This window comes from Chroicocephalus ridibundus, chromosome 22 (genome assembly GCF_963924245.1).
Source record: "Chroicocephalus ridibundus chromosome 22, bChrRid1.1, whole genome shotgun sequence".
NCBI lineage: Eukaryota > Metazoa > Chordata > Aves > Charadriiformes > Laridae > Chroicocephalus > Chroicocephalus ridibundus.
Window position 1 is genome coordinate 4,282,268 of NC_086305.1, and position 56,342 is coordinate 4,338,609.

The 56,342-nt window shown below is 60.4% G+C and overlaps 3 protein-coding genes across 17 annotated transcripts; all 3 read left to right on the plus strand.

The window, feature by feature from the left end:
• Positions 1-303: 303 nt before the first annotated feature.
• On the plus strand, positions 304-2,185 carry C2CD4C (C2 calcium dependent domain containing 4C). Of its 2 annotated transcripts, none has more exons than XM_063358362.1 (2): positions 304-426; positions 874-2,185. In XM_063358362.1, exon 2 carries the CDS (start codon positions 893-895, stop codon positions 2,150-2,152), a length of 1,260 nt encoding a protein of 419 aa, XP_063214432.1. In that variant the 5' UTR covers positions 304-426; positions 874-892; the 3' UTR covers positions 2,153-2,185. The 2 variants fall into 2 exon arrangements, with proteins under 2 accessions (XP_063214432.1, XP_063214433.1); XM_063358363.1 differs by having other exon boundaries at positions 377-430.
• A 23,085-nt stretch (positions 2,186-25,270) lies between these two features.
• MIER2 (MIER family member 2) lies at positions 25,271-43,827 on the plus strand. 14 transcript variants are annotated; one of them, XM_063357755.1, is made up of 14 exons: positions 25,284-25,302; positions 28,829-28,957; positions 29,587-29,674; positions 30,230-30,381; positions 31,154-31,279; positions 33,593-33,716; positions 34,339-34,448; positions 35,110-35,179; positions 36,243-36,394; positions 37,180-37,261; positions 37,359-37,453; positions 38,253-38,380; positions 39,418-39,554; positions 40,924-43,827. In XM_063357755.1, exons 4-14 carry the CDS (start codon positions 30,238-30,240, stop codon positions 41,397-41,399), a joined length of 1,644 nt encoding a protein of 547 aa, XP_063213825.1. In that variant the 5' UTR covers positions 25,284-25,302; positions 28,829-28,957; positions 29,587-29,674; positions 30,230-30,237; the 3' UTR covers positions 41,400-43,827. The 14 variants fall into 14 exon arrangements, with proteins under 14 accessions (XP_063213826.1, XP_063213816.1, XP_063213825.1 ...); XM_063357753.1 differs by having other exon boundaries at positions 25,288-25,302; positions 26,193-28,957; XM_063357748.1 differs by lacking the exon at positions 25,284-25,302 and adding an exon at positions 25,315-28,345.
• Positions 43,828-47,616: 3,789 nt separating this feature from the next.
• On the plus strand, positions 47,617-52,589 carry PLPP2 (phospholipid phosphatase 2). The gene is made up of 6 exons (XM_063357766.1): positions 47,617-47,784; positions 49,831-49,982; positions 50,570-50,847; positions 51,024-51,081; positions 51,202-51,378; positions 51,486-52,589. The coding sequence occupies exons 1-6, from the start codon at positions 47,733-47,735 to the stop codon at positions 51,621-51,623; spliced, it is 855 nt and encodes a 284-aa protein (XP_063213836.1). The 5' UTR covers positions 47,617-47,732; the 3' UTR covers positions 51,624-52,589.
• The last annotated feature ends 3,753 nt before the right edge of the window (positions 52,590-56,342 follow it).

Here is a 56,342-nt window from a genome sequence, read left to right on the forward strand (position 1 = left end):
AGAGCTCGGAGAAGAGCCCGGGCAGCGCCGGGGGGTGGTGGTGGGAGGGCGCTGGGAGGGAGCACGGGGTCGCCGCCATCCCGGTCCCGGCGCAGGGACCCCCCCCCCCCCCCCAGCTCCCGGTCCCGTCCCACGGCGCTCCCGTGGGCAGGCGGCCCGGGTGTCCCGGCAGCGGGTACCCGCACCCCGGGTCATCGGCACCCCGGGAGCGCTCGATCCGACTCGGTGCCGGTGCCGGTTCCGGTGGGTCCGGCGGGGAATTGCGGGGGCGCCGCGCTCGGAGGATTACGGCGGCGGCGCGGGGAAGGAGCGGGGCCGCCGCCGCCGCCGCCGCCGCCGGTATAAAAGCGCGTCCGCGCGCGCCCCGCCCGGGCTGCGGCGGCGGCGGCGGCTCCGCTCCGGCTGCGGCGGATCCGGCGCTTCCCGGTCGGTGGTCGGTCGGTCCGGGTATCGCGTCGCTGCCGGCGGCCGTTCCCGTGCGTCGCGGCCGCCCCGTCCCGTCCCATCGCTGGGGTCCGACACCGCCGCGTCCCGCGGGTCCCCGTCCCCCCCCGGCGCGGCCGGTTCCTTCCCGTCCCCCCCGGGCTCGCGGGTCCCCGTCCCTCCTGGCGCGGCCGGTTCCTTCCCGTCCCCCCCGGGCTCGCGGGTCCCCGTCCCTCCCGGCGCGACCGGTTCCTTCCCGTCTCCCCCGGGCTGGCGGGTCCCCGTGTCCCCCGGCGTGGACGGTTCCTTCCTGTCGCCCCCCCGGCGCGGCCGGTTCCCTTCCATCCTTGTCCCCGTCTCTCGGTGCCGCCGGTTGCCCCCCAGGCTGACGGCTCCGGTCTGCCGGTGCCCGGCCCCCGGTGACAGCGTTTCCCCTCGGGTCTCTTCCAGCCCCGCACCCGGTGGCAACATGTGGCTCCTGGAGCGGCTGCGTGGTGTGGCGGAGAACGGCGGGTCCCGGGGTGCGGGGCCGGAGGAGTCCCCACGGGGGTCCCGCTACAGCAACGTCCTCACCCCCGACAAGATCCCTGACTTCTTCATCCCACCCAAGCTGAGCGCGGCACCCGCCGAGGCCGAGGGTGCCGAGCCCCCCGCAGCGCCCGCCCTGGGCCCCTCGGCCTCGGAGCAGGACCTGGCCGGGCGCAAGCCCCCCCGCAGCCCCCGGCCATCCAGCCGACCCCGGCAGCGGGCAGCCGGCCGGCACATCATCCAGATCGAGAGCGCCGAAGACTGGACGGCCGAGGAGGGCTTCAGCACCAACGCAGACCCGCAGGCGCAGACGGCCATGTCACTGCCCTACGTGCCCAAGGCGCAGACCTCCTACGGCTTCGCCACGCTGATGGAGAGCCCCCACACGCGGCGCAAAGAGTCGCTCTTCCACAGCGAGCACAGCAGCCTCTGCCCCTCGCCGGCCACCTCGCCCAGCGCCCAGCGCAGAGCCAAGCTCAACGGCGAGGGCAGGCCCCGGGCACCCGCCGACCTGGGCGCAGCCCTCATGCACCCCGGCCGCTACTTCAGCGGCGGCGAGAGCGACACGTGCTCCTCAGCCGAGTCCTCGCCCTTCGGCTCCCCGCTGCTCTCCCGCTCCGTCTCCCTGCTGAAGATCTTCAGCCAGGAGAGCCAGTCCAAGGTCATCAAGCTGAAGCACTCGGTGGCCCGCAACAGCTCCCTCTCCACCGACGACAGCTCAGCCGACACCAGTCCCAGCGCCCAGCGCCGCGCCAGGAGCGCCCCGGCCGGGGGGCAGCCGCCCGCCGCCCTGCTGCCCCTGGACCTGCCGCCGGGCCGTGACCGGGAGCACAGCCTGCGTCTCAGCCGGGGCGGGAGCCTGCGCCTGGCCGCCGAGTACGACCCCTCCAACGCCCGGCTGCGCGTGCGGCTCGTCTCCGCCGAGGACCTCTACGACGCCCTCGTCGACCTGCGCAGCATCAACTGCTGCGTCTCGCTGTGCCTCAACCCCGGGAAGCTGCAGAAGCAACGCAGCACCATCGTCAAGAACAGCCGCAACCCCGTCTTCAACGAGGACTTCTTCTTCGATGGGCTGGGCCCCGGCCACGCCAGGAAGATGTCCCTGAAGCTCAAGGTGGTCAACAAGGGCAGCAGCCTTAAGCGGGACACGCTGCTGGGGGAGAAGGAGCTGCCGCTCACCGCCCTCCTGTCCTGCCTGTAGGCACTCGCTGCCCACCCGGGGGCGGGGGCTGGGCAGGGGAGGGTTTGGAAGGGCCCCTCGCACGGGGGACTGGGCGGTGGCGGAGCATGGGGGTCCCTGGTGGCGGCTCTGTCAGCAGCAGTCCCCCCCGTTGCGGCGGGGGCAGGCAGGGCTGGCAGCCGCAGCCTCTCCCCTCTGCTCCCCCCCGGGGCTGCATCTCCTGGAGCCCAGCGGGAAGCGGGGATCCACCGGCCCCGTCTCCACCGGGAAGGATGGATGTGACCTGCTGGGCTCTTCCCTCCCTGGTGCCTGTGGTCTCCAACTGGCCAGCACGGAGGTTGGAGGTGGGTAGATCCCCGTAGCATACTTTCTGCCACCTCTCTCGGAAGTCCCAGCTCCTCGAGTCAGGTGATAGCATCAATCTCAGCTTTAATTTAAAAGACAGGTTTCTAGCCTTGGAAACTGCAGAGAAAATACTGCAGAGGTGACCCAAGAGTGGGCCAAGGGAGGTGACCCCGGGGATGAGTCAGGTTTGTGGGTTTTAAGCCTTTTCCGGAGTGTTCCCAGCCCTGCAGGACTGCACCGATGCGCGGGTCGACTTGGTCTGACACCTGCAGCTCCCGGGACGCCCTCCCTGCCCACCCCCAGCCGTGTCCCCCGCTGCTGACCCCCTGCGGGACGCTGCTCCCGGAGCCTCGGGGGCGCTGGGTTTGCCCGGATCCAGGAGGCTGCCTGTGCCCGTCCCCTGCCCGCGGGAGGGAGGTGCCGGGGCTGGCACTGCCATGGGGGGGCCTGGCACCCCTCACACTGCGCCCGCAGCTGGTCCCAGGCGGTGTCCCAGCAGCCGTGCTTGCTGACAAAAGCTGAGGTGACAGGAGTAGCCCTCCCGGAGTGCTGGTGGCCCGGCTGGCACAGGGGACATCCCCAGGTGTCGCTGGGCAGGGGGGGCAGGCTGTGGCTGAGGCCCCCCTACCCTCCGCCCTCGCCTGCGGGGGGCTCGGGAGCGGCTGCACCCACCGAGCGGGAGGGACGAGTCCTGTGGGACCACGAAGCCCCTGTGCCCAGCGGGACCCGGCTCCCAGGAGGGACCTGTCCCTTCCCATCCCTCCCTGCGATCCCGGTCACCCGGCCGGAGGCAACGGCAGCGGGAGAAACGCCGCCGGCCGGGGGGGCGTTTCTGCGGGGATAAAACGGGCGCCTTGTTGTTGTTTGGTGTGGTGTTAACCTGTTGCGTCGGGCTCTGCATGTTTCCGTGGAAGGGAGCGCATTTCGCAGTGCTCCCGTCCCTGCCTGTTGCAGCACGCGTGGACACCCGCGCACACCCGCGTCCCCCTGTGTAACCTCTGTCGGTGGCAGTTGATGTTCCTTCCTTGTCCTTTGCAGCAGATGGCAGATTTCAGTGTTGGCTATTTATATCCGAGGCTGATCTTTCCCAGCGTGTTTTTACTTCTGTCTGTAAATACGTTTCAGGTACGAGAGGCATGGTACTGGTAGCGCGGTGTTTGCATGGCGGGGCGGGGGGGGGGGGGGGTGGATTTGGGGTGATCGTGGCTGTTTGTCGAGCTTGTGGCTGAAAACAAACCGTGCAGGACGTAAGGAGCAGACACCTCCCTCCTTCGCGGGGGATTTCCCACCTGCGGCTTCCCCCCCGCCAGGAGTCAACATGGATGGGGGGGTGCCCAGACTCGCCCTGGGGGGGCTCTGGGGAGGGTGGGATGGAGAGATGGGCCACATCCCTGGGCTGGGGGAGAACATCCTGGCCCTGAGCGGACCTGGGGCAGGAAGGGGACCCTGCCCGGCCGGCTGCTGCCCGACACTCCCGTGTACCCCTCGCCCTGCGGTCCCCGGGGTGCGAGAAACTGGTGGAACCCAGGCGTTGCTGGGGCCGGGGATGGGGGGGGACACCCAGCAGGCTGCGAGGGGAGGGCGAAGAAGAGCTGGGCAAAGGTTTTGGTGCTCTATGAGAGGGTTGGGGGAGGGCGGGGGGTGTGACGCATCCCCCACGGCGGAGCTGTGTGCCTTTGGGTTTGGGCAAGGGGGATGCTGAGAGCACGGCCCTGGGCTGCTCCTGGGGTTGGGTCTGGCCCTGGGGGGAGAGCCAAGGGTCTGGGGGCTTGTGCTGTCCCCCTGACCCCCCCCTCCCCGCCCCGGCCTGTCCCAGGGTTGCCTTGCTGGAGTGGAGTGGCGCGTGGCTGTCGGCCGAGCCCTGGGACACGCTGCCATGAGCCCCGCTCCCGAGGTGGGGGGGAAGGTGGCCTGGCTGGGTCTTTCCTCCCCTGTAGCTCTTTTCTACTGTTCCTGCTTTTGATATTTCTGTGGCTGGATTTAATGATGCATTTTTGGAGTGGAAAAAAAAAATAATAATATATTAATACCTGAATGGAATGTTTGTTTACACATGACTTCCCCTTTTTAGGGCAATAAAGTCATTTCTAAAACAGACGCGGGTGGTGCCCTGTCTCCTGCCTTCCTCGAGATCTTCCCTTTGCTTTTCATCGCCGGGGCTGCAGCGTCCCCCCGGCTCCGTTACCTTCCCCCCGGCTCCCGGTGCCGTGGAGGGGTGGGGGAACAGAGCTGGGACCCTGGGACTGCCCGGCCACCGAGCGGCGGCTGCGGTTCCCCATGGGCTGCAGCGAGGGAGAGCCCCTGCCTGCTCCTTCCTCCGCCTCCTCCTCTTCCTTCTCCTCCTGGCCGGCTCCCCCAGCCTGGCCCCTGTGCTCCTTCTCGGCAGCGCTGGTGATGAAGGATATGACGATGGTTTTGTGCTCCCCGTCAGCAGCGTGGGCTGGAGCGCTGGCCTGGCCGGGGGGGGGCTGGCCCCCAGCACCCCCAGCCTCACGGGGGGGGCTCTGAGCTCCAGGAGACCCTCGGGGGCGGGGGGGGGGGAGCTCTTTGGGGCACAGCTGAGCTCTGACCCCACGGCAGCGCAGGGGTGGGAGCCCTCCCTGCCGCTCTCCGAGCTTCGCAGCCCTTTTTCCCCCCGCAAAACCCCGGCAGCTGTTTGGGTGTGAAAAGCGCCGCGATGCATCTCCCCAGTGCTCCATCGTGGGTGTCGGATGAGCCGCTCTTGGGGTGTCCCCTGGACCATCCCCCCCGCCCCTCTCTGTTGGCATTCAGCAGATTACCCTGTTTTCCGCCCCCCCCCCCCACCTTCCTCTTCCAAATCTGCCTTCAATCAGACGCCGCTGAAGAAAAGAGGGAGGTTACCTAAACGCCGTTTTTCTAATTTCCACCATTCTAATAATTTGTCATTTTTGGTAAAAATAAAGGCTGGGAGCACTAAACAGATCCGCCCTCCCTCCTCCTGCCCCCACAGGGGCAGAGAAAGCGGCGTGGCGAGAGCTTGGCAGGTGCCAATAATTTAAGTAGTGCTTTTTCTAGAGGTGTAAAGCTACAGCAGCGAGCGATAAAATGAGGCTGATTAAGTTCGTCTGAAGTAGAGTGGATGGGGTCAGCCTGAGCGCACGCAAAAATCCCTGGAAAGTGTTCAACGCTCCAAGCGCTGGAAGCCGGCAGAGGGGCGGAGGGGGGCGTCTTGTGGGGGGAAGGATTTGTAACGCTGAATTCGTAATCCAGCCGTCGTGGGAAGGAAACGCGGCTGCTTCTCTGCACCCCGGGCCGGACCCGGGAGGGCTGAGATGAGCCTTTGAATGGGAAGATGCTGGTGGTGGCAGCGGGGGGGGGAGCAGGGGGACACATCCCCTCTCCACAAAGTGGGGATGGAGGATGCCCAGGTGAAACGGAGCCGTCGGAGGCCGCCAGGCGAGAGCCGGTGAGCGAGGGTGGCTCTGCCCGTGGTTGGTGATGCCCACGCCGAGGGATGCTCCGACCCCGGGAGCTTTTCCCCGCAGAGGGGTTTCTCTGGCCCAGGGTGGGGGGTCCCCAGGCCGCCACAGCCACAGGCAGGTTGTGCAGGGGGACGGCACGGCGCAGGGCGGCAGGATCCACGCAGGAAACTGAGGGAAAGGGGGAGAAATGGCTGGACGCGGAGGAGCTGGTGGCAGCCGCTGCCTCCTTTACCCTTATCTCCGGGCCGAGATTCACCTGGGAGAGACGTGCACGCAGACCCCGGCTATTTTTAGTCCCGTGTTCCCGCAACGCGAGGACTCAACTTCTGAGAAAATTGCCTGGAGCTCGTTTAGCTGCGTGCGCGATGGCTGGAGAGGGAGGGAGACGGGCAAATTAGGGGCTCGATCTCATTCGGGGCTTGCGGCGCGGCCGGGGCTCCCCAGGGAGGGATTCCCAGGGAGGAGGCCAGCGGAGTTGTCCCCGCAGGAGGACGCCCTGTCCCTGCCCCGTCCCCTGGCCAGGCAGGGGGGGGTCCCAGGGCCGAGTATTGTCCCCGGCTGATGCTCAGGGGTCCTCGGCAGCGCCTGGGGCCGGAGCCGCTTTTGGCTGAACGGGGCTGCCAACGCCTCCTTCTCCTCCTCTCCAGATTTTTGGGTGCTGTTGGGTCTGGGGGAGCATCGAGTGCCTCCCCCTCGGGCAGCCCCAGCCTGGCCATGTTCCTCCCCCTCCCTGCCGCGACCCAGCTGCCGGTTTACCGTTTTGGTCAGAAAAAGCATCTTCCCGTTGCCTGGCAACCCTCGGCTGCCCGGTCCAGCGGCGGGTGCAGGCGGGCGCTCTGCGGGGGGGGGGGGGGTTGTCTCCCGCCCGCAGCCCCCACCGTGCTGGAGCCGGTGTGGGGGCGAGGGGCTGCGGGGGCTGCTGGGTGCCGGAGGTGGGCACCGCGAAGCCGCCACAGCATTTTCCGTGCCTGGGTTTGGCACCACAGGGCTCGGTGGCCTCCCGGCTGTGCCCGGGGGGCGGAACTGGTGCCATGGGCTCACCGCTGGGGAGCACAACCCGCCGCCTTCGAGCGCCATGGTTCCCCCAGGACGCGATTCACCCCGCAAACAAGCAACCGCATCTAACCGTCAGACGGCACAGAAAAACCTCCAGAGCGAGAAAAACCTGGCTCCCACCAGCATTTTCTGTGCCCGGGGTCATCACCACAGGGCTCGGTGGCCGCGACAGCCCGGTGCCTCCCGGCTGTGCCCGCGGTGCGGAACTGGTGCCATGGGCTCGCCGCTGGGGAGCACAACCCTCCGCCTTCAAGCACCGTGGTTTCCCCCAGGACGTGTTTCACCGGGCAAACAGGCAACCGCATCTAACTGTCAGGCGGCACAGAAAAACCTCCGGAGCGAGAAAAACCTGGCTCCCACCCGGGGCGAGACCCCCGTGGCCATCGTTGCCCAGCGGAGGGGCAACAGCTCTGTGAAGCTCGGTGAGACCGGCTTGGCGGCAGCCGCCCTTACGAGCCCCCGGCCTCTTGGGGCTGCCATGGAGGCAGCGGCCGAGGCAGCGGAAGGCGAAATGGCCCCGTGCCCGTTGCCGGCCGGCAGCCGGGGCCACGCGGCGGTCCCACTCCAGGGCCCACCGGGTGCCTGCAGCAGCGCTGGGCACCCAGGACTGTCCATCGGGATGCGATGCCGGCGGGACCGGGCGTGCGGCAGCGGGGCGGCAAGCGGCCCCCAGGCTGTGCCGGCTGCACGCGAGCATCAGCCTCCCCCGGCACACGCGCGCCTTCGCTTTATTGCAAGCATTTGTCTTCCATGGCAGCGTGTCTGTTTCAAAGCGGAGAGGAGAGACTCCCACTGTTACTGGGAGGAAAACAGAAGTTAATTGAATCCCACAATCCCTTGTAGTCACATCAGGCGCGAGAGAAAGCCAGAGAGCGATTTCCCCCCCCGCGTTCCCCCCAGGCGCCGGTTGTGCCGTGCCGGCCGGTGGCCCGTGCTCCTCCAGGGGACAGGGAGCCCCCCGTGTTGGGTGTCGCGGGGGTCTGCCAGGAGAGGGGATGACCTGCGGCTCCCTGTCCCCCGCGGCGCTAAGAGCCAGCGCGGTGGAAGCAGCAGCCGCAGCCGGGGTGTCCCCGGGGCAGGGAGCGCTGCCTGTCACTGTGTCACCGCCAGCCCCGGGGCGCGCGCGCGCCATGTGTTTTGCTTTTCCGTTTCAGCTTTGCTCTCCTGCCTTGAGGCTGGGAATCCGACAAGGACCTGGGGCCAGGGGCTGGATCCTGCCTCTGGAGCCAGGGAAAGGCAGCAGCGAGCGGGAAGCACCGCCCTGGGCTCTCCCTCCCCGTTTCCTCTGGCAGAGGAGAAATTCCCGCGAGCCACGGGGCCAGCGTAGGGAGCGTGTGGCTACGGGGATGGGTGAGGGCGAGGGATCCCATCCTGCCTCTCCTCACTGTCTCCAGCGTCCTGCACTTCGCTAGCTGCCGGCTGGAGTTTTAAATGCCGCCTTCAAAATGTTTGCAAAATGCCTAAAGCATCAAATAGGCCCAGGTGGGAGGGAAAAAAAATCAAAAAAAAAAAAAGGCCTAAACAAAGCAGACAGGAGGATTTGTTAAACGCCAGCAGCTGCTGGCAAACACTTTAATAGCGGTGCAGACGGGCGCCAATCGATAGGGCACGGGGGGCCGCGGGCTGGTCACCACTCCATGCCCGGGGGCTGGCTACGGTGTGGGGGGCTCGGCTGAGCCTGGGGTGGCCGAGTGGCATCGGGGTCCGGCTGTGGTGCGGGGCACCAGCCGCCGGGGTGGGAAGGGCTGGGAGATGCTCCCGTGCCGGCGGGGGCTGAGCTCCATTTCTCCCCCTGCTTCCCCTCCCGGACCCAAGGCCCTGGGCGGGGGGACACGTCTCCATGTCCCTCCCTTGCTCTCCCAGGGCTCCGCAGCCCGTCGAGGCTGTGCCAATGCCCTTGCCCGCTCCGGGGCTATCCGGGTGAGAGCCAGGTGTGGGCCCGCGTCTGCCATGGCGGCCGAGTCTGCTGGGGTGGGCTGGCCGCGCCGCAGGGAGCTCGTCTGGCATTGCCATGGCAATGGAGAGAACAGGCGCAGGGAGGGCAGGGAGCTCGGGCAGGCTCGGATCGCCGGGGAAATGGCACCGGCCCTGCTCATCGACGCCGGGGCAGTGCCCGGAGCCCCTGCCCAGGGCCCGTCTTGCCGGCGTCCCCTGCCCGAGCCCTGCGACAGCCCCGGCGGCAGCGAGCGCGTCCTCACCGAGAGGGAAGCCCTCAACACCCCCCGCACCCGCGACAAAGCCAGCGCTTGCACCGGGCGACACGTAAAAATATATATTCGAAACCTCGAATCACGCGGCTGCCAGGTTATAATTAATTCCCATTTGCAGCTCAGTCCAATTTCCCTCACACAGCTCCCGACTCAATCCAATTGCCGTATGAGATTTCTGTAATCACTAATCTTATCAAGCACGTCGGTGTGAAGTGAGAACACTGCAATTAGCAGGAAGGGGAGCAGCAGGTGAGCTGCCGTTCGGCGAGTATTTATTTCACCTGTGCCAGGGGAGGATGAATGCTTGGTCCAGCGCGTGCTGGGGCCGGCCATTCCCCCCCGGCAGGGTGGGATGCTCAGGGGGGGCGGGGGGCCGAGGCCATGGTGGTGCCGGAGCCGCTGAGCACCAGCAGCTGTTGGGAGCTCCACAGGCAGCGTGGGGAGAGGGCTCGCCTCTCCCAGCCCCCCCGGAGCCAAGAGACCTGGAGAGGATGCAGGCGAAGCATCCTTAAGCAGCGCTGCCGGTGCCTCGGCTTGTCCCAGCGGCAGGAGCTGCCCATGAAGCGTCAGCCTGAATCCCGGGTTTCCTGCCTCCTCTCGCTGTCATTCCCGGCTCCGTCCCAGCCCTGCCTGGGTGCCCCTCGCTGCACAGACAGAGACGCGGGCTTTGGGGCCAGGGGGAAGCTGCCGGTAGCCCGATCCCCAGCAAAGCATCGCCCTCCTCTTGGCAGCTCTTGCTCCGCTGGGCCATGGGGGAGGCAGCTCCCGTTCCCCATCCTGGTCCCAGCAGCGCAGGAGGGACCCGCTGCTGGGACACGAGCCCTGCATCCCGCCTGGCGCAGGCACCCGTGTTGCTGGACCCACAGGAGCTGTGCCGGGGACAAACCCTCCCAGCGGGCTCCAACGGGGTGTAAACCTGCAGGAGATCCTGCTCCGAGCTGCTGCTCGGGGACTGACGTGCTTTTTTGCGGACAATCTGTTCCCCTCCCACCTCCGCTGGCCGCCTGCCCGCAGCGTCTCCTGGCAGCGGCACCGGGGGGTGGGAGCGGGTCTGGCCCCTGGGCCGGTTTGCCGAAAGCCACCAGGTGCTGCTGAGCTTTTGGGAGCTCCCGGGTGCCAGGCTGGGCCGAGCGGGAGCTGCCGGCGGTTGCCACCAGTCCCCGGTGGCAACGGGGTCGCTGCCTGCACTGGCCAACGCCGGGGCCCACCGAGGCTGCAGCGCAGCCGCTGGGATCGGGGAGCAGCCGTTACCCCTCCTCGGAACCCCCTCCGGATCCAGCTGGTGACTCAGCTGGGATGGATGGGGCTCCGCTCGTTTGGGAGCGGCCAAATTATTTGTATTTTGCACAGTGTGGGGGGAGGCTGGGGGTGCCTCAGCGCCGGGCACCGCCGGTGCCAAACCTTCCTGGGCGCAGAGAGGTGGCTCAGCCGCCATCTGCGCCGGGAGAGCGTCGCCGCGCAGCCTTCCCTGCGCATGCGGGTGCCCCCCCGATGGCACTCAGCGGGGGGCGTCGGGGTCCCCACCCTCGCCGCAGCTGCAGCGTCCGTGGGGTGGTGTTGCACGGGCACCTACCAAAAAATCTCTCGCTTCGCCACCCCCAGCCGTCTGTCGCCGCTGACACCCGCCGCCAGGAATAAACTCCAACACCTACCATATGCTTTGCTACTTCTGCTGCCTGCGCTCACTTGTTACTATATATTTCCAAAGCCGGGGCTGCCTCGGCGCGGGGCATCCGTCGGGCCGTGCCCCGGTGGCGGGGAGATGGGCTGTGGCACCTCGGGGACGCCGCTGCGTGTGGGGTCCCAGTGGTGGATGAGCGCAGCGTGTCTCTGCCCTTCGGTGGGCTCAGCCCCGCTCCCCAGGGCACGGCTGGCTGCGGGTGCTGTGCCGGCGGCTTGGGCGCCAGCGGGGCTGGCTAGTCACCGGATCACAGAATGGCCGGGGTTGGAAAGGACCTCTGGAGACCATCTCCTCCAACCCCCGGCCACAGCAGGGTCACCCACAGCAGGGGCACAGGAACGCGTCCAGGCGGGGTTGGGATGTCTCCAGAGACGGAGACTCCCCCACCTCTCTGGGCAGCCTGTGCCAGGGCTCTGCCACCCTCACAGCAAAGAAGTTCCTCCTCGTCTTGAGATGGAACTTCCCATGGGCAAGTTTGTGCCCGTTACCCCTTGTCCTGTCCCTGGGCACCACTGAGAAGAGCCTGGCCCCATCCTCCTGACACCCCCCCTTTCAGTATTTATCAGCGTTGATAAGATCCCCCCTCAGGCGTCTTTTTTCCAGCCTGAAGAGCCCCAAATCCCTCAGCCTTTCCTCATCAGAGAGGTGTTCCAGTGCCCTCAGCATCTTGGCAGCCCTTTGCTGTCCCCTCTCCAGCAGTTCCCTGTCCTTCTGGAACCGGGGAGCCCAGAACTGGCCCCAGTGCTCCAGATGGGGCCTCCCCAGGGCAGAGCAGAGGGGGAGGATGACCTCCCTCCACCTGCTGGCCACTTTGCCCTGGGCAGATTTTGGTGTGAGCAAAGGAGACTTGTCTGCCTCTACGTTGACTTAAGAGAGTTGTTCCAGTCCCCTCATCATCTTCGTAGCCCTTGAAGAAGTCCTGCCCTGCCGAGGAGCTCAGCACGCCAGCCATGTGGCCCCTCGGTGGCACGGCGCGGCTGGCTCACCGTCACACCTCGCCGGGCACCGACAATGCGCCTGCCCGGGCGCTGCCGCCGAGCCTTTGTCCCGCGGCCCCGGCCGGCGTCAGCCTGCGCCGGAGCTGGATGCAGCACCCGGAGCCACTCTCGTCAAGCCGGGAGCGGGGCGCTGGTGGCGCGGGCTGTCCCCGGAGTCCTTTGGCTCGCGTCCCTGTCCCAGCAGAGTGATGGCTCCAGGTTGGGCTGATGGAGCTGCGTCCCCAGGATTATCCCAAAGGAAAACCACGGGGAAGGGTGCAGTGGGCGGCCGTCAGCGTGTCCCCTGGCCGTGGGGGCTGGAGGGTCCTGTGTGGGGACGGTCACTGCCCTGCCCTGGCAGGAGGGACATTTAACCTCCGCGTACAGGCGCCGAGCAGAGCCCGTCTCTTCCCTCCCCCCCGAGCTGCTCCGTGTGTTTAACGATCCTCGCAGCCGGGAAAAGTCATCTTGCTTCAGGAGTGGATGCATCCCAGCGCATCCTCCGGGCGCCGGATCCGGTGACGCCGTGAGCAACAGCCAGACCTTTACGACGGAGCTCGGCTTGGCCTGTCCTGCCGCTGCCACCGCTCCCCCCGCACCCCAGCAGCGCCCCGGGGCTGGCGGGGGACGTGGAGACGCGGTGACAGGGTGGGCGAGCGCGGAGCTGAGCGAGGGCTGCCTGCTTCCCCCCCCGCCCCGGCATCCCGCATCCCGCGCGCAGCTTTAATTGCGCCACGCGGCTTTGATTCCTGGTTTTAATTGCAGCCTAACGAGGCCGGGGCAGCAGGAGAGGAAAACATCAAGCTTAAGGGAAACAAATGGGGAGAGAAAAGAACATTTACTGGTGACTAATAGGTCCGTGGCTCGGCGCGTGTGTGTTTGCCTGCCACCGCGCGGGACGTTGCCAGCGCGAGGAGGAGAGGGGATTTCTTCCACGCACTTGGCACGCCGAGCCAAGCTGCGCGGTACGGCATGAGGAGAGCAGATTTTTTTCCTGGGACCGTGCCGTTTTCGTCTTATTTTTAACACCCCGCCCCGGTAAACAGAGTGAATTTTGCCTGCTTGCCCAGGCAGGGCCGGGGCTAAATCATCCCACGGTAACGGTCGGGCCCATTTACACGCCACGCTGGTCTCACCGGGGGAAACTGAGACGGATTCGGTGCAGAGGGAAGGAGAGTTTCTGGCTCTGGCACCCGGAGCCCCGGTGCCACCACCGGCCTCACCGAGTGCCACCACGCCGGGGGAGGATGGGGCTTGTCGGGGCGAGCATGGCATGGGGGTCCCCCAACACGAGCCGGATCCCCCAGGGAGGCTGCGGGACCCCCGCGCCGCTGGGATGCCCTGGGGTCTCCAGCCCCAGTCTGAGCCGCAGGGTCTGGTGATGGGGGACCAAGACCAGTGTCCCCAGCATCCTCTCCCCGGGGGCAGATGGGGTCCCTTCGCAGGCTGGGGCCAGGGGAGCTTTGCTGTCCCGGCGAGGGATGCCGGGGACAGCCCCGCGGGCTGGCTGGCTGGGGCAGGGGATGAGGATGGGGATGGGGACAGGGATGTGGGGACACAGCGATGGGGACACGCCAGCACAGCGCAGTGCCGTCCCCGACCCCCACCCTGCTCAGTGCCATCCTGCTCCTCTCCCTCCGCCATCGGGGCGGCCCCGCGGGCATTCGTCTGGCTCCCGGGCTGTTCTCCCCGCGCCAGCGAGGGCTGGGATCTCGTTACCGAGCTCTTCGACTTTGAGCATCTTGGAAACCGGCGCTTGCTAATAAGACAAAAAGAATGACAGCAAATAAGGCCAGCCGCGGGAATGTGGCCTTCTCATCCAGCATTTTTTATTCCCCCACGTTCTCCCCCTTCCCTCCTTTGCCAACGGATTGAAGCCACTGTAATAAAATTACTAAATAATAAAAAAAAAAAAAAAAAAGCTGTAGCCCCCACCTCGATGCGGCAACCATGGAAACTGGATCAAGGGGACACCTGTACATTTCCATTCTGGGCTCCCGCTATCTGAATATACAGAGGAGCGCTAATTAAAAACCCGGCGCCAGCGGCAGGCGGAGGGAAGGAGCTGGCCCCAGGAGAAGGGTGCGTGGCTCGGAGGCTCGCCAACGCCGGCGGGCACAGGGACGGGCCCCACCGCGTCTCTGTCGAGCCTCAAACGCCATCCCCAGGGACGATGCCCCATGGGTCAGGGCAGAGCTGGTCCATGGGGCCGGCGGGTCGGGGGCTTTGCCCCGTGCCAGGAGGAGTCACGCTCCTGCACCGTGGAGCCGGATCCTGCTGGGAGACGGGGAGCATCTCCAGCGGCGCCTGCTCCCATCCCTGTCCCGCGGGACAGCCCCGGGAGCCGCATCACCCTCCGCAGCGGCAGCAACAGGCGCTTTCACGCCTGGTCCCCCCCCGGCCGGGGGCGGGAGGGCAGCGGGCGGCGCGGGGGCGAAGCGAAGTGTGAGATCTCGCACCTCCCACGGGGAGGGCGAAGGCTGCCGGGAGGCTGCCAGCCTGCGCCGCCAGCTGCCTCCCTCCGCCGGCACCGGTGCCAGCGCCACGAGCGGCACCGCCTGCGCGGCCCCGGCAGCTGCCTGGGTCTCTGCCGGCCCTGGCACCGGACGCGCAGCTCCTGTGTCCCCCCCCTCCTCGCCTTGGCCCTGGCCGCAGGGTGGCCATGGCAGGCGCAGGCGTCCCCAGGCACAGCTCCTGGAGCTTGTCCTTGATTTTGGGTTTTTAACCATTTCCCCGGGAAGCTCTCCGATCTGGAACAGGTTGCCCAGAGAGGTGGCGGAAGCCCCATCCCTGGAAGTTTTTAAGGCCAGGCTGGACGGGGCTCTGAGCAACTTGATCTAGTGGGAGGTGTCCCTGCCCAGGGCAGGGGGCTTGGAACTAGATGATCTTTAAGGTCCCTTCCAACCTGAACCATTCCATGATTCTATGATCTGGCACGCGAGCACCGAGATGGAAAAGGCTGTGTTTAACCTGCAGGTTTATTTTTACCGACAGCAAATGGCAGCGCCTGGAACATTCCCCTGCTTGGAGTTAATTTTTGCCGAAGCTCAGTTTTAGTCATTGTTGTCTAAACCCGTCTCCTCCACATTTATCCCATGGAAAAGCTCCCGGAGCTCAGCCCTCAGGATTTCGGTGGCCCCAGGGCTGTTGTCTCATGCCTGGTGCCCGGTGTCCGCCATGCCAGGCCACGGGAAGGTGGGAGCAGACCCCGGTTGAGACCCCCGGCTTGCGGGGAGGGCGGCCCTGATGCCGCTGCTGCCACGCTTCCCCGGGGCTGGCGGCCGGCGAAAGCTTTTCCTCTCATCAGAGCAGCCATTGGGCTGTCGCCTTCCCGCAGGAGGCGAGCAGAGCGCTGAAACCCTCTGATTGCTGATGGCCGGGTCTCAAATCGCTCCCCGAACGTCCTCCCAGCCTGAGCCAAAAGCAGAGCCGGCTCCCCGCTGCGCGGCCATCACCCACCGGGCTCCCGCGTCGGGGACGGCTGGGGCAGGAGCGAGGGCTCTCTGGTCATCTGCCGGGCAATTTTCCCAGCAAGCCGCTCATTTTCTCCGGCCAAGCTGTGGGAGACGACGGGGCACGCTCAGCAGGAGACATTCCTCCTCCTCAGCCCGTCTCCACCCGTCATGCCGAGGGGAGAAAGCCACCGCGACGTCCAGCGCAGTGCAAAGGGGTCTGCGCCGACCCCGGCTCTGCCACGGGGCTCTCGCTCCACAGACACGCTCCCCCCCGACGCCGGCAGCGCCGAGGGCATGAACGCGCCCTGCCAGCCCACCCCGCAGCTCCCGCAAAGGGGTCATCCAGGGGGGTTCCAGCATCGGGGGCTCGATTTGGGCAGGCATCGCCGCTGCCTGTCCCTGCCCGCTGCCAGCCCCGCAGCCGGCTCAACTTTGGGGAGAAGAAAATTCCCCGTTTCCATGGGAACGGGAGGAGGAAAGTTTCTGGGGCTGCGGTTGGGATTGTGCCAGCCCGGCGAGGCAGCGGGACCCCAGGGCCGGCCGTGCGTCCGTCCCCCCCGACTCCGCTCCGGCAGGAGGCTGGTGCCCGGCCGCCAGCCCCGCTGCCCGCACCCCGAGAGCTGCCCACCCCGGTGAAGGGCTGCTGCCGGGGCTCCTCGTCTCCCCCTCCCGTGCTGTGTCAGCCGCGATCTGACATTTAGCTCTGCAGCTCGGTGCGTGGAGATGCAGCGATAGCTCTAATCTGCTTTTCTCCTCCTCGCGCTCTCCCCGGAGGCAAAAGCTACTGCTGGGAGAGCAGGGGGGCTCTGGCAGCCCGGCGAGGAGGGCGCCCGCAGCACTGCGCTGGGGGTCCCGGAGGTGTCCTGGCAGCATCGTGCCCTCCTCGCCGTCCCCTCCCATCAGGCAGCAGCTGCCAGGCCTGGATGCCAGAAATTTGGGGTGGTTTCAGAGCACCCCAGGGCTCTCCATCCTCCAGGAGGAGCGGGCTGGTGGCTGCGGGGCCAGCGAAGGGGCTGTGCCGTCTCCGCACCGCGCCGTCTCTGCGCCGTGCCACCGACAGCGACAGCAGCAGCCACCCCCCGCCTCCGCAGCCCCTTCCCATGGCAGCCGTGGGGTGCCGGAGCCACCCTGCCCTCCGGATGGAGACACCCCGTCCAGCCCCCTCTCCCTTTCCCGGTGTCTCAGACCCAATTAGTGAGGCCCCTATTAATTTTTTCCGCTCAGCAGCTCATGTCAGTGTCAAACCGGCAGCGTGCGGTGCGGGAGGGAGCCCGAGCTGCCAGGAGCGGTGGAGGGGAGACGAGGATCAGCCCGTTAACGAGCCCCGGGCGCACGGGGCACCGAGCCCTGGCCCCGCAGCCACCCCACAGCGGGAACGACCCCCCGGAGAGCAAAAGCTCCCATATGGCTCCACCGTCCCGGTGCATCCCTGCTCCCTCCTTTCCTGCAGCGTCGGCCCCGGGTGTCTGGGGGGGATCTGGGAGCCCGTATTCGCCCCCGTGCCTGGGCTGGGACCTGGCAAGTGCAGCGATGCGAGGGCTCGGGCAGAGCAAGGGTGATGCCAGTGCGGCACGGCCCCGGGGCTGGGGTCCCCGGACACACACCGGGGTCGGCAGCGACTCGAGGCACCTTTGGGGACTCCTGCAGCCGCAGGCGGAGGCCGGACCCCCAGCAAGGGCCAGTGCTGGCCACTGGGCTCCTGCCCCGGCAGCACCACCCTCCACCCACCGTGGGTGCCACGGGGTGAGGCCAGGACACCCGAGACCCCTGAGATCCCCCCCCTCCCAGCCCTCGGAGATAGCCTGGAGCAGGGGGTTAATGATGCATCCAGATGGAGCCGACCTTTCCACCTTTCCACCTTTCAGCTTCACCTGCGGCTCCCTTTTCCCTGCCATTATCTGCATGGATGCCTGTGGATTTCATTTCCATATTCATGGTGTTTTAATGACCCTGTAATATCTTTATGTTCTGCAATTAAATGTGGAATCTTTTTTTTTTTTTTTTCCCCCTTCTGCAGATTAGCATCTGCATAGGATCATTGGTGGCATTTGAGCAGAGGAAGGGAAGGCTGTGCAGGAGGGAGACAGGGTTAATTAAACTTCAGAGATCAGCAGGCTCCACTGCCAAATGTCCTTCTTGCTGGTGGGACCGTGGAAGGTGGGGAGGGAGCAGCTCCAGGCTAGCTGAGAGCTGGGATGGCCGGGATGGCCGGGATTGCCAGGATGGCCGGCCGGGCAACTCCCGTGGGCGTTGGAGTGGCTCTAGGTCACGCAGGAACACACATAGACACTTTGTGCATGTCAAAATCTGCATCCGGATCCCTGCCGAGGGGTGCAAACCACGATTTAACTGCTGCTGGCGTCACCCCTACCCCTTGCAGGAGGGTCCCGCTCCCCATCCCGCCCCCCCCACCGAGCTCGTCTCGCGTGCTGCCCACTGAGCGTGCTGTCCCTCCACTGCCCAGCACTCAGATGGACAGACGGACAGACGGCATCGGGGTGGAAGTGCCACCGAGCAGTGGCAGGGAGCTGGGGACGGCCGGGGGCACGTGGGGGACAGGAGGTGCCCCCCATGCTCACCAGCCCTGCAGCCTCCGTGCAGCCGGGGCGGCCAGCCCGACATCAGGGCTCGGTGCAGAAGCCATTAGAGCTCCTATCGCTCCATCTCCATTCCCCGGAGCTAATGGGCATCTCCGGCTGCACCACCCCCCTCCCTGTGCCGGCGATGGGATGGTAATTGGGTTTCGGGCCTGCAAGATGGATGGGGCTGGGCTGAGAGCAGAACAGGGAGGACGAGGAAGGCGCAGAGGCAGCTCTGAGCAGGACAAACCCCACCTTGCCCTCCATCCACCTCCTGCCCCTCTGCTTGGCTGCGGGATGCCGCCGGCCCCAGACCCTGTTAGAGGTGTCTCGCATCGCCTGGGGACCGGCTGGGAACGGGCAGGTCCCGGCCGTGGGGGAGCGGAGCCAGGGTTGTGTCCAGGGGGGTCTCAGCTCCCCCCTGACGGAGGACGGTGACGCCAGGCAGCCCCCAGCGCGCTCCGTGGCTTTGTGTTGCACCTCGCAGCTCCCCCTCCTTCTGCCTTGGTCCTTTTGAAGCTGCAGCTGTGAACAAGATGTTTGCAAGGCTGAGGCGCAGGAGCGGCGTGTTTGGCGCATTGAATAAAGATGGGGCTGAAAAACACCTTCTCGTGTGGCTGTTTGATGTGAAGGGCAGCGCTGAATTCATTAGGAGCGCTGCCAGGCGCGCCGTGCTGCGGGGGCCGCAGATGCTGCCCCGGGCGGTGGGAGCCACGCGTGCCGGCGCCCCATGGACATGGCACCCGGTGTGCCGGCGCTCGTGGGCACGCGGGCCATGGCGGCCACGCCGAGACACACGCGGGGCCCGGAGGCCGGCAGCCACATGCCACCAGGAGCCGGCCGGCCCCACGCGCCCCACCAGACCCCGGCGGAGCTGCCTCCGCTGCTGCGGGCACGGTGGGGGCAGCGGCTGCGAACACCCAGCAGATAACCCCGGCATGCGGGGGCACATGTCCACCCCACAGCCCCCCGCCCGCACGTGGGGTGGGCAGATCGGGGGCTGGATGCAAGATGTACGTCGGGACGGAGGGCGCAGGGACGGCTGCGGGAGAGGCGTGGGACGGCAACGCTGCTCCATTCCGGTCCTGCTGCCGCTGCGAGCAGCAGGATGCAGTGTTTTTTCATCCTGCGTGGCTGACAGGCACCAGAATTAATGAGTTCCTCATCAGCGCCGCTTCATTTGGCTCCCTCCTGGCGTCGCCAGCTCGGGGTGACACACGCGCGGCCCCCCGAGCGGCATCGGGGGCTGCTGCCTCGGCCGTGGGGTGAGGTGGGGGGGTGAGTTGTGGGGGGGGGTACCCGGAACACGTGTGTGTGCACGCAGAGGTACACACGTGTGCGCACGCACGGGTACACAAACGTACGCACAGGCCGAGGGCTGACACAGACATACCCAAGGCTGGAAGGGGGTGAAGCCCCCAGCTGGGTGGATGGGGGATTCTGGAGCCACACTGCCCCATGGCGCAGGGGGCGCAGGGGGCGCAGGGACCCCAGTCCAGGCAAGGCTGGCCCCCCATGCATCCCTCGTCAAGGCTGGAAGGAAGCACCTGCTTTTAATTACTTGACAGCAGCAAGAAACACTTGTGGGCAGCGCTAGCGAGGGAGCAGGGAGGGGGGAGCATCCTCCGCTCATTACAGCTTTTTAATTCTGTGATTAGACCCCAGCTGGGGGGGGGGAGGTGGGCAACCTGGGATGGGGGGGGCACCTGCAAAGCTTTTTTAAGCCCCTCACGCAAGGGGCTGCTCCTCTGCCATGGCCAGGAACCTGCTGGAGCTGGGCGAGGGGACCTGGGGTATGGGAAGCCCCATCCCTGCGTCCGGCCCGAGGCCGGGGCTTCCGTGCAAAGGTGGGATGAAATGGTGCAGGGCAGGAGGGGTAAACCCGGAGGAGTTTACACTGCCTTGTCCTTGGTGGTTTGCATTTCTCGTCAGGTTTGTCCCGTGCCTCCTTTCTTCGGAAGGGTTTGGGGTCAGGTTCTGCCCGCCGGAGCCCACCCAGGGCCGTGCCTTGGGCTGTGGGGAGGTGATGAGTGAAATCAAAGCAGGGATTGAGATGGCTGTGTGTATATATATATATGTGTGTGTGTGTGTGTATACATCAACATGTTTCTTCTCTGCCTTTCTTTGCAAGCAGCAGTTGTAGTTGTTACTTACGCAGCACTCCAATGCAGGCAATCAGGGAGGGAAATCAAGGGACGGGAACTCGCCCTCAGCGTACATTTCAAATACAGGACTGTCATCGGGGGCAGGACCGATCCCACCGTCGGGGAGGCTGCAGCCTGGGAATTGCGTGATACACCGGCGAGCTGACGGCGTGTCCCTCTGCTGTCGCAGGAGAGGCTTTGTGCGGCTTCGCCGTTCCCCTCGGCTCTGACTCCGGCCGTTATCACACCAGCGGAGCGTGCTGGGAAAAGGAAAACACGCCTTGTCTCTTCTCTTGGCGCTGGCCTTTTCAGAAAGTCGACATTTTGAAAGGATTTGCCATCCCACGGCCGGTTTATTTGGCAGACCGTGCCGACGCGAAGGCTGCAGAACTGCAAACCCTTGACTTTGCTATTCCAGCTGCTGTCAGGTTACATCTCCTGCCCGCACCCGCGATGCCGTCCTCCATTCCAGCACAGGGGATGGCAGCCTGGGCATTACCTGAATTGCAGGATTAATCCCTCGTGCACGAGCCCGCCGGCTGCGCTGAATTTCCCACTCCCGTGGCAATGTCATAAAATCAATAGTTTGTCAAGAGCTTATTGCAGGTGAATTTAGTGAGTTATAGATAGTTGCAGGAGGGAGGGAAGAGAAAATCGTGTCCACTTGGGATGCAAATGGAGGCACAATAATTCCAGGAGCTGGGAGTGGTGAAGCCCCAGCCTCTCACGGGAGGTGTCTGCTCCGAACGCTGTTTTCCCAAGACCTTTTAACTGTCAGAAAGACAAATTTTTGAATTGGACCAGGCTGTTGTGTCAGGGCTGCGGTATCATCACCTCTGAGAAGGATAAGATCAGTAACAACCGGAATGAAGGTTACGAGGACATTCCCCCCAGGAAGCTCATCACTGCATTGCAATTAAGAGCGAGTGTCCGCCCCGCAAGAGAATCGTTAGCTCGGGGTCAGCGGGAAATTCTTTGCTGTGAGGGTGGTGAGGTGCTGGAACAGGTCGCCCAGGGAGGTTGTGGCTGCCCCATCCCTGGAGGGGTTCAAGGCCAGGCTGGAGGAGGCTTTGAGCAGCCTGGGCTGGTGGGAGGTGTCCCTGCCCAGGGCAGGGGGTGGAACTAGATGATCTTTAAGGTTCCTTCCAACCCGAACGGTTCTATGAATCCCAAGGTAAGACCTGTGGGCGTTGGCAGGCTGAGAGTGAGACTGGCTCGCGTATGATGGGGCACTGCCCCGGGGGGCAAGACGCCAGGATCAAAAGGCATCGAGGGTGTGATCCACGGGCTGAGGAAGCTCAAGGGGGAGAATGGTCCGCTTTTCGTGAGCCGCCCCCACGGGAGCACCCGGATGAGCTCCGACAGCCTGGCCTAACGCTTGCGGGGGGTTCTCAGGCACTGGTGGCTGATACAACCATCAGGTACGAAAGTATCTACTTACCTCTGTAGATATCGCACGTATTTTTGTGAGCCCCCCAGAGACATTACATAATAAAGTATTTTGACTGTAAATAAACTGTATTTGTCACTTGTGATGACTTGAAGTCCGTCAGAAGGGAGGGAGGAGGGATAAATAGGTACAAGAAGGGAATTCTACAGCCATGACGCGGGCTTACTCGGGTGGCCGGGCTGCCTTAACTAACCTGGAAAAGGACGGTGTAAATTGTACGTGTCGAATAAAGAGCTGACAGAACTGGTGGGTTGTGAGACGCTGGCATGGTGTAGAAGTATAAACACTTGCCTGAAAACCTAAACTCGTACGTTATTTGCGAGTAGCATAGCTCCATCTAGCATTCACGAAAACCGATGCTTCTCTAAAGCTTAATTCATAACTACTTTGTTAAGCGTTAAAAACTGTTCTTCTGCCCGTTGACAGCCACCACCACCAGGAAATCAAGGGTTTCTTTATAGTCAAAGCTTATACGCACAGCTCGATCCCCTCCTCCGCCTTTAGACCACCCTGTGCTCGGCAGGTGCCTGCCGTGTGGCAGGACACAAACCTCTGCTTTCGCAGTCCTTTCCCAATACTGATAGAATTTTTTTCCTATCAAAATTGCTTTATGAACCCATGTAAGCCTTTTTTTTTTTTTTTTTTTTTTTTTTTTTTTTTTACATCTTCAACCCCTTGTGTCTAAACAGCCGGTTGCTGAACTCTATTAGGTGAAAAAGTATTTGCTGTTTTGCCTCGGGGCTGTGAAGCTTTTCCAAGAAGAAGCGTTGTTCACCGGGTAGAGCGCAGGCAGAGGAGAGAAAGGAGGGCAAGACCTGGGTCCACCCCAGTTTTGCAGCCAAATCGACCCTGGATTCGGCCAAAGCCACTTGACTCTTCTGTCTTTTGTCCACAGAGCAGCGATTCTAAAACAGTGTGCTGTTGGCGTGTCATGACTAATCACTTGCAAACACCCGGAGAGTCCAAGCCACCCTGTATTCCAAGGCCCTTCAGGTTTTTTAAAGGCCTTTGAAAATTTCAAAATACTGAATGTCGGGTGCTAAAATCTCTGAGTTACTGACACGCCAACTGCTCTGCAGCCCGGCACCGCAAACGGGCTGTGCGCTGTCTTCAGAGCCTGGTGGTGGCTGCAGGACGGAGAATTACCACACCTGGCAATTCCGAGGACAGAAATTAACATCCTGGGCAATGGAAGTGTCTACTGAAAAGTGTTTCAGCACTCCCTCAGGGAAGCGCAGCTGCTTGGAGAGACTCAGCCTGGCACTTGTCACTGCAATCGTTAATCGGAGCAGCAGAAGTTGGCACGAACGCTGCTCTGGGTCAGTAGAGCTGAGCTCCTGGCGCAGCACTCAAATAATGAGTCGAGCCGGGCAATTGTCATGAAGAATTAAATTTGCTGCAACGAGTCCTTCCCTCCAAACATTTGGGAGAGCGACGCTTGCTTTGCGAGGTCCAGGGAAAGCTGATACCAAAGTGTGAAGAGGAATTCACGCTGGAGCCTGCAGCCAGCCTGCGGGACTCTGTGGGTCCGGGTACCGACCGCTTGTGGGACGGGCACAGCGTTTGGGGTAAGCGCTCCCCAGATCACGCTGGAGGGGCAGCAGACCGGCAAGACGGCTTGACCCCAAATCCAGGCCTTTCTACTTTTTGTGGTGACAAAACACCTGGGCGCGCTGTTGGGAGCAAGGCAGAAAGCAGCAGTTTTTGTAAAAATTTCTCAGAAAGTTAGAGACTAGGTTACTTTTTAAATTGAATAAACGGCATCTGCAGTCTGTTAGTCCTTTAAGAAGAGCTAGACAGATCTGTGCGAGGGAATAAAGGCCTGTTCAAGTGCTCTGGTTCTCAGCTCAAGGGCCGCCACCACTTCAGAAGCACTTGATAACACTTTGCTTCCCAAGCTGAAAAGCGCGAGTGAAACCCGACGCAAAGCAAATTGCCAGGGTGCCGGGAGCGGAGGCTGCTCCGAACGACTGAGCACTGAGAGCCTCCGCAGGTACAGCTCTGCGGCTGTATCGCTGCTGTCTGGTTGCAGCCTGGAGAGGCATCAGCTTGAGCTGAACGATGATTTACTGGACTTGATGATACTGAGCCGAGTGGTGCGGCGACACGCCTGACGGACGGGATGCCATCCAGAGGGACCTGGACAAGCTGGAGAGGTGGGTCCGTGTGAACCTCCTCAGGTTCAAGAAGGCCAAGTGCAGGGTCCTGCACCTGGATCGAGGCAAACCCTGGTCTCGGCACAGGCTGGGGATGGAGGGATGGAGAGCAGCCCTGTTGAGAAGGACTGGCCAGCAGGGCGAGGGAGGGGATTCTGCTGCTCTGCTCTGCCCTGGGGAGATGTCCCTGCAGTGCTGCCTCCAACTCTGGGGCCACCAACAGCAGAAGGACATGGAGCTGTTGGAGCGGGGCCAGAGGAGGCCCCGGAGATGCTGGGAGGGCTGGAGCCCCTCTGCTGGGAGGACAGGCCGAGAGAGTTGGGAGGGTTCAGCCTGAAGAAGAGAAGGCTCCGGGGAGACCTTCCAGCCCCTTCCAGTCCCTCAAGGGGCTCCAGGAAAGCTGGGGAGGGACTCTGGAGCAGGGAGGGGAGCCATGGGACGAGGGGGAAGGGTTTTACACTGGAAGAGGGGAGATTGAGATTAGATATCGGGAAGAAATTGTTTGCTGTGAAGGTGGTGAGCCCCTGGCCCAGGTTGCCCAGAGAAGCTGTGGCTGCCCCATCCCTGGAGGGGTTCAAGGCCAGGTTGGACGGGGCTTGGAGCAGCCTGGGCTGGTGGGAGGTGTCCCTGCCCAGGGCAGGGGGGTTGGACTAGATGGCCTTTAAAAGTCCCTCCCAACCCAAACTATTCTATGATTGATCAAATGGCAAGATCTGGTGCCGAATGCAGCTGCGTGTCCTGCCAATCGCATTGGCAGGTCGTTAATGGTCCCTTTGACGAAAGCACTGGCTGCCGCTGTGGGTCCCTGAGGGACAGAAGGGTCCTCTGGCAGGGCACTTGTCCTGGTTTCAATTGGTACAGAGTGAATTTTCTTCCTAGTAGCTGCTGTGTTTTCGATTTACTATGAGAATAATGTTGACAACACATATTGTTTTAGTCGTTGCTAAGTAATGTTTATATTAAGTCAAGGTCTTCTCCAGCTTCCCACAGAAGCTGAGGGGGAGCACAGACAGGACAAGCCAGCCAAAGAGATATTCCAATATTCCACGCCAGTGTATAAATCGGGGTTGGCTGGGCGGTAGGGATCCGTGATCGCTGCTCGGGACAGGCTGGGCGCCCCATCATCGGGTGGTGAGCGACGGCATCGACATCGCTTTATTTTGTATAATTTCACCATTATTTTTTTCACTTATCTCATGTGACTGTCCCATTAATCTCTCTTTATCTCAACCCACGAGGCTATTTTTCCTCCTCTTTTTTCTCCCTACTCTACTTGGCGGCGGGGGGAGGATGTTGCGTGGTCCTTGTCGCCGGCTGGAACTCTTCGGCCTTGCCTCCTTCCGGGCGGGATGGCTGACAACCTTCCCTGACCGCTCCCACTCCGATCCCCTTCCGCCGCCGCGTGACATCCGGTGACTTTTTATCAACAAGTTGCTTTATCGACAAGATTCGGGACGCGGGAAAAGCCCTCGGGGGCGCCGGCGGCGGCGGGGCCCGGGACGGAGGCCCAGCCTCCGCCCCGGGCCCCGCCGCCGCCGGCGCCCCCTGACCCCCGACCCCGCCCTCGCGGCTCCTCAGCCAATGAGCGGCCGTCGCCGCATCCGGGGCTTCCACACCCCCCACCCCCCCCCCCCCCGAACCTCCCGCCCGCCGCTCGCGCTCGGCCATGGCGGAGGTGAGTGAGCCGCTGCCGGGCCTGGGGCCTCCCTCAGCCGGGCCGGGGCAGCGGGACCTCCCCCTACTTCCTCCTCCGAGCCCCGGCATCCCGCGGGGCGGATGGCGCGGGGGGCTCCGGGGCTGAGGGAGCGCGGCGGGGGGCGGGCAGGGGAAGGGCCCGGCGGGAGGCAGCGGCTGAGCCCGGGGAGCGGCGCCGGCTCTGCCCACCCGCCAGCGCCGAGGAAGCAACAGCGGGGCTGCCCGAGGCCGGTCCTCCGGGAGAAGGGTCCCGGGGGGCGCTTAAAGGGGTTTTGGGCCGGGGGACGCGCCGGAGCGGCTGGGGGGCAGCGCGGCCGCGGTGCCTGGGCCCGTGGCCCGGTGAGGGATGGTTCCACCGCCGGGCAGCGAGGGTCCATAAGGCTGGCGGAAAGGGGCAGGGAGCAAAGCGGGAGCCCCCGAGGCTTCGGCACAGCAGGGTCCGACAGCATCTGGGGAGCCGGGGTCGGAGGGGTGCGGAGCTGCTGGAAAGGGGCTCGCAAAGGCTGGAGGTGAGCGACAGGGCCTGAGCAGCGGGAGAACAGGGAGGTGGGGAGAGAGGGAATGGCAGAGGTCTGGGGAAGGCGGCGGGAATAGTTCGGCTGGGTGTCTGGGACCAGGAGAACCACCTCGCTGAGGGAGCGGGCAGGTGAGGGGGGCTTGTGCTCTGGTGCCTGGTGGAACACCCCTGCTGCCTCTCCCATTGCGACGCCATGTTTGGCTTGGTGCGTTGTGCCAAAACATTACTGCCGCCGCTCCACCAGACTTATGGTTGGTGATGCCATTACCTGTCCAGTCTTGACACGTCCTTGAAATATCCCCATCCTGTCCTAATGGTTTTCATGGCACATCCGCCTTCATTTCCATCACAAGATCCTTGTGGTGACCACGACGTGGGAAAAGGACGCTGGGAAGACATCGAGGTAGCTGGCTGCCCTGTCACAGGATCTCAGAACACCGCTAGCTGAGACAGCTTCTGTTCGACGGCAGGGCTTCGCTTTCAGGGTATTTCAGCGTTTTGCGTGAGGAAGGTGCATCTGGCCTGCCAGCCATCCCATCTAGAATGGCTTGGTCTTGGCTGCACTGATTGTCCCCAGCAGTGCAGGAGATTACCCATGTGTCTTGTCCTCTGTTCATTTTTTGCTCTTTCAGGTCCATAGCTTGCAGGATGAATCCGTTTCCATCCATACCACTTCCCTCTGGCTACAGCTGGGGTTTGTAGAAAATGGACCCATGTCAAGTAGTATGGACAAGGCAAAGGAACAAGGAACGCTTCTCTCACTGAGTCTGAAATACATGTTAAACTAGCTCAGGAAACCACGTTAGTTGTTAAAGCAGTAACACTGGAAAGGGAAACCTTCCCTCTTTTTCCTCACTTTCTTGCAAGTGCAGGTTTCAGCCTGAAGGGTTTTCTCTGGACAAGCAATCTGCCTTGCACTGGAAAACAGCTTTTTCAGTGCAAAAAGCTCAGGCCCTTCCTGTGCCTGTGTTTTCTAAAACATGGCCGTTGCTTTGTTCCATGTGCTCAAAAACTTGAGGCCAGAATTAAGGAGGGAGTCCTGGAGTTATCCAGAAATACAAACATGGGAGTGAGTAATTAGTCAACCTCCGTGTAACTCTTGGGAGGAAAATTATTCTCATGCCTGAGAAGCAGAGACTAGTGGAAGGAAAGCAGCTGCTGGGAAACGTAAAGAGCGATTAAAGGAATTTAATCTCCCTTTGTTTTTTCCCTGCGGTTAAACGGTCCATGGATGTAGGAGCCATTTTCCAGCATCGTGCTGCACTGCCAAAATAAATGGAGTTCGTCACTGTGACCTTTCATGGTGATCAAAACTGTCACCAGCCATAGGAGCATCTACACCTTGGCCAAGAACCGTTCTTGATCTTGGAGATGCCTGGTAGTGCCTCGCTGTTGCTGTGTCTTTCTGACAGGTGTAATGATGTTGCTTTTTCTGCCTTCTCGGTGACGGTTGGATTTGAAGTGTCGGACTGCAGCCACCTCACCTTCAAACGGAATAACTCCACATCACGTGGCATCGGCAATCAGTGTAATCAGGAATATTCTGTCATCATTTACATATTTAAGCCAGACTCGCCTTTCTTCCCTACTCATTTGACTTTGACTCTTGTTTCCATGGTCTTCTGGATTTGTAAATAATCTGAGGGATCTTTCAGTTTCACGCGTGTTTAAATTTGGGTGTGGAATGGGCTGTTTGCTTTGTCTGTCACTTGTCTCTTCTTTTCTCAGTCCAAACACGGCAATACTAGTTATTTTATGGTGACTCCAGCTCACAGCAGTTCCCACTTGCTCTAATGCTACCTTATTGCTTTGGGGAAATAAACTCGTGATTAGTTACTGAGTTGTCATCCTGTCATACTGACTATTACTCTTCATTTCAGCACCTGGTCATTAATGTAAGATCTCTCCATTCCTGAAGTATTCTTGGCATCTTTTCAAGCCATCCCATCCACTGCTAACAGTTTCAGTCTTTGTTTTCATAATCCTTTGCGTGCAGCTCCTTATTGATCCCCATGCGAAGGAGGCGCAATCAATATACAGATTATTGTCTCAGGAGGGAGAGTTCTGCAGATCGCTCAAGACTGCAGGGAGTAAGTGTAGACCTCACCCTTCTCCTTTTTGTGAAACCGGAGTTGTTTGCTTGGAAGGATTTATCCCAGCAGGTTTTGTACTAGGTCACATTCCAGCAAGGCGCAACAAAGGGGCATTGACACTTTCCTGAGTTACAAAGCCGTTTCCCGGTATGACCATCCTCCAAATGGAGGCTGTCCGAACCCTTTCTGTCCCCTTCTCCTTTCATTATCCCATAAACTCCTCCCTTTTCTTTTAGTGCACACAGTCACTGGGCTCTGCTTGCAGCCAGACAAAGTGGTTTCCAGTGGGGTTATCTTGCTGCTAATAATCAGATGCTGAGGGATGGTGAGCTGCAGCGCAGTGTGCGCTCCAGTTGACTGAAGGCATCCTCTTTTCACCAGTTCTCGTAGAGGAAGGAACAAGAATTCCACAGGTGTTTCACAGATTCTTTCCCTTCCTCCCTCTCCGTCCTTTTCTCATATGACAATATCTTCTGCTGCCTTCCAGGCCAACCGTTATCTTAGTGGTAATTATACCGGCAAAATAGCTGCCTCTCTAGTTGCTATGGAATTTGCAATATATGTGTTGATACCTGAAGATGCTAACTTGGGACCCAAAGTCTGGGGTGGCTGTTTTGGTGTATGCTTTGCTCTGGTGTTAGAGGATGAATTTCGATGTGAAGCTGCACTGTGTTTCCTTAAATAAGTCTTAGGAACCTCGTACTGAAGCATTGTAGTGCCCTGGCTCCCACTGAGTAAGTGAGGAGCAATGGTGCACGGCTGAGATTATTAATGGCTGAGGGTCATAAAGAGATGTCATTGGTGACTGGGGGACTGACACTGTGATTTTCTTCTGCAGTCGGATGCTCTCAGTCACCCAAAGGCATCGGTTAATTACCTGCTTGCTCCCTACCTAGGCTGAACTTGATGAGCAGCATTTCCATGCACAGCAGCCCAAGGAGCAGCAGATGTTCTGGGTTGTTTTCCAGGCCTCAGCCCATTCTGCTGCCTGAACTTCTGACCGAGCACTGAATGCCAGAAAGCAGGTGCCTCTTCTTGGTGTCTACCTGTCTCACCCTTTTTCCCACCTCGCCTGTGCCGCTCGCAGTCCTACCAGACTCCTTCGCTGCCTGCTCAGCTCTAGATTTCTTTGCTCACCCCTCTGAGCTTTCTGGATGCGGTGAGGCGGTGGGGAGAAGCCAGCGGCTTGCGGCCGGCTGCTTCCCATTGCCTCTCCAAAGAGTGGGTCAGTCCATAAAGATGCTGTGTTCAAACAAGTGTGATGTGTTGAATTTAGAATCATGGCTTAGGGTCAAAATCCTTCTTTTATGTGAAATTGTAAGCCGTAAGGATCTGAGGTCTTAAACTGGTGAGAGGATAAATAATTAGTGGAGTGCTGAAGCGAAAAAAGATAAAATGGAAACACCGCCATATGCAGTTAGAGACTGAGGGGAAGGTGATGAATCTGGAGGAGAGGAGGCCTGGAAGAGCTGCTAAATACACTTGACTGGAGCTCTTTTTGCGCAGCACAGTTTCTAATGTTCCCCTGTGTGGGTTTTGTTACCTTTTGCTCTGAAATTAAATTAATTGCATTTGCTGGTGGGGTTAAGTGGCTGGAGGCGTGTTACGTCTTTAAGTAGAGATGTCTCAGCCATATTTTTCTCTTTTCTTGAAGGCCTCGGTTGGCCGGCAGAGTCCGAGGGTGGTGCCATACCCAGCCCACAGTCTATGTCCTGGAGAGCCTGGCCTTCAGAGTGCAGCAGGTAGCCACAGTTTAAGTATGCTTCTGTTTGTTGGTCTGGTTTCCAGAGGAAACAAGGCTCCTGTGATCAGCCTGTCTGTTCCCTTCTCCTTCCAATGTCTTCCGAACCTGTTGGTTGATTCCCATGCCATATGACCGAGGAGGAAAGTCTTAAAGATGCCAAAGCTCCTACAAGTGTCCATTTGCCCGTTCTTGCAATAAGAGGTAATTATCCTAAAAATGCCTCGGGCGAAGGAAAGGCTGCAGTGTGCGTTCACATGTTATGACATTAGCGAATCCAGTCAGGAGTCACACATAAATACTCAGAAAACCTTCAGATTCAGCTTTCAGTCAGTTGTGGGACTTGAATGTGCAGAGAACCGGGCTTTGCAATTCAGCGTTCACAGAGTGACTTCTTTCAGTTGTGTTCCCCAGCCCCTCTCCTTCCTTTCTGCCGAATCTCGTCCTCTGGCTTCCCATGGCTGCACGCACACAAGATGGGGGGCGTCCCGAGCTTTCTTGCGTCTGAAGATTTGGTCCGGGGTGGTGCTAGTATCCCAACTTCTCATCCCTGCAGTTGTGTCAATGGGCTCAGCTGATCATCGACTGAACCTGGCAGAGATCCTTTCACAGAATTATGGTGTACGGGAAGAAAGGGAAGAAGAAGATGATACTCAGGAGAAGCAGAAATCTTTAGAAGAGCTGGAGAAGAGTATCAGTGCCTCTCAGGTAAAGGCGGCAAGGGAGGGGAAGGGAAATTAAGTGCTGGATTTTCTTGTTTGCTTCGACAGTACTGATACCGAAAATCTTTGTGAGAAACTCTGACTTGCTTGCTCAGCTGCAGTGCGCTGTGTTTAGGTCCACCCATCAACGAGCCTTAATGTTTGGATTTGGATAGGAAGGAATTGGTTGACAGCAGGTAACAGCAGTAAATTTTGGAGTCCTCCTCTGCCGAGTAGCCACTCTGACGAGGTGGTCTTTGCTCGCCTTGCTAAAGAGCCATCACCGGCTTGGGTGCGTGTCCGTTTTGCAGCGGAGGAACCACAAAGACGAGGTGATGTCCTCCTGTGGGTGGTCCCACGGAGGCCTCGGTGGAACACAAAGCGTGTTCTTGGGGACAGAGACTTCTCTTCTGGTCAGGCACGAGACTAATATAGGGATTTGCTCCTTCCCTGCCTTGGTATAAATACAGTTCTGCTTTCTGGCATCTGTTCACCAGCAAGAAATCTAGTATAAAAAAGAAGTACATTTTGCAAATGCCCTCGACTGTGCTGCTTTGGGGTGAAAGTTCCTGGCTTCTCCATACCTTTGAGAAGAACAGGTTATGGGGAGTCCCGACAGACTGTGCCTCCTTCATTACACAGCATTACCTGAGGCAGTTCAGAACCCCCAGAAGAGCAGAGCTGCCTTGACTGCCTCTGCGTGTCTCTGTTCACTACAGCTGGTGTTGTACTCGGTGATTGTTCCATTCCTGATGAAGCTTTGTCCTCCTCTCGCTCAGAACAGTGAAATGCCATTTGAGGAGCTGCTTGCACTTTACGGCTATGAGGCATCTGATCCCATCTCGGAGCAGGACAGTGAGAGCAATGACATTACTCCAAACCTCCCAGATATGACTCTGGATAAGGTAAGAGCCACTGCGTGTTCGGGTGTATGCCGTTAGCCTGTGCTGTGGGTTACTGTACTGTCTTGGAGCTTGAGACGTCTCGTTGTCCTGGTTTGAGGTAAAACAGAACCAGTTTTCTCATTTGTAATTTTACTTTTTAGCTGGGCCTCTTCTAACTGACTAACGTCTGAAATTAACAGCGTATGGTTCAGCAACTGTTCACTCGCAGAGGGGTAAGACCTGATTATACCAAGGAACGGTGCGCACAGAGGCTCTTGCTTATACTTATTGCTGTACCAACCAAGGGCAGCGAACTTCGCCGTTTGCCCCATTAGAGGGTCGGAAGCGGAGAAGCGCAGAGGGGTCCCACCTGCAGGGAGGAGCAGACGGGACAGGCGACCCCAAACCGACCATCAGGGTATTCCATCCCATCTGCATCACGCTTGGTGTAAAAGCCGAGGGATCAAAGGGGCAAGGCTGCTCTGGCTCGTTTTTCCTTCGATGGCCGACGTCTGAGGAGGACCCTGTCTGTTCACCTGCCTTTGATCCCGATCCCAGCATTCCTGACTCTAGTTGTGGAATTCAGCTCCCGTCCGTCGCTGACTCCAGTCTGGGGCTTTCCCTGCGTCTGCTGGCGACGCGATCGTCATCCTGGGAGCTGGATACGGTTTTGTATATATTGTACACTTTTTTTTTTATTATTAGTCTATTATTATTTACTATTTCCTTACTTATTATTATTTTCATTAAAGTAGTTTAGTTCTTTTTCTACACTCCTAGATCTCCTTATCTCTTCCTCTCCTCTCTGAGGAGAGAGGGGGGGGAGGACGACCATCTGTCGTTCTGATTGGCCAATCCGGCCAAAACCACGACAGATTTATTGGTGCCCAACGTGGGGCTTGAACCCACGACCCTGAGATTAAGAGTCTCATGCTCTGATAATAAATCTGTCGTGGTTTTGGCCGGATTGGCCAATCAGAACGACAGATGGTCGTCCTCCCCCCCCACCCCCCAGCCCCAGAGAGGAGAGGAAGAGATAAGGAGATCTAGGAGTGTAGAAAAAGAACTAAACTACTTTAATGAAAATAATAATAAGTAAGGAAATAGTAAATAATAATAGACTAATAATAAAAAAAAAAGTGTACAATATATACAAAACCGTATCCAGCTCCCAGGATGACGATCGCGTCGCCAGCAGACGCAGGGAAAGCCCCAGACTGGAGTCAGCGACGGACGGGAGCTGAATTCCGCAACTAGAGTCAGGAATGCTGGGATCGGGATCAAAGGCAGGTGAACAGACAGGGTCCTCCTCAGACGTCGGCCATCGAAGGAAAAACGAGCCAGAGCGGCCTTGCCCCTTTGATCCCTCGGCTTTTACACCGAGCGTGATGCAGATGGGATGGAATACCCTGATGGTCGGTTTGGGGTCGCCTGTCCCGTCTGCTCCTCCCTGCAGGTGGAATCCCTCTGCGCTTCTCCGCTTCCGACCCTCTAACGGGGCAAACGGCGAAGTTCGCTGCCCTTGGTTGGTACAGCAATAAGTGTAAGCAAGAGCCTCTGTGCGCACCATTCCTTGGTATAATCAGGTCTTACCCCTCTGCGAGTGAACAGTTTCTGAACCATACGCTGTTAATTTCAGACGTTAGTCAGTTAGAAGAGGCCCAGCTAAAAAGTAAAATTACAAATGAGAAAACTGGTTCTGTTTTACCTCAAACCAGGACACTCGTAGTTCTTTTCAGGTGGGATTTGACCAATGCCAGGGGAAGGGGCCTGCCTAGTTCTGGTGTCCCAGTGAGGAACGCCAGGTGCAGAAATGTGGATGCAAAGAGCTTAGAGGAGACCAGAGAAGGGATAACTGTTTTAAAAAGAACACTGCAAAAACTCTATGGAACTTGGGTTACGAGTCTTTGCATGTAGATGTGGATCTGTGGAGAGTCAGGGAAGGTTTGTATCTTCCCAGGTGAAGCTATGGCTCCTCCTGTTCTAGCCAAAGTCTTTAGAAAGCTTTTTCTTTTTTTTTTTTAACTTGCAGGATCTTTGAGATACTTGCTGTGAGTGGAGCTCTGCAGAAGGGGCCACTTGCTCATCTTCTCTCTGGCTTCCATAGGAGCCACTCTCTTGGACCTTGTAGAAATGCTTCTAGGGAAGATAATCTAGGGGTGGTGGGGAGTGTGAGAAGGAATCTGTCTTCGGAGAAGCTATGGGAGGGTGAGGAGAGGTGTGGATGTGGCCGCCTTTGGCCAGAAATGCTTTACTGTAGGCCTCACCTCCCCTCATATACTTTTTTTTTTTTTAATTTAAAAATATTTTTCGCTTTCTTGTTGTTGTTAAAAGGAACAAATAGCGAAGGATTTGCTTTCAGGGGAAGAAGAGGAGGAGACGCAGTCTTCAGCTGATGATCTGACTCCATCCGTCACGTCCCACGATGCATCAGACCTATTCCCAAACCAGCCTGGCTGTATGTGTTGCCAATTTCTAAGTAATCGTTTATTGTTGTGCAGGGTAGGGCAAGAATGTTTTTCTTTGTTTTGTCACTTTGTTCCACTTTCCTTTTGGGGGCTGCAAATAAACCTGATTGCCAGTGCTGTTACCGAGCATTGGTTAGGATGCGATAGAGTGCACGTGAGCAGCGGGACGAGGAAAGAATGGTCTTTAGCTGCATCTACCTTTTTGCTGCCTGCTGTAATTGCAGGCTGGAAGATCAGTACCTGATCTGACATCCCTGGAAGTGAATAAATTCAGTAGTCCTAGTGGTGTGATATATTGTGGCACTTCCTAAATATTGGGATATATGGGAAGCCAAAGTGTGTGATAGATGCAGCATGAAGTCATGTTACTCCTTCTGCTAGCCTGCAGGATGAAGGAGTCTGAGCTCCCCACGTTGGTCCGCACCACGCATGTGGCAAGCGTACAAATTCATTTATTTAAAAGGAGAAAAATAAAATACGGATAAGCTGTCACTGAGGACCATGCTGAAAGTAACTTTAGGACAGAAAGCGAAGGGAAGGAGAGGGAACATAGAGCAGAAGCAAAAAAACCCCCGCGTTTCATAACTACAGATCTTTTTCTTTGCCACAAAGCAAACAACTTCCTTGCTGATGAAGACAAAGAACCCTGTTCATCTCCATGTGCTTCCTCCATGGCTGAGGATTCAGAGGAGGATTCCATCCCATCCAACGAGTGTAAGAAGGTAAACGATGCGAGCGCATTGGGAAGGGGAGGTGGTGCAATGTGCCTGAGTCTGAGAAAAGCACGACACCAAAGCGCTGTGATATTTCCCCAAGAAATTTTCTTTTTATTTTCTTTTGCTCAGCGCCTTGTGTTTTGTGGTAAGGTGGTAGAAATGGGTTACAGGAGTTTTTTTTAATAAGACCTTGAATCTGTATCTGAAATTATCTTCTGCTTCAGCTATGGAAGATGCTGGTGTGCCTTGGTAAATTAAAACTGCAGCCTGTAGCCCTATAAAGGTGAAATGCTGTGCGATATTCCCAGCTGGATTTACTCAGAAAAAAACATCACACAAAAGAGAGGAGCAGGCTTCCAAATTTGTGAAGGTTGCGGGAGAGGTTCTGCGTTTCTTTATCTCCAGCCTTAGCTGTTTGCCATATATCTTTAACATTAAAACTATGTAAATGCCTAAGGTCCCCACAGTATCATCTGGCTGGTAGTAACTCTTTTTAGTTACCCTATAAAATAGTCAGGGTTCCCTAGAAGTAATAGTGACAGTGGGGACTATAGATATATAAATCGGCCTCGCGGTGTCATGGTCCCTAAATCATGAATTACACCTCAGTGCCTACGTGGAGCGTTTTCCATTTCAATTTACCCACTTCTCTGTGGTGATATTTCAGGAGATCATGGTTGGACCTCAGTACCAAGCCAGTGTTCCCATCCTCCACTTAAGCAGGCATGGTGAGAAAGGTAAGGCGACCTGCTTTCTGTATCGGGTTTGGGTGTAGGGCTACTGGCCCGGCATCCGACGGGGCCCTGCTTCACCAGTTCTGCTCTAGATCTTGGCACCTCTCAGTGTTGACACCAAAATTTACAGCTCCACCTGAGCTAGCTGTAAACCAGACCGTTTGAATAGGGCTAGTAATACAGCTACGGGAGATAACGGAGCTCAGTGAAAACTGGGTTGGTGCGACAGGTTTGGAGGAGGGGGCTCAGCTGTAGCCAAACACAAGGAACACCCTTCTGGAGATACTTAATTTCTTTTTCTCCGTCTTCCTTAAGTGGAGTCGGTCCCTTTGTAGAAATAAGTACAGAAGATGCTAATGTTTTTATCTGAATAGAAAAGTCTCAGTATTTCTGATTTATTTTTTTTATTGCAGAGTCTTTCTTCTTGCTTTCCTCTGTGCTGTTATTTTACTTAAACCTCTCTCTGCGTCCTTGTGTGCTGTGTTCTCGTGGACTAAGAGCTTTGAAAGCCAAAAGGGGCAAGAATCATAGTGATGCAGTGTGCTCCTGCTGTCTGTGTGGGTGGAGCAGCTCGTGGAGGAGCGTAACAAGCCATCACAGGAGAGGGACAGCCTTGCAGCTGCTTAGGTTTGTGTCTAGGCCAGGGAGAAGGTCATCAGCCTAGGCCAGGGTTGGAGCTCAAAGCTGCCTTCGCCTCCCACTCCTTTTGTTTACTCTGTGCTGGAAAGGACACCTGAGAACCTAGGGGGTTTTAGTTTCCAGGAGTAATGAATCAAAGCAACAATCTTTTGAGAACATGGTAACAAAAACCTTGTCAACCAGCCCTTCTGAAGAAGTGGAAGCAAGCCGAGCCTGTGCTTAGGGCTCTGAAAGAGGTATAAAGAGCTTGTCTGCCTCCAAAACTGGGGGGGGAAATGTAGTGCCTTCACAGAGATGGCTTCTTCTCTAGCGCCAGGTTGGAGTACCAAGCAAAGATTTCCTCCCTCCTTCTGTCTCTCCCGTGCAGACCATTTCTCAAAAGCAGCAGAATTCTCTGATTAGCTTATTTCAGTGCTTTTTCTGTTAGCCTATGAGAACGAAGATCAGCTGCTTTGGGACCCAAACATACTCCCCGAGAGAGAGGTTGAAGAGTTCCTGTACCGTGCGGTGAAGCGGCGATGGGAGGAGCTGTCTAGCAGCAGCCTGCCCGAAGGAGAGATGGTGAAGGACAACGAACAGGTAAAAGCGGGGGCTTCTTGCAGCCCACAGACGCTCTAATGGCGCTGGTGTAACAGTGCAAGGTTTGCTGCAGAGATCCTGACTGAGAGCCCGAAAGAGAGAGAGAATGAGAATGAAAGAAGAGAATGAGACCGGACTCCTGTGATCCTCTGCTCCCGCTTCCTGGATAAGTGAGGGTGTGCTTCTTGGCTGCAGTCTCAGGAGGCTGTTCCCCTCCACTTGAGAAGACTGGAAAGGGATAGTGGATGGGACCACAGGCCTGTCTAGCTTAGTACTTTCCTTCCAACACAATAACGTGTTTGTGGGAAGCAAGTAACAGATGGGGCAAGTAGAGAACGGGTACCGTTTTGACTGTGTTCTCCCAGTATCCCAAACTCTCTGAGCCAGAGCTTGCAGCAGGAACATCCTTTTGGATCTCTCCTCTATAACATTGTCCTAATTCTTTGAAGCCAGCAGAAGATCAAACATTTGGCTAAGAAGCTTCAGAACAGTTGCATTTCTTCTAAGCCAGCCAGGTTAGGTTCTCACGGTAAGCCTGCGGGAGCACGGAGGCATACCTGTGATCTGCGGAGCCGCTGGCAGAACTGCATCTTTTCAGTCCCATGGTTTGTTATCCAGTGCCTTGAAAAGTGGAATAATCTACGCTGATGGTCAAGCTGGGGTTAACGGCAAAGTGGCTCTTGGGAAAAATTAAGTTTTACGAGGCAAACATGAGTCATGAGCAGGTTTGGTTTGTGGTGTGTTGCTCAGGTACGTGCTGTTGGTAATTTTCTTCTGTTTCCTAGGCTTTGTATGAACTGGTTAAATGCAATTTCAATGCAGAAGAGGCACTGCGGAGGTTACGGTTCAACGTGAAGGTTATCAGAGGTGAGAACCCCCCTCATATTTTGGGTTTTACCCGAGACACGAAGGCACACGTGACTAGATTCTGTACATCTCCAATTCCTCTTTCTTTCTGCTCTAGATGAGCTTTGCGCCTGGAGTGAGGAAGAATGTAGAAATTTTGAACATGGCTTCAGGGTCCATGGGAAAAACTTTCATCTTATCCAAGCAAACAAGGTAAGGACACTCACCCCTGCATCCCACTAAGGCAGAGGGAAGGAGGCACGTGCGTTTGCACCAGAGGTACGTTTCGAGCCTCGGCTAATGCAGGAAGTTCAGGACTGCTGAGTTCCGACCCCAGGCTTTGTGTTGACTCATGCTAGCAGGTGATGGGCTGTTCACTGCCCTGCTCTGCCTTATTTTCCAGGTGGGAGAAGTCACAAACACCACTGACCTGCATGAGTGATGTCAGTTAATTACTGATTAGCCCTTTCTGGAGTCTCAAAAGTTCTTTCCAAACTCTCAGCCCTTGCAGTACTTCTGTGAATGAGTGAGTTGAGCATGTGGATGTTTTGTAAAGTCCCCTGGGGTCCTCTAGAATGAAAGATGCTGTTGTAGGGAGAGCTGGGCCCCAGGACATACGCTGCTGTGCTGGGAGTTGGCAGAACCAGAGAGTCCAGTTCTACCGCTGATTAATTGTGGGCATGTTGACGCTGGCCGGTGAAAACGGACGCAGGTTTGCTCTCTTGATGTTAAGTGTGCTATTGGAAGCGCAGGAAGGTCCTGCCCGAACGTGCCGTGTGTGAAGCCACACTGGGGTCTGCAAGAACAGTTGTGCACTGTGGGGAGTTCTTCCTCTGGCCGGTTACCACCTCGGAAAGCTCAGTATGTGCTTCTGTTCTGCAGCATAGATGTGTCCATAGCAGTATAAACGACTGTAATGCACTTTGTTTTCCGTGCTGATTAAATGGGAGAATAGTCCTTGCTCCATAAGATCCGTGATGCCTGGCTTTCTGACTAGGATGTTTCTCCTCAGGTCCGCACCCGGTCAGTGGGTGAGTGCGTGGAGTATTACTACATGTGGAAAAAATCAGAGCGCTATGACTACTTCACTCAGCAGACTCGTTTAGGAAGGAAGAAGTACGTCCTCCACCCTGGAGCCACGTGCGTGGAATATTCTCACACTAAAATTAGTAATATTAACCTCCCATTGAAGATTCCTGCTGCAAAGCACCTGCGCTTAAAAGACTGCGCTTTTTCTGCTTTAGGAGGTTTCTTGGGTGGGAGCACGGGGGGATGCAGCGGATATTCTCAGAACATAAACACTGTTAGCGTGGGGAGGGGAGATAAAGCCATTATTTGCTTGGACGTAGACTTCCTTGTGTCAGAAAATACTGTTTTGTTTCAGACAAATGCAGCCAGAAAAATGAAGGCTAGGGTCAGGGATTCAGAGCTGATCTCGGCAAACAATTCAGTGAGGTTTCGGGAAGGAACCATTTTAACTTCAAAAATACACTATTTCTGGTGGCCTGGAACCTGCATTAATTTCTTTCGCTGCTGCCACCCTTTGAGGCAAATTCTTCACTCTGAAATGTATGGTGATGACCGAAAATACTTTTCAAAAAGGTCGAAAGTGAAATATTTTAAAAGGTCAAAGTGAAGTATTTAAGTTAAATCAATTAAAAACATTAGGTGAAGTATTAGATGTATTTTTTTTTTTTTTAAATTGTGATGCAAGACAGGAAAATACCTGAAATCTCAAATCCCCCCCCAGGGTGGGAAAATATTTTCTCCTCGCTTGCTCTTTGCCGGCACACTAACACTGTCACAACCCGCTGCAGTCGTCCTACGAAGCTGTTCCCCGGGGAGAGCGTTTGACTGTTTATTTCGTTATGGAAGGGGCTGAGGCTGAGAGAGAGCTGGCGGGGGGGGGGCGGGCAGTGCAATTTGTTTCGGAAAGATGCAGAGCCTGGTCTAGTTTATCCTGGGCTAGTCTTAGCCACGCTGAGCTAACTGCCATGGCCTCAGTGCAGAGGCTACGCTGGGCTCTGCAGACCAAGAAGGGTTTGGCCATTCATTCTAGTGAGGTTTCTACAATCCCGTTGCTTTATTTGTTAACGGCTTTTAATCTGGCACCGTTTTCCCTGCCTGCATCTCTCTGCTTAACAGGTGGTGGCAGTGCTATCTGTCTTTCCCCACAGGGATTACGCTGACAATGACTTGGATGGGGGTGAAGTAGAAAACGCCAGTCGTTCTCGGAGCTCCCCACCGATTCCCTCTGCGACTGGCTGCCTGGATTCTCACTTCGGTCAAGATCAGCTAGCAATAGAGAGCACAGGTAACGTCCTTTTCTTCTCCCTGCCAGGGGGATGACTCGTCTCCCTCACTCAGCAGCACACACCCTCCTTTGCCTTTCTCCCATTGCCGTTATCCAGCTGCTTCTCCCTGCATCTTGCCAGTGTGCTCACGTTCAGAATCACAGAATGGCCGGGGTTGGCAGGGACCTCTGGAGATCATCTCCTCCAAGCCCCGGCCACAGCAGGGTCACCCACAGCAGGTGGCACAGGAACGCGTCCAGGCGGGGTTGGGATGTCTCCAGAGACGGAGATTCCCCCACCTCTCTGGGCAGCCTGTGCCAGGGCTCTGCCACCCTCACAGCAAAGAGGTTCCTCCTCAGGTTGAGATGGAACTTCCCATGGGCAAGTTTGTGCCCGTTACCCCTTGTCCTGTCCCCGGGCACCACTGAGAAGAGCCTGGCCCCATCCTCCTGACACCCCCCCTTTCAGTATTTATAAGTGTTGATAAGATCCCCCTCAGGCGTCTCTTTTCCAGCCTGAAGGGACCCAAATCCCTCAGCCTTTCCTCATCAGAGAGGTGTTCCAGTGCCCTCAGCATCTTGGCAGCCCTTTGCTGTCCCCTCTCCAGCAGTTCCCTGTCCTTCTGGAACCGGGGAGCCCAGAACTGGACCCAGCGCTCCAGAGGGGGCCTCCCCAGGGCAGAGCAGAGGGGGAGGATGACCTCCCTCCACCTGCTGGCCACTTTGCCCTGGGCAGATTTTGGTGTGAGCAAAGGAGACTTGTCTGCCTCTACGTTGACTTTAAAAGAGTTGTTCCTGCTTGGGGCTTGGAGGGGTGGCCTAAGTCATTTGCAAACCTAAAAGATTCGCACCGGCATCGGGCACCTGAGTCAGGTGCTTCCAATGCCGTAACACGCAGACGCTCCAGACACGGGCAACTCCTCTGGAGGCTGGTGCAAGGCTCCAGCAGTCAGGCCGTACCCGTGAGCCGCTTTCAGAGCGAGCTGGATGTGAGAAGACTCACAGGGAGCCTGAAATGGGTTCCTTCCCTCACCACCCCACCGCAGGCGAGGGTTTTGTGTTGGCACCTCCCGGGGGCTGTCGGCATGAGGGGGTAGGACTTAGGATTTGGCTTATCTTGGAGTTTCTCTGCGAGATTTCCTTCAATTTCCATAGAAACACTGATGGCCTCCCATCTGCTGTCTGCATCTTGCCTTTCTTCGGTACACGCTGGCAGGGATCTTGGTTGCTATAATAAAGAAACATTTGTGCCATCAAACAAATACTGTTGTGATGAGGTGGGATTGAACTGGATTCTGGTTTTTTGTACGTCATGGGCTCACTCTGGCTTTCTTCCTCCCTGTCTGTCTGTCTGTCCCTCTCCCGCGTGTCCCTCCTTTGCGGTGTGCAGAGCCCCTGAGCGTGGAGAGCACAGCCTGCAGCCTGGGCAGCATGAGTGAGTCGGGGCAGGGCTACGAGTGCAGCACTCCTTCGGAGACGAATTGTTCCTTCGACCCCACGGAGGAGACGTCCTCAGGCGCCATCTCGGCTCCCTGCACACGACATACTGTCAACCCCTCGGAGTCGGGGCTCTATGCTTTGCCGCCGTCAGGACCAGGACTAGCGGAGAAGCAGGAGACGTTGCAGAGCTCTGGTGAGACGATAACCATGGACTTCACTCTCCCTGCAGACATTAACGAGGGTTTGCCTTTAATTGCTGGCCCTGTGGATTTGGACAGAGACCCAGAGGCAGTGGTGGCCCCTGCGCAAGTGTCCTTATCGGTCACAGATTTTGGCCTCATTGGCATCGGAGATGTAAATAGTTTTCTGACTGCTCACCAGGCTTGCCCGGCACCTGTGGCTCGGTCAGAGCCTCTGTCACAGTGAGAGTCTCCAGTCACAAACTTGTCACAGACCCAGCAAGGACTTTGACCTGACTGAGTGAAATCCTGGAACTTCCGCTGTTCCGCAGGGACAGTTTGGAGCTGTTGGTCAGAATCCGTCTTTCCATCCTCCTTGATCCAAGGCTACAGTGAAACTAAAACACCTTTCTGCTCCAGTCTGTTCCGACACAATCACGCAAAGCTGGTGGCTGGCTTTAGTGAGGGGGGCGCTCCGTCACCCGCCCCGTTTCGTTGACCGCGTGTCACCCCAGGTAATGCCAGGCTGTTCAGAGAGTCCCTGCCCTTGGGACAGGGAAAACGTCCCTTGTCCCCGGCGGGACGGTCTGAGTGCAGAGATGCTTTGAGAGCAGGGATGTGTCGCTGGGACGGAGGAAGCAGTCTGGAGGTCCGAGAGCTGAGGAAACCCGCAGGGAGCACAGGTCCACCCAGGCCGCAGGGCGGTTTGCCTGCAGCGAGGGCCATGGCGATGCCAAAGGAAGATGAGGGGTCTCGGCCCTTCCGCCACAGCGAGCGTGTTGCAGTAGAAGTCATCCTCCCTCTTCCCCTCCCAACAGCTATCCTGCGCTCCTGAGCCGTGGCTTGGGACGGGCGCCCACGCCGCTGTTGCCAAACCACGCAGCTCGGCGTGTCTTTGCCCGCTCTCCCGCCAGCTCCAGGTGCCTGGTCCGGCCCTTGGGCGGGAGCGTCAGGCCTCGGGAAGGGATTCTGCGTGGTGCGGTAGCGCTCTGTGCGCTTAAGTCCTTCTCACCGTTCCCTCGCGGTGGCTGGGCCGTGCAGAAGTTGTAAAGGGAGTTTCTAGACCCCACGAAGCGACGTTGGCCCTCACGGCGGCGCGGTGCTGCCGCTTCTCTTACTGCTGGTGGGTGACTGATCCTTGCTGACTGCTGCGGTGCAAGAGGGTAAAATGCAGATGAAAACATCCGTAGCTTCCCAGCTCGTTCCGACCATTCGTCAGCTGTGGGAGGAGGAGGTTGCTCGGCTCCCAGGCCACCAAGTCTAGGACGCCAGTGCCACCAGCGCGGTCCCAGGCAGGAGAGCGCAGCAGTCCCTGGGCATCCCTGCCCCGTTCTGCGTCACAAAAAAAGCTCTCTCTTTTCTGAGAGGAAAGTATGTCTTTACTGCCATTAGCAATGTTTCGAGGAGGTGACAGTGGTGGCCCCGCATGGCAGCGAGGTGGCCGGCTGCGGTGCAGAGGGCCGCAGTGGCATGTTCATGGGTGTGCTTGGAGGCCGGAGCTGCTTCGTTTCCCGGGTGTGTTCCAGGTCTGGGGTTTACCGCTGGCCTAAATCCACATTCCCCTTTTTTTCCATGCAGGGAATGCCGTCTGCTGACTTGCTGGGCAAGGCTCTGGTGCAGATGTTCCTTCCTCCAGCCATTTTCTGCGTTTGGGAAGGGGTCTGGGTTGAGGTTTTTGCTTGTTTTGGTAGAAGCCTCGGGGCTGTGATCCTCCAGTTGGTTCGGCTGCCGGTGGATTTGGAAGATGGCTAAAACTATTAGCCTGGATCCTCCTTTTACCCGGCCCTGTGAAGTTGTGCTGAGCCCTGCAGTGGGAGCCCGGAGACGGCACGGGCCAGCTTCGCAGGATGGCAGGATCAGACCTCGCCTCTCATCTTCCAAGCCCCAGACCCGTGTTGGTGCCGTAGCAGGGGTTTGCTTTGGTCCCTGGCCAGCTCTGCTGCGAGGTGCTGAGCTCCAGCCACGCGCAGCTGCCTTCACCGGGCAGCGCTTTGTCAACCAGAAGACGCGGTGACCGGAGGTCTCCCCTCCAGCTGCTCTCAGCTGCTGGGAACGGAAAGCAAATACGAGTGCCCGCTCCATAGTGGAACTGCCCAGGCTGTGATTCCCCTTTTCTGGGGGAGAGAGGAAGCTCCTTGGCTGGGAGGAGAAGAGGAGGCAGGGTGAGAGCACGGGCAGCCCTCCCAGGGAGGGCCAGGCCTTGGCATCTCCTCTCCATCAGCCAAGAACATTCTTAGTTTTCCTGAAACCATTATTTTTTATTTTTTTTTCCTTTGGTTTGTTTCAAGCCCTAATGAAAGGAGAGGGGAGGCTGGGGGAGGCAGAAATGCCTCTTATTTATGTTCTTCAGTGTTGTTTACAGATTCGCATGGGGTCTTTCAACATGAGTGCGGCGCTTTTTCCACATAACTTTTAAGGGAGAGGGGTGGAAAGGGCTGGGACAGGGAGGTCACTTGGGGAGGAGGTTTGGTTTTGGTTTTCTGTTGGGGTTTTCTTTTTCCTTCTTACAAAGCACATTCACTTTGAGCCGTTCCCAATGCTGGACTCTTTTTTTTTTTTTTTTTTTCCCCCCCCCCCCCCCTTCCCCCCCGCCCCAAGCCCTACACTGTGAAGTGATACTGCCTTGAAGACCCCTTGACGTTATTTATTTAATTAAAAACCTAATTTGAAAGCGAGCCACAAGCCTGTCGTGGTTTTGGAGGCTGAGATGCCGCAGTCCTGGGCTATTGTGATGGCGGAAGCGAGAAAAGGGGTCGGGGTCTGTGCCTTTTCTGTCTGATCCTCTCCCAGCCCGGGTGAGGGCTCGGCGGCTCCGTGGGCAGGGACGGGATGCCCGGCTCGGCGCTGAGGAAGCTGGTGGCTAAAGAGCTGATCTCGGGTCTGTCCTCGGGGAGGTGGTGGGGACAGGGAGTGACCCTGGGGGCTTATGTCCTCCCATCTCGGGTGCCACCGCTGCCTGCTGGAACAGCCCTGTGTCCCGGTGCGGAAGCTGAACTTGACTTGTCTTTAGCGCAGCTGCTTCTGCTTGCTGAGGAGCGTCTTCTTCAGTGAAGAGCTCGTGCCTCCAGCCCGCCTTGCCGGAGCCAGGTCTGGTCCCCATGGCCGGAGCGCCCGTGAGCTGCCCCTGTGGCTGCAGCTCCTGGCCCGGGTGGTCTGGGGCTGGTTCTTGGGGTCCCTCCTTTCTCCATTCATAGAAGGTGTTGGGTCGGAAGGGACCTCTCAAGGCCATCCCGTCCAACCCCCTGCAGCGAGCAGGGACAGCTTGAACTAGATCAGGTCGCTCAGAGCCTCATCCAGCCTGGCCTTGAATGTCTCCAGGGATGGGGCCTCCACCCCCTCCCTGGGCAACCTGGGCCAGTGTCTCACCACCCTCAGTGTAAAGAACTTCTTCCTCATGGCTGATCTAAACCTGCCCTGCTCTAGTTTAAACTGTTGCCCCTCGTCTTATTGCTACAATTCCTGGCCCTGCCACCTTCCTGTGCCTTGTACCAGGGATGCCATCACAGCCCGGGAGGAGGCCTGGCTTCCTTGGACGTATTTACCCCCCCGGCGCTGTGTGTGGAGGGGCGGGAGGTGTCCATTGCTCTTACAGGTGCCCCGAGTCCTCTGAAACCCCGGCAGCCTTCGGAGAGCCCGTGGCGGGGGGAGGCGGGGGTCCGTCCATGTCTCACCGGCTTCAGCCAGAAATAACATCCTGGAGGCGAGAGAAGCGGTCCTGCTGCGACTGCGTTGTACGGTTCCACGAGAAGGCTCCTTCCTCACCACAAAGCCCCTCTGTTTCGCCAGAAACCCCTTAAATTCTGTTCCCCAGCTCTTGCCTTATGCCCCAGGGCCTTGGGGTGGCGGGGGGTGGGGGGCTTCTGCTTCCCTTGCTCGCAGCTGGAAAATGCCACCTGGAAAACCAGCAGGAAAAGGGGAACCCGCCCCACTGTATGGGAGCTCTCTGCGTTTCTGGCAGCGCAGCCGGTGAGGGCAAGCGCCCGCTGGCAGAACACGGTGGGGAGCGGGCAGAGCGTCCCGGACACCGGCCACGCGGCAGGGAAGGGAGCGGGAGCCGCTCTCGGCCGAAACGCAGCACCCCCCTGGCTGCTGGGGTCCGCAGGGGGCTGGGGCTCAGCCCTGCAGAAGAGGGTGGCCATCGGCTGCGGCTGTGCGGGGCTCTGGCCATGCAGCCCCCGGCTGCCTCCTGCAGAGGCCGGGTGCGATGGCGGGCACAGCCTGAGGGATGGGAGCGGGTTCCCCGCTTCCTTGGAGGCCCTGAGGAATGGTGGGAAGGGTGGGTGTGCTCGAAGCCCTCCGGTGGGATCGCTGTCTCTCGTCACATCCTTTGAAATGCCTTTTTCTGGCCCCGAGTGATGTTTCCGCGGGTGTAAGATCAGCAGGACCAAACCCCCACCGAAGGCTCCCGCATCCCCGCAGGTTTTGGGGGGTGGAAAAGGTTCCTCTCTGCTTCCAGGGCACAGGAAAGCAGCAGCGACGTGTCAGGGCCGTGCAGGATCTGCCCACCCCACGCTCCCCACACGCGGCCATGGCGGGTGCATGGCTGCTGCAGCCACGGCGCTTTGATGGCAGAGGGGACCCCTGTGTCGGGGACCCCTGTGCCAGGGACCCCCTACCCCTGGGTGCCGGACCTTCGCCAAGCTGCATGGCCGCTCCCTTTCCTGCAGCGGCCATGCTCGAGCATCCAGCTCGGGATGGTGGGAGACCGCTGTCCACCTCCCGTGAGCCTCCGTGCGAGGGGCCGGCAGCGGAGAGGTGGGCAAACCTCCGGCAGGGGGGAAAAGGGTCCCAGTCCCCCCCAGAGTGGAGCATCAGCATCCCCCCCTCAGGATGGCGTCCCAGTGCTCGCCGGGGGCTGGGAGGGCTGGGACTGGCATCCCACAGGACTCCACGGCCCCCCGGCATCCCCCCGGGGACTTCACAATGGCCAAGCGAAGCTGGAGGTAACCTAACAAACAGCGCCCAAATGCCAGCAGCCCCCGACGCAGCCGAGAGCGGGGGCTGCTTTGCTCCCCGTGACACCCCGGCACGTGGCCCGAGCCGAGGGCAGCCCATCGGGCCGGGCTGGGCCGTTCCGGGGTGGCTCCCGCCACCCTGGCACCATCCGACCGCCACGGCACCGCGTGGGGCAAAGTCCTGCCCGCCGCGACGCTGCTGCCTCCCGCTCCGCTCTGCCCCGCCGGGCCCGATCCTGCCCTCGCTGAGCCCCGCGCTGCCACCTCTTTGTCCCCACCATGGCCCAGCCCGGAGCCTCCACGCCAGCCATGACAGCGGCTGAGCACGGCCAAGGACGGCTGGGACTGTGACAAGGAGGGGAGATTTATCCGCCGTGGGATAAAACCCGTTTTAAACCCCACGTCCCCCCCTTGGACAGCCCACAGGCGCCGGCCAACCTCCCCTCCTGCGGCACCCCCCTGCCCTGGGGCAGTCACCTCCCCGCCACCGGCATTTGGGGCAGCACGTGCCAGGCAAATCCTACTCCGGTAGCCATGACAGGACCCCGTGGCACCGACAGGCCGAAGGGAGGTTGTCGGAGGTTGGATGGGGTCGGATGGGAGCAGAGGAAAGCCAGCGAGTGGTTCTGCCCCTCTCCTTAAATCCCAGGGCAGCCCGAGAGCGTTTCCAGCTCCGCTGGCTTCCCGCAACAGCTCCGACATTCTCCACAGGCCACTCGCGCTGCACTTAAATAAACCAGCCCAGTAGCTATCGTTTGGGTGGTTTCTGTATTATTTATGTTTCCTTCCGCTCCCGACCAAGAGCCGGGCCTGGAGCAAACAGCCGGGCTGCGGCCGTCCCCGCTCCCAGAGGGACTCGCTGTGGGGACCCGCACCCCAACCTTTCGCCCCGTCCCCGCCGCCGGTGCCAGCGGCTCGGCGCGTCCCCAGCCCCAAAGGGCAGCACCGGGAACCCCGTCCTGCTCCGACCACCTCCGAGACTGGGGAAAATCCCGCTCCAGGGGTTAAATCACTGCTTAAAACAAACACTCCTCGCCTCCTCCTGTGTTTAAACCCACTGCTCTGCTCCCCGCGGCCTCCGAAGGCTCCCGGGGAACCCTCCTGCCCCCCTAACTCCCGTATCGCGACTGGGCCAGCCCCCGTATCGCGACTGGAGCAGCCCCGTGGCCGCTGCCGGTGCAGCCGGCGCGTTTCTGGCCGCGTTTTCCCACTGATTTTTTTTTTTTTTGGTTATTTTTTTTTTTTTGGTTTTTTTTTCCTCTTTTTACCCTTTTTCCCCTCAGGAAAGCAGCCTGGCGGGACACGGCCGGCTCCCCCAGGCTCCCCCCCTCCTTCTCCCCCTTCCCCTCGCCGCAGCCGAGCCGGGGCGGGGGCGCGGGCCGGAGCCGAAGATGCTGGAGCGGGGCCCGGGGAAGCGGCGGGGCGGGGGGTCCGGGCCCGGGCCGCCCCCGGAGGGGGACCCACCGTCCGCCCCCGCCCCAGCCGCGGGCGGGGGCAACGGCGGGCGGGGCCGCCCCGCCCCGCCCCGTCCCGTCCGCCCGGACTTTACCTCCCGACCGGGCCCGCGTCGTTCCGGGCCATGTGAACCGCGGGGCCGGGCCGCGGGGCCGCCGACCGGCAGCGGGATGGAGCGCAGGAAGGTCTTCGTGGTGCTCGACGTGCTCTGCCTGGCCGTCGGTGAGCGCTCGGCACCGGCGCGGCCGCGGAGCCCCGACCCGGGCGGCTCCGGAGCGTACCCCCGGTGGGGCTGGGGGCGGGACCGGGGGTCCTGGGTCCCCCCGCGCCTCTCCCCGGGCTATCCCGCTGCCGGTGCTGTGGGCCCGGGGGGGCACCTGCCCGGCGTCGGTCCTGGGGCTCTGGGCCTCCCCGAGGAGCCGCGGGGCGGGGGGGGGGGCTCGGCTGGAGGCGGGGGGGCCGGGCGGGCAGCGGCTCCTGCCCCGGAGCTGCCGGTCCCTGCCGTGGAGCTGCTGCCCCGACGTGCGGCCTCCCCGGTGCCCCGGGGGGTCCGCAGCCCCCGGGCCGAGCGGAGAGGGGGGGGCCGGGGCCGGTCCCGGTGGCCGCCGGCGGGACCCGCCCGGGCGCGGGGGGGGAGACGGTTCCTCCTCCCGCCGGCCGGACCCGGTGCCCCGCCGGGGGGAAGGGGGGGCTCCGCGGGCGGTTGGGGTCGGGGGAGCCCCTTCCCGGTGCCCCGACAGCTCCCCCCCCCGGCCCCGTGCAGGCAAACGCCCGTTTCTAAAACTGACGCTGAGAAGCACCTAATTAAGACGGACTAAAAATAAAGGCCCAGGTCGTAATTTCAGCCTGAACGTCCCGGGCCGGGAGCTGCTCCCGGGCTCCGGGCCCCGGTGGGGAGCGGCAGGTTCCTGTTTGTGTTCGGGCCGTTTGTTGGGGTTTTTTTTGGGTTTTTTTTTTTTCTCTCTTCGGGTGTCGGTGCCTTTTATTTTTAGGGGAGCTTTTTTTGGAGGATGAAATTATCCCGAAAGAAAATTCCGTGTCTAATTTGAGCTGCAAATTAGCCTTGGAGGTGTACACCGAGGCGGCCGCCGCCGGAGCCGGCAGCAGCGGGGGGGGGGCTCCTTCGGGCGGCCGATGCCCCCGCCCGGGGAACCGGGGGGGGGGGGCGGGCAGCAGCCCGGTGTGTTACCGTCGTTTCCCCCCCTCGCTTGGGGGGTCCGGGTGCGGGTTGGGGGGGGGGGGGGGGGGGGGGGGCAAAGGTGCGTGTTCCCGGGAGACGGTAGAAGAACGGGAGGCGGAAACCGCCGGGAGAGGCGGAACCGGGAGAGGAGCCCGGGTTTAAGGCGGACTGCGGGCCGGGGCAGGGCCGCGCGTCCCGGGGCTTTTACCGGAGAAGAGCATCCCGGGGCCGTTGTGCCCTGTCTCCCGCCGTGGGAGCCCCCGGGGGTGCCGGGGAAGCGTCCCCTGGGCAGGGACGGAGCGGCCGCAGGGGCGGGAGGTCACCTTCCAGTGGGGGGGGGGGGGGGTCTGGCAAGCCTCCTCCGTGGGGCAGACACCCCCAAAACCCCTCTTGATCTTGGGGATGAGCCCATCCAGGGTCGAGCTGGAGGATGCCCGTGGTCGGGGCACGCTGGGCGGAGAATCCTCCGTGCCCGAGCTGATCCGGCCGGTTGTGGCATGTCTCCAGAGCCCTGGCAGGAGCGAGGGCTGCCGGAGGGCGTGGGTGGGAAGCCAAGCGTGGATGGCCCCCCAGCATCTCTGGGCACTGGCTCTCCTGGAGCTGGTGCGAGGCACCGAGGCCATCTGGGGCCTGGGGGCCCTTGCCTGCTGTAAAACAGGTTTGCAAAAGATGCCTGTGCTCGTTAATTCTAACGAGCTCTGTCCTCCTGGGCCAAAAGACCCAGGGGAGTGTGAGGAGAGGGCACAAGATCAGCCCCGGTGTCCTGCACTGCGGTGGCAGCTCCTGGGGGGAGCGGGGCAGCCCTGGGGGCTCTGCGGGTGCCCGGTCGCGGCCATCTCCTGTGGTATCTGGGCGCTGCAGGCAGCTGCGAGCTCCGATAGGGCCCTATCAGCGGCGGGGGCTGGTGGGTGCGAGTCCTCCTGCCCTGGGCGCAGGCGGCTGGGGACTGTGTCCCCAGAGGGGATCCCTCCCCAGCAGCGGGGAGCGGAGACCCGGGGGCGAGGGACGGGGAGACGGCATGGCGCCGGGTGCCTGCGCGGGGCCTGCGGCCGAGTGTCCCCAGCCCTCGCCTTCTTTCTGCCTTGCAGCGTCTCTGCCCTTCGTCATCCTGACGCTGGTGAACTCCCCCTACAAGCGGGGCTTCTACTGCAACGATGACTCCATCCGCTACCCCTACAAGGCGGACACCATCACCCACGGCCTCATGGCTGGGGTGACCATCACCTGCACCGTTGTCATTGTAAGGAAGCACCGATGCCATCCCGCCGGGGCAGGGACGTCCTGGCACGCGTCATCCCGGAGCTGGGTGCCAGCACAGCCCTGCCCTGCTGGGGGTCAGGAGCTCCCTCTGGGGCGGTGGGACCCACGTCCCCATGGGGGTGGCTCCCTGCAGGGAGGGGGAGAGGCCCCGTGGGCTCCTGTGGCAGGCGGGTGCCGGGGGCTCCTCTGCCACAGCCCTGGTGGGGAGAGGCGGAACCGGGAGAGGAGCCCGGGTTTAAGGCGGACTGCGGGCCGGGGCAGGGCCGCGCGTCCCGGGGCTTTTACCGGAGAAGAGCATCCCGGGGCCGTTGTGCCCTGTCTCCCGCCGTGGGAGCCCCCGGGGGTGCCGGGGAAGCGTCCCCTGGGCAGGGACGGAGCAGCCGCAGGGGCGGGAGGTCACCTTCCAGTGGGGGGGGGCGGGTCTGGCAAGCCTCCTCCGTGGGGCAGACACCCCCAAAACCTGGATGAGCCCATCCGGGTTTTTTCACACCACATCCTGTGCCCCTGGTGCTGGGGAGCTGCTCGGTGGCCCCCGGACCCTCACCCCTTGCCCCTTGCCCTCTGCAGATCTCATCGGGGGAGGCGTATCTGGTCTACACGGAACGCCTCTACTCCAAGTCAGAGTTCAACAACTACCTGGCCGCCCTCTACAAGGTGGTGGGGACCTTCCTCTTCGGTGGGGCCATCAGCCAGTCCCTGACAGACCTGGCCAAATACATGATCGGCCGTCTCCGGCCAAACTTCCTGGCTGTCTGCAATCCCGACTGGTCCAAGGTGAACTGCTCCATCTACGTGCAGCTGGAGAACGTCTGCCGGGGTGACAGCGGGAACGTCACCGAGTCTAGGTGAGCCGTGGGGCCGCAGGACCTCACCCCCACCCCCCCAGGCTCCTGTGGTCCGGTGGCGGCCAGGGGGTATCGACGCTGTCCTGCTGCAGGGCAGAGCCTGAGGAGCGGGTGGGGGGCCAGCTGGGCGCTGGGGGCTCGCTCTCATGGCCTGACGTGTCCTTTTTTCCCTGCAGACTGTCATTCTATTCCGGACACTCCTCCTTCGGGATGTACTGCATGATGTTCCTGGCGGTAAGTGCCACGGGAAGGCGATGAGCCCCCCCAGGTCCCGTTCCCGCCCCCCGAGCACCTCGTCTTCTGGCCGGTTGGTGCCCCTGGCGCTGGGTGATTGCTCCCCCCTTCGCTGCCCAGCTCTACGTGCAAGCCCGGCTGGTGGGGAAGTGGGCCCGGCTGCTGCGTCCCACCATCCAGTTCTTCCTCATCGCCTTCGCCATCTACGTGGGCTACACCCGGGTGTCCGACTACAAGCACCACTGGAGCGACGTGCTGGCGGGGCTGCTCCAAGGGGCTCTCATTGCCGTCCTCATCGTGAGTGTCGTCCCCCCCCCGCGCGACACGACGCTCTGCCGGGCTGCCGCGGAGCTGCTGCAGGAGGGGGTCCCCAAACCCTCTTTCTTCCCTTTGGTCTTTTCCAGGTCCGTTACGTCTCTGACTTCTTCAAGCAGCGTCCCCCGCGGCAGTGCGACGAGAAGGACCCCGAGCGCAAGCCCAGCCTGCCGCTCACCATGAGCGACCCCGACCGCAATCACTACAGCTACCGGGGCGCCCCGTGAGCCGCGCGCGGCCACGCGCCGGACTGCACCACCTGCCCCTCGCCGCGCACCGCTCCTGCTGCGGGGGGACGGGGACCCCGGCTCCGTCTTCACCGTCGGCTCCACGTGCCTCCGGTTGCTGCAGGTACGTGCGGGGCGGCCCTGCACCCCCGGCTCCCCGCGGTGCCTCGGTGCTGGCCGGTGCCCGGCGATCCCAGCGCCCTGCCCGCGGGAAGGGGGAGGTCCTCGGTCCCCTGTGCGTCTGAGTCACGCTCCAAGGCTGCCGTCCCAGCCCTCCGCACGAAGGGAAGGGAGGGGAGGGTGGCACGTGGGGGTGGATTTATCAGGCTGGCAAACCGCGCCGAGCAAAGAGCAAACTCGTCGGGAAGTCTGAGGTTGCCTGTGCCGAGTGCGTGTTATCCCTGTCAAATTATCCGGCCTTACGAGTACAAATCCTCGCGAGCACAGGGGGGAGGAGGACAGCTGCTGGGCTAGCAATACTTTTTTTGGAAAGGATTAAAGCGATCCAGGGCTCTTCTCTGTTCCCTCCTTACCTTGAAAAGCAGTCTTGGCTGCCAGCAGCCCGTGCGAGCGAAGGGGCCACGGCCGGGCTTTTCTCCGGTGGTGCCCCATGCTGGAAGCCAAGGGCTTGGTGTGCCCGTCTGCTTCGCGCCTGGCCTGGGGCGAGGGGGATGCTTCAGCCTTTGTCTCTCCTGCGGCTTCAGCTGATGCTTTAGGGGGTGCTGGGGGTGGGCAGGGAGGGTGTAGGGGAGAAGCTTTCTGTGGTAAAGGAAAATAAATGGGGATGTGGAGCTGGACACAGGACTCCGAACTCCGTGGGAAGGTGAGGAACGGGCCACAGAGCCATCCCATCGCTGACACGCAGCCGCCTCCGGCGCCGGAGCGCTGTGGGCCTCTTCTTAAACTACACGCGTTTTGATTATGATATGTTTTTATAATTTTTTTTTTTTTTAAATTAGATCATCCGTAAAGAATGTCTGTGTCGGGCCTGTTCTCTTATTCCTCGGATGCTCTTGGCCTCGGAGTAGATGGGCTTAAGTGGTGAGAGTTTTCCTCTCCCAAAGGAAAGGGGTCTGAAGCCCTCCGTTAGCAGGAGGTTTGCTGCGCTGGGGAGGGGGCTCTCAGGGCTGCTGAGCCCCCTCTCCTGGTGGTGCTGAGGAACTTTGGCTCCACTGGGGCCGATGGGGCGGTGGGGGGGCTGACGGGAGCAGCATCTCCCCGGGGGAGGGAGCCCCAGCAGCCATGGGGGCGGCCAGCCCCCCCTCTCCCGCGCTGCCTGTGAAATACCACCTCTCGTATCGAATACGATATTCTTCGACGTCCCGTAATTCGAGAAATACCGCTTTGTTCTTTGGCTGGCTGGCCCCACGAGGGGCGAGGAGAGCCACGGCCGGCGCAGGGCTCCCGGACCCCTCCCGCGTGGGCTCCCGTCCTGGCGCTGCCTTCGCCCTGGCCCCGGGAGTCTTGTTGCGCTCCCCGGCACCGCGGCGGCCTCCGTGAGGGGGAAGGGAAGGCGGGGAGAAGCTCTCGGAAAAAGTGACGTTTTGTGCCTGCAGCTCCCTTGGCCGCTGCGGCAGCCGGAGCCGAGGGAAGGCCGGGTGCCGAGGGAGCCTTGGCACAGCCCCATCGTGTCCCTCCTGCCGCGGGGAGGGCGGCAGTGGGGCCAGGCTGGGGAGCCATGGGGGGCACCGGGGGGCAGCACCCCGGCCGGACAGGCTCGGGGTCAGCCTGGGCTGTGTCTGCCCCACTGCGGTGTCGGTACCCCTTGTCCTGGGGTCTGGATGGAGGCGGGGGCATCCCAGCTCTGCCTGTGGCACTTGGGTCCTGCCGGGGGCTTGCTGGGGGTCGGGGGGGGAAACGGAGCTGCCGATGCGGCATTGGGAACCGGAGCCCTGGATGGATCCCTGGATCCTGGCTGCTCCCTCCAGCCGGGCACATCCTGGGCTCTGCAGGGGGGGGGGACGGGACACGCCAGGTGCTCCCCAGTCCCTCGGGCACACGGTGGCCGGTCCGGGGTGCCCTGGCCCAGCGCAGCCTGGTCCGTCGGGGCTGGGAGCAGCAGGCGCCGTGCGCGGTGCCGATGTGCTTACGCAGCGTGGGTTACTCCAGTCTAGACAAGCCCCGACCAAAAATACCTTCCCTGCGCCGAGGGAACTCCCTCGCCACACGCTGCTCTGCTGTTTTCCTGTGAGAGCTTTCCTCCTGCAAACCCTTCCCCGCTTCCCCCAGCGGGGTCCTTCCCCCCCACACCACCACCACCACTCCCCGTCCCAGCCCTCTAGGGCTTTGGGACATTGTTTAAGATGTGACGGTGTAAAACAAAGCTGGTGGGAAGTGCCAGGGCAGGGCTCTCTGCCACAGGGTTTGCAAACAAAGGTCTGTAAAAGCAGCAGCTCCGGGAGTCGGGGACAGCGAGGCACAATCCGGCTCCGGGAGCTCGGCTCTTTTGGGTTTCCTCTGGCCGGTGCCCGGCATCGGCCCCGGTTCCTGGCGCTGCCTCGACAGCTCCTCTGCGCAGCCAGGAACGTGCTGCTCCCTTCCCTTGAGATCTGATTTCACCCCTTGGATGCGTCTCTGGAAAAACCAGCTGGGCCACAATGCTGCAGTGTGCGGCTCCCAAGGGCAGGGCAGCGGTGGGGAGCTCGGTGCTCCTTCACCAACCGGACGACGCTGTCCGCTCACGGCCGTGCCCCGGGGCCGGACAGGGGCTGAGACCTGACCAAATTCATGGCACACCAAGCCAGCCACATCCTGGACTGCATCAAAAGCAGCGTGGGCAGCAGGTCCAGGGAGGGGATTCTGCCCCTCTGCTCCGCTCTGGGGAGACCCCACCTGGAGCACTGCGTCCAGCTCTGGAGTCCTCAGCACAAGAAGGACACGGAGCTGTTGGAGCGGGGCCAGAGGAGGCCCCGGAGATGCTGGGAGGGCTGGAGCCCCTCTGCTGGGAGGACAGGCTGAGAGAGCTGGGGGGGTTCAGCCTGGAGAAGAGAAGGCTCCGGGGAGACCTTCCAGGCCCTAAAGGGGCTCCAGGAAAGCTGGGGAGGGACTCTGGAGCAGGGAGGGGAGCCACGGGATGAGGGGGAAGGGTTTTAAACTGGAAGAGGGGGGATTGAGATGAGATGTGAGGAAGAAACTCTGCTGTGAGGGTGGTGAGCCCCTGGCCCAGGTTGCCCAGAGAAGCTGTGGCTGCCCCATCCCTGGAGGGGTTCAAGGCCAGGTTGGACGGGGCTTGGAGCAACCTGGGCTGGTGGGAGGTGTCCCTGCCCAGGGCAGGGGGGTGGAACTAGATGGTCCCTTCCAGCCTCCCGAGCCCTGTCTGGACACAGCGAGGGGCTGTGAGGCACAGCCAGCCCCAGCCCCCTGCGGAAGGACTGGGGGGTGCGGGCAGGGGGCTGCCTGCGTGCCGGCACCTTGGCCCTGTGGATGCCAGTGGGGCACTGGGGAAGGCAAAGCAGGTCCAGTTTCTGCTGCAAAGTCTACGACGGCCCTGGCCGTGGCTGAATGCTGCGGTACGCTGCCAGCGCCGCTCCAGCTCTGGGCCAGCCCCCACTGCCTCCAGCCCCCCACTCTGAGCACCAGCAGGGTCTGGGGTGGGCTCGCTGCGCCGCTGGCATGGCTGGCTTGGTACCGGGCAGGGGAGCAGGGTTCCATGGTGGGGTAAAGTGGCCCCCACCAGCTTGTGTGCCTCACTTTCCCTATTTGAGGCTTGGGGCCGTACCGAGCCCCGTGGGTCAGAGCTGGCTGGAGCTCTCTGCATCCTGCTTGGTGGATCCCAGGCAGCTCCTCTTGCGTTCAGGGTGAGCTGTGGCCCTGGGCACTGTGCTGGCTTGTGACGGGAGTGTCCAAACCCCTTTGCAGTAGGTGGGTGACTCGGGCATTAAGGATGCAGTCCTGGCTGTGCTGGGGCAGATTCAGTCCCCGGTTGAAGCCAAGCGGCGTTGGCCCTCGAGGCATGGCTGGGACCTGCTCTCTCAGAGCCGTCCTGTTCCTCAGCGTCAGCAGCTCCACGCACCAAGCGCTCAGCCAAAATGCCTCCTTTCCAAAATAAGCCGTTTCTGGCAGCGCTCAGCCAGGCTCTGGCTTCCAGCCCCGCTCCGGAGGGGGCCCTGGGCTGCCTCCCCCAACCTGTGCCTCCTGGCTGCCTCCTGCCTTGCCACGCAGCGTCCTTCCCTCCCCTCTCCCTGGCACCTGGGACTCCTCCTGCCCATTCACAGTGCAAAAAGGGCTTCATCTGGGCTCGTTTGCCCTGGCCCCATCCCCAGGTTCCTTCCTGCTCTTGGCTTCTTTCCCCAGCTGACTGGGGGCAAGAGGCAGGCAAAGGGGCTGAGCTTCCCAGTGCCCGCAGCACGCTTCCAGGAGCGGGCAGAGGCCTTTGCCAGGAAGGATGTTACTCATCCCATAAACATCCCCTTCCCTGGCCGGCAGCCACAGGAGGAGGGTGCCACCAGATGAGGCTGTGGCTGCAGAGGGGGGGGGGGGGTGGTGCGAGGTGGCCCCAGCTCAGGGATGCGCAGGAGGGGGGGACGGTGCCCGTGGGGAGCGGGTCGCACCTTCCCGCCGGGATGTTTGCGGCTCCCTGCCCCAGCGCAGCCTGCGAGGAAGCAGCTGGAGGGAGGCTGCCATGTTGCATGGACCTCTTCGTCTCAGCGTGGCGAAGGCAAAGCTGGGGGGGTCCGGGCCGGGCCCCCCCAGACCGTGGCCCCTGGAGGTGTCGGTGCT

Bases quoted from the DNA above. Each gene is read 5' to 3' on its own strand.
- C2CD4C (XM_063358362.1), top strand. From the start codon at position 893: ATGTGGCTCCTGGAGCGGCTGCGTGGTGTGGCGGAGAACGGCGGGTCC.
- MIER2 (XM_063357743.1), top strand. From the start codon at position 29,554: ATGTCTCAGCCATATTTTTCTCTTTTCTTGAAGGCCTCGGTTGGCCGG. The intron at 30,382-31,153 runs GTAAAGGCGGCA...CCTCTCGCTCAG, and splicing joins AGAGTATCAGTGCCTCTCAG to AACAGTGAAATGCCATTTGA. The intron at 39,555-40,923 runs GTAACGTCCTTT...TGCGGTGTGCAG, and splicing joins GCTAGCAATAGAGAGCACAG to AGCCCCTGAGCGTGGAGAGC.
- PLPP2 (XM_063357766.1), top strand. From the start codon at position 47,733: ATGGAGCGCAGGAAGGTCTTCGTGGTGCTCGACGTGCTCTGCCTGGCC. The intron at 47,785-49,830 runs GTGAGCGCTCGG...TCTGCCTTGCAG, and splicing joins CGTGCTCTGCCTGGCCGTCG to CGTCTCTGCCCTTCGTCATC. The intron at 51,082-51,201 runs GTAAGTGCCACG...TTCGCTGCCCAG, and splicing joins ACTGCATGATGTTCCTGGCG to CTCTACGTGCAAGCCCGGCT.